The sequence below is a fragment of the Corvus kubaryi genome, unplaced genomic scaffold (genome assembly GCF_017639235.1).
Source record: "Corvus kubaryi isolate FWS band 111438036 unplaced genomic scaffold, C.kubaryi_AGA036_p1.0 65228, whole genome shotgun sequence".
In the NCBI taxonomy this organism is placed as follows: Eukaryota; Metazoa; Chordata; class Aves; order Passeriformes; family Corvidae; genus Corvus; species Corvus kubaryi.
The window spans coordinates 1-65,279 of NW_024581853.1; the positions used below are offsets into that span (position 1 = coordinate 1).

General features: G+C 41.8%; 2 protein-coding genes across 3 annotated transcripts; one reads left to right on the forward strand and one right to left on the reverse strand.

Annotated features, from left to right (window-relative positions):
* Positions 1-8,278: 8,278 nt before the first annotated feature.
* On the forward strand, positions 8,279-43,009 carry LOC121673130 (tubby protein homolog; the record flags this gene model as incomplete). Its single annotated transcript, XM_042046200.1, has 10 exons — positions 8,279-8,423; positions 16,840-17,007; positions 21,286-21,357; positions 22,256-22,377; positions 23,155-23,346; positions 23,925-24,037; positions 25,037-25,151; positions 30,133-30,231; positions 30,591-30,762; positions 31,176-43,009. Coding segments are annotated over 10 exons (1,332 nt in total), but the record flags the coding sequence as incomplete, so codon positions are not given.
* Positions 43,010-46,126: 3,117 nt separating this feature from the next.
* On the reverse strand, positions 46,127-64,751 carry LOC121673129 (protein RIC-3-like). Of its 2 annotated transcripts, none has more exons than XM_042046199.1 (6): positions 64,590-64,751; positions 58,558-58,781; positions 57,918-57,996; positions 55,708-55,801; positions 50,333-50,478; positions 46,127-49,215 (listed from the first exon to the last, which is right to left on the reverse strand). In XM_042046199.1, the coding sequence occupies exons 1-6, from the start codon at positions 64,717-64,719 to the stop codon at positions 48,728-48,730; spliced, it is 1,161 nt and encodes a 386-aa protein (XP_041902133.1). In that variant the 5' UTR covers positions 64,720-64,751; the 3' UTR covers positions 46,127-48,727. The 2 variants fall into 2 exon arrangements, with proteins under 2 accessions (XP_041902133.1, XP_041902132.1); XM_042046198.1 differs by having other exon boundaries at positions 50,333-50,481.
* Positions 64,752-65,279: the final 528 nt, after the last annotated feature.

Below are 65,279 nucleotides of genomic sequence, written 5' to 3' on the forward strand. Positions count from 1 at the left end.
TTATTCTGATGCCATTAGCTGTGCTGGGAAATTCTCCTTCATACACTGCCATTGCTTATTCTGATGCCATTATCCCTGCTGCAATGGTTCCCTCATGGGCAACTCTACTCTGCAATAAAAACTCATTTAATTCCAGAATAATTACCAGAGCTCGGAGTAGAAAGTCGGTCATTTTTGTTCTGGAATAGAACAACAGCCTGGTGAGCTACTTGTGTGTAGACACAGTAGAGCAGCATATTTCTCTAGTTAAGCTAATTGTATATTGCCAGAAATGCCATAATTTTTTTCTTAGATGACTTCACGTCAGAGAAGTGACACATTTGTAGGACAAAATGGTATTTATGTTCTCTGCCAAGTGTTGCTAGCAATTCCTCTGGGTGCCATGAGACTTTTAAGGAGGTGGGTGCCCTTCCAGCAAGGAAGTGTCTCTGCAGAATCCACCATGCACAAGTCTCCACACTGAACATTTCTTCTCATTTGTGTCCATATTTCACCTACAGATAAAAGTCTTCAGATGCTGTAGCTTGTAAATGACTGGCATATAGTATATAGTTTTTAAACCCTTTTGTTATTGACATAAGGCTTAATTAGCTAATAAAAACCAAAGTTATCTGCTGGAACTGAGATGAATTAAGCTAAAAAGACCAGCTTGAGACAAAAACTCCTTGGCACTCTGGTCCATAAGGGGTTAGTTTTGAGCTGGAACTGCTGCAGTGGTAACACAGTCATCAGCATCTGTAGATCAGGTAGGTAGAGTTAGGCCCTAAATTTATCTGCCTGCCATTTCAAGGAGTAGGTATCCTTCCACTGACTTTTATGATGTTCCATGGCTCTAGTTGGTACTATTACAATAAAGCCTCTCCCTCTTGCAGTACCAAACACAGCTCAATTGCTATTTCATCATTATAAATAGCCAAATAAGAACCAATAACAATGTTTTGTAATGCTATTAAATTTAATTTCTATATAAAAGACAACTAAGGCATTCATTCACTGGAATAAATTTAATTCCTCTTTGTAGGAGGGATCACTTCCATTGTCTTCTCTTCGTGTGTTCTGGTTTATTTTCAGTTCAGTGTCCTTTGAAAGGACATGTTGCTACTTGTTTGTTTAAAGTTTCTTTGAACTTTTACTTGTCATTCTGTAATGTGTCACAATTACACCTGCTTGCTTGTTTTCATGTATTTCTACCTAACTTATTTTGTGAAGTTTGTTGAAAACGTGAACAAACATTTTAGCCTGATTTGACATTGCAAAATTCTGCTACAAATACAGTTCTTTTCAATCTGGATTGCAAATACTGAACATTCCTGGAGCCAAATAGCACGCGGAGATACACTAATTACTGCAACAATTTAATTACATTATTTAATTACATTTAATGCAAATGCTGAAAGCCCATTTTTACAGAGATTTTACTTCTGTGAAAGTGGTAAATTTCCATTGGGGAGTGATTTTTCTTTTCACAGCACTGAGGAAGGCAGAGATTTGAATGAGTGCCAGATATGCTTTCATTAATATTGCCATACTTTGTTGCAGCTGTGGCTTTTTCTATAAGACTTGAAATTAAAAATGTTTTCAATTAGATAGTCTCAGAGAAATTTTCACTGCAACTTCCAATTTAGCGATTTAGATTAACCACGTGTAAAAAGTCAAAATGACTTTTTTCCTTTTCTCCTTTGACACTTGGCAGCACATCTAGATGTAATGGTTGTGTGGTGTGTTAAACAGACTTCTGATGACAATTCATAACTCTGGATTGTTAAATTTGACGTGTCATTCTGCTATTAACCATGAATGATGAGAGTTTTCGGATGAGTGTCCGAAGCTGTCAGCTTTAAAAGATGACATCAGTTAACTATTCATTTAAAAAATCATATATTTGCCTGTTCATCAAAAGAGTCTTGCCATTCCTGTATTCCACTGACCTTGAAATGAGAAGGTATTATTTTTTGAAGATAGCAAGGAATGTTCATTGCAAAGGGCTATTAATACTGACAGATCAGGCAGCACTCCAAACATCATGTGGGCAAAATACTTAACTTCCAATAAGCATTCTGAAATCTTTATTTCAGCCACAGTCTCTTCACCTTAATCTTTAAAGCATCTTTTGGATTTGTCAGCAGTCCTTACTGCACTAGTGCATTTCCAAAATAAACAAACTAATCGAGCAGCAAGGAGCAGAGAGCAGTGGGTAGCAAATGTTTCACAGGTCTTTTTGTGGTTCTTAATACTTACTGAACGATATGAGAGGAAAGTTGAGAGGAAATGGCTTGAGAAACTTCCTTCTCTTTCCTTTAATGCCCCACTTAAAGTGTATTTACTTTCAGTTGCTACTTCACATTTAGCTGTTTTCTGTCCTAGGCAATCTGAGGAGCCTGGAGGTGAGGATGCTCCCAGCATAGGAGAAATGCCCTGGGAGGCAGAGCCCCATCCCAAGGGCTGTGAACACGGCGGGCAGAGCTGGCTGCTCCCAACAGGATTCTCTGCAGTCTCAGGCATGGCAAGGGATGAACAGGGGCCAGGCCCCTCCAGGGTGCCAGTCAGGATGGAAAGGAGATGCTGCAGTGCTGGGAAGCAGCACCTACAGCACAGCCCTGGGCTCAGCTGAAAGAAAGCCCCTGGGCAGGGTGTGGATGGAAGCCCCCAGGGAGGCTCGTCAGGGCAATTAAAGCCTTGTTGTGCCCTCAAGGCCCCAATATTACAAAGTAATTATGTAATTTCTTACTGTCTTTAATCTTCCTGGCATAGGTTTTTCATAGATCATTTTAGCTTTTCTTATTCGTTGTCTGCTTTCCCAAAGTCTAATTCATTGCTATCAACTCTCCACTTCACATGCTGCCTTTGCTTTCCCCCTCCTGATGATTAGGCAGCAGATACATGGGGGTTAAGAAGAATCTTTTATTTAATTCCTGCCCTTGTTCTCTCTGAGGAACTCTTAAACCAATGAGCTTTTAATAATGGCCTTAAGCAGCACCAGTACAGTTGTTCCTTTTTTTTGAGCCCTAAAAAACCCAGTCCATTTCACTTCTGAGTATTTTCAGGTTTGCAGCATCAGCCTGGTCAACATGTCAGTGTTAAGAGGCATAAACTGTAAGGAGCCTTAGGGAATTTATAGGCAATATAAGGGTTTGGGAATCTGGAATCTGGCTGTAAGTTACTAGCTGGAGGAGTAATGCCTTTGATTATAAGCATTTTGAAGCAGGAATCAAATCTTTGCATGTGATTAAACAGTAACTAACACATCAAAGTCCTTGCCCTAATTCAGGTCCTTGTATTTAGCTATTTGTGTGGTCTATGTAAAACTAATAAAAATATTTCATTGCATTGTAAAATATTGTGGCTTTGCCCATCTTCAGAATATTTCTTATAAACTCCAGTCTTTTAAATGATAGACCAGTTCAGAATCCACGTTGATTAAAAAAACTAATAATGAGCAACAGCCCAAATAAGCAGCATGGTTGACTAAGGCTAGAACTTTACAAACAAAAGCCACAAGCCATTCTTGCAGTGAAACACAAGAGCATCTCAGGCAAGAGTAAGAAAAGGACAACCAGTTCACACTGAGTTGTTAAGATACACCCTGACTGAACTGTAGTTTATTTTTCTTTACATAACATCCTCTCAACACTTTTAGTGTTGAGAGGATGTTGGTAAATAGAATGAATATTTGCCTTATACCTTATTTGCCTTATACTTGCCTCACACACCTTGTTGTCTGGTTCAGCCTCTTTGTACTTAAAGTGTTTTCCAGACAGACTGCACAATTTTAGAATTTTTTTTTTGTGTGTGATTTTTCATTTACTTCATTCTTCACATAATGTACTGATCAAAAGCACCCATCTTTTGGCACATGGCATTTTTATGTGATAGAGATTGGTAAGTTATGATAGTTATGATTCACAGACTTTTTTTTTCTTCCTCTAAGATCATAAGAATGTACAAGCACTCACATCAAGAAATATGGTCATACAAATGGCAAGAAAAATATCTGCATTTTCATTCATGCTACTTTGAAACTAATTTCCTGTGTGAACTTCTCATCGTGAAGGCCAGATGGAAAGACATATTTTTCATTTTCATTCACTCATATAAATATATGTGGGTAATTTACAGAATTGAAAAAGAACTTGAGTTGTCTGCATCATAGTTTACTCACATAGTTACAAACTGCATCCTTTTATTTGATTGTGCATCATAGCTTTATCCCTGTAACCCGGAGTGTTGTCCATCACGGAACTGGTTCATGGGAGAGGCTTCTTGTTTCCCCTTTTCTGAGTCAGGCCATTGGTGGGGCAAGGCAAAGCTGGGGCACTGCCCTTCTCTGCCTTGCCAAAGCCCTTCTGTGCTCACCTGTGTTATGTTAAAAGACTGTTTCTTGTTTGTTCCTCTTCTCTTTTCATCTCAGATCCTGAATTAATATTGCAATCTGTGCTCCTTTTGGTCTCCCAAAACCCAGTTTTTTTAATACTCTGTTGAGGTTAGTAGTCAGTTCTTGATTTAATGAACATGGATGAATAATACTGAAATTAAAGTCATGTCACTGTTTTATTTGTAAGCTTGGCATTTATCTCAAAACTATTTTTTACAATTTGTAAGTTCGAACTAGAATGAAATACCAGGTCTGAGAGTCCAGTGGATTTTTCTGTTTGGAATGCTGACTCACTACATCACTTGCTCCTCCATTTTTTTCTTGTCTGTATGCAAATTCTAGTATGAACAAATAGTTCTTATTGAAAAGGAAAATCTCTGGGTTTTTTAAGTGAAGATTTTAATAATCTGGGGTGGGGCATATGAAGTATCGGGATAGATCTTCAAATATAGTCTCTTACAGTTTAAGATAATGTCAATAGGGATTTTTAAAGCTGCCTAAATATCTACCTTTAGTGAAATTAATGCATTTTTGAGTGACAGTCCTTAAAACTTCATCCCCATATAGCTACATTTTTTAAGGTTCTTAATTTATTTATCCTCCAGTGCTGCCTGTCATTGTTTTTAACTTTTTTGATGTCCAGCAAAGGACATAATCATATTGTTGTATCAGTGAATTTTATTTAGGGAGCCAGTTTATCTCATTTTTCTTATTCAGGCTTTCTTGCAGTTAACTGTGAATTGTTTTATGGGACTGTCTAGAGCCTCTGGAGAATGCAGGCTAGAGTTAACCTCAAGGTTTCCATCCTGCTGAGAAGGGAAATTCTTGTCAGTCTGTTAGATAATGATCCAAAGATGCAGTAAAGGGCAGAGGGGAAGACATTTGATCCCCTGACAACGTGGCTGGGGATAAACACTGCCTCTCTCACTTGCTTCATCTCCACAAAGGCAGCCTGGAAGGAGTGCTGGTTCGAGAAGTTCAAAGCTGCACATGCTAATGACCAGCTGCAGAGTGAGTACAGAGGGCTTAGAAATGGTCCTTCTTCCAACTCTCCAGGGCAGGAGAAAGCACTGGAAACAGAAAACAGGATTCTTTTACTTTGTTCCACATCCAAGCCTGCTGGACCCACTGAGCAGGGGAGGCTCACAGACCTGTCCCTGTAGGTTTGCAGGCTGCAAGGATCCAAATCCTGGCTGGTCTGCTGACAGGAGCTGCTGTGCTGTGTAAACCTCCCCTTCCCAGCACACTGCAGTGGGCAGGTGTTTGGAGAGGTTAGTGCTTATGGGCAGGGCAGAGCAGGGCTTTGCCTGGGCCTAAATGCAAGGATATAACCAACTACCCTGACCTGAACTGGTACAGAAAGCAAACTTTCTTTGGTGTCTGCAGAGACAACACCAGGGAAACCATGAGTGAGTGGATGAGCCTTAGCCAAGGTCTGCTATTTACCAAATAGCTAAAAGCTAAGAATGAAGTGGTTTTGTGGTGGAGATGGCATGCTGGGACTAAATTTGGATTTATTATAGAGGTAGTACTTAAAATGTAATGGTAATGCTCAGAAGTGTATCCTTTAGAACTAGGACATTCTGTGCCAATTCCTTTCATGGACCCAGGCACAGTATCATTATGTTTATGATTTAAATCTTATTTTGCAGCCTCTGTCACTTGTGTCTGAAAGGCCCATTGACCACAGACAGCAGCGAAGGTATATGCTCAAAATGGCTACTGGGCTGAAATCCCGTTCTCTGCCTCATAGAGTAAAGCAATGGAAACATTCCCTTCTCTGTCCTGTGGGGCTCCCTCACTGAACTTTTAATCAGATACCTCTTGCTTCAAGTTTTGAGGCAAAAGTAACTCAAAAAAATTCAGGGCTTTACTTGTAAGATCAAAGTGTGGCTGGCAAGATAGAGAAGATAAGTCTTTAACTTTGCAATTAATAATGTCAGAAAGTTTCATCCTTTGCTGATTAATCATTGCTTTGGACCAAGTAGATGGTGCTTTTTTCTGAAAGAAGAATTTAAAATGATTTAGAGAGCTGTCTGGCCATTTAATATAGGTCATTTGTAAACTACGGAATTTAATTATAATGTGGATTATCCTCTTCGAAACACACATTAAAAGAACACAGCCTAGTTTTTAAAGAGAGACTGAGGTACAAATATAGCATAAGTGCTGCCTTGGCAAATCACACCTATTGAAAGGCTGTGGGGAGGGGACTCTGCTTCCCTGCTTGGTCTGAGGCTGCCATGCCCATGGAAGTAGGTCCCAGTACTGTCTTTTATGTGCCATTTTCCCTGGCGTCCTGGGCGCTCCTTCCTTTGATTTTGTCCTACTCATTTCCAGTGCTCCTTTCCACTCAGCAGTCCTGTGGTTAGTGTTTGACAAAGACAGGCATGAAAAATTGGCCAGTGCCAAACTGTTTCTTTGGACTTCTAGACGCTGCTGTAATAATTGAATGTATATTCTCTATAGAACTGGAGCTCTCCCTGTGCACAATGAGAAAAGGAGCATGAGCTTATTGAGTGCCTCAGGTGCCCGCTGTGTTGTGAATGCAATGCTACTCCTAACAGATTGCTGTGCTGGGGAGGGTAGCAGCAGGTTTGGGAGCTGCAGTCTACACAGACATGACTAAATCTGTTTCATCTTTCTCCTCTGAGAATCTCCTTGGCGTTTCTATTTCTATTCATGCGCTTGAAGGATTTGCTGAAGAGGAAAGTTGCTTCACAGACCAAAAGCTTAGGGAGAATTTTCCCCTTCATAATAGAGAATAGTGTCAGTCCGCACGTCATTGAGAATCATTTAGTCCTTTGGGCGTTTAAGAAGTTTTTCTGGATATTTTTTAAGTAATTTTATGGCAACCAGTTCTTTCCAGTAATGATCCTTAGTGGACTTTTTATCCTTTTAAAGAAAGTACTTTCGTTTTGGGAAAAAAAAAAGGGTGGAAGGCTCATGTGCCAGGGAGAGAAACCATCATCACCACATGAAGCCAGTGGGGCTTAGCACTTACCAGTGACCAGCAGCCAACTCCAAAATCTCTTTAGTGCCCACCTACAGTTCAGGGTATGAAATTTGACAGTTTATTTATGCATTTCACTAAGGCAATTGTGATATTTGTCTAACTTCAAGATTTGGTCTAGCCAGAGGAAAGAGTTATGGTGTGTGTTGCTTTCACAGACTCAAATATTGACCTCAAAGCGTGTCATGCTTTTAGGAAAATGATAAAGCCTCTTTTTACTTTGAAAACAAGGAGTGTGAATTATGCTGACACTCACAGATTATGCCATGCATATTTTGTAGAGAGTCCTTCCAAGGCATTAATTAATTTGTGTGTGCTACAAAGTAGGAAGGGTTTTTAAATTCAGCTTGGGTATAGTTTTACCTAAATTGCATGGCAAATCTACTCATTATGCTGTGTTACACAATTGTGCAAGATGTGTTTTGAAAGTAACCTTCAGATGATTCCTTGTTTAGAGAGTTAGGATGTAGCTTTAAGCATGGATGCTGCAAAGTCAAAATAAAATTTTTCTGCCTTCATGCTGCCACTGTTGATGATCATTCTGGCTGAGCTTTACTATGAGGAAAAATACTTCCTACAGTAGCTCAGTAACACAGTAATACTCTGATGTCACTTTTGGATTGAAAGATAGGAGTTGATGTATTATTGTGAGGAGGAAGAAAGTAAGGAAATATATCTCAGCTAACCTAACACTTTCAGATTTTTGCTGTAGCTTTGCAAATTCTGGTTTACTTGACTCTCCTCACTGCATGAATTGTCTGAAATACCAAACTCTGCTATGTTTGCTTTCTCTTTTATGCCTTCACAAAGTTCTCAATTCATTCTCTCGTCTCTCTCTCTGTTTCTCTTTTCTCTCTCTGTTTATTTTCTTTTTTGGTGGGGTACCCTGAATCTCTGAAGCAGTGCAGGAGGCTGAACAGGAAGATGTAAAGGTGGTAGTGGACGCCCAAGCTCCGAAACCAACTAAAAAAACCAAGGCAGCAGCTGCAAGCTGTCAGAGTAGCAGCACCAGAAAGGAGAAAAAAGGGAAACACAAAGGTTAGCTGCATGCAGCTGCATGTCAGATATTAAATTCATTATTTTTCTGTCAATTCTCTCTCTCTTGTTTTTTACATAATTTATTTGAAAATCTGAAAACTGTCTAAAAGTAATTTCCTGAAATTTTTCTGAGGTTGGAAAATGTATGTGACTTGGTCTTGTCTGGGCATGTACAGCCTCGGAGTCAAGAATGGCTGCAATTTGTCAATGGAGGCTTTTCCAAAGGAGATTGATTGTTCAAGCTGAAGAGGAGAAAGAAAGTTCTGAAGGGAAGATGATGGTGTTTGCCTGCCTAAGAGAACCATCTTAGAAGAGTGTGCTTTTTTCGATTATCTGAAAGTAATCTAGTTTGGAGAAGCAGCCTTAGGTTGCAGCTGCTTCTGTCCAGACTCTGACTGAGGTTTTAAACAATAAAAATTAGAGGTTAAGAGACATTTTGAAAATCAATTCAACAAAACTGAGATAACATTCTCAAAGGAACTTTTCAAGTTGTTACTTCAGTGTTACTCTATCCCACCTGGCAAATGGGAGGTGTTTGTATGAAAAATTTTCTGCAATGGCTTTGTGTAGGATTAGGTAGACAAAAAAAATGAACTATTGGTAATGACAAAAAGGTAGGTAGAAATGACATTTCTAGGCCACTAATAGATTTACAATTTGAGCTACATACACTAGGTGGAAGAAGTAACAAGAAACTTTACTGGTATTTAAATTATATATATATATATATATATGTACACTCACAGAAAAAGAGATGCTGCTGTACCACATACAGTTACTTTTAATTTGGTGCTGAATGACTAATGAAATGAAATAACTTTCCAATAATTTACAGTTCTTGAGTTAGGCCACTGTCCTGTAACACTGTCCTGCCTGGACTGTACTGTATTCCTGTCTTGTGCATGTCCAACAGTTTCTCCACTGTTGCTTCACTGAGAAAGTAGTGTATATCCTTGACAAGTCTCTTTAAAGATAGCAATGACTAATAAGGTTAATTATTGAGGTCAAAGTATTGGGGCTTATCTATAGGGATTTTGCAGGACTTGAGCCTACCTTAGCAAAATCCTTTGCGTATTGCAGCTTAATTCTTGAGATCTGAAGCTACAGCATCTCTCTCTCTGTTATTTTTCTGGCTGCAAGGGAAGCTCTAGGTTATACAGGCTTTAGAGCCTGGCCCTGAGCTAAATGCTATTCATATATTTGAGAAAAGATGGTGTGTGTCAAAGGTAAAATTAACTGAATGTAAAAATAGTTGGCAAAATAAATGAACAGAAAGCAAATGTTTCCCCATTTAATGTAAAAAGTAATGACATTCCAGCATAGAAATACAAATGTCAGTTTTATTTTGAAGTACATCTTGCTGAAGAGTAAAAATTCTTTTGCTGGTTTAAAAGAAAACCTGTAAGGGAGCATTATGTGAGCTAATACTTAAATCATGGTTGCAGCATAGCCCTGAGGCTCTGTTTTATCTCATATAATGCCTCTTTTGGCATGCCTGTGTCTGTACTGTGTTCAGAACTGAAGATATTGAGCTGCACAGTTTTTTATTATCCCACAGCAGGTAGCACCTAGAATTTTTCTCATATGCCCGTTCTAATTTTACTCATCTTCTGAAAAATCCCCCAGGCAGCCAAACATTGGCCTATGTTAATAAAAGCAAGTTATGTCAGTAAAAGTAAAGTCACTTTGTGTAGACTGAGACCTTTGGTGTGCTGACACTGTCCCATGTGTTGGGAACTAATATTGTCAGCTCCAGAAACCTCAGCCTCTGCTGCAATTCCTATTGCTCATCCTGCTGCACTATGGGAGCTCTTCCCTGGCCTTCAGCATTTGCCCATCAGTTCCAAGTTTTCAGAGAGTGGAGGGGTTATTCATCAATTATACTAAAGAAAATGCTGAGTATCTCTTCTCCAGAAGTTCATGTTGATGATTAGTAGCAAATAAAAGTCAGTTAAAGTATGTTCAGAGCATACACATAGCACCTCATCGAGCTCACCTACTGTTTATGTAAACTGGTGTTTAACTGTGCATTCATGTATAATTTCACCCTTGGAATAATATCTGGTTTACCTTTGACAGTGTTGTAAACTTGGGAGGATTTTGACTGGATTTCCAGTCTTCCATCCTTATCAAAGCTGCAAAATATTTTTTTATTGGATGTAAAAGTAAAACCAAATACATCTTTAAAATTCCAGAGGGATTTTACTGATAAATCCACTACAGACACAGCTAATTTTGTACTTAGGAATGAAGAAAATGCAAGTGGTAACAGAACCCTGTAGTGGAACTTGTATTAATTTTCAGTTACTTTTTAAAATAAATGTGAATTTTAAGAAAAGATATTTTATAATGATATTGAATGGATTTGCTAATAACTTCAGATCTAACTATGAAAATTGCTGAAGGGGAAAGGGTTTTATGCCGTATTTTGGCACAAGAGATTTTGTTGAGGGGAGATCATTGTTAATTAGAGCAAATCTTGGGAAATTTTAGGTTCTGCTTTTAGCTTTGCAATTGCTTCAGGTTTGTCTCCACTCTGAGTGTAACCTTTGTATGTCCTGTGAATGAGCAGGATGAATGCTGAGGGGTGAGTGCACTTAACATGCTAAAATAGCATTTTAAAGGTTTCTGTTAGTATTTAGCTATAGTAAACCTTACCTTCCTAAGCAGAGCCAAGCTCTTTGTCTTTTAAGCGAAACGAACATTTAGACCAGATCCTATGAATAAGAAGCTAATTCAGAGAAAAAAATTGTTGAATTATACATGAGTAGCTGTTGAAGCTGCAGTGTAATGACTGCACTCTGGTTTTAGATGTGTAATGCCTTTTTAAGTGGCTTGAAGAGTGATGAAGCTGTGATCAGAACAATGTGCTAAAGACAAACGCGAGAGAAATATCAGGTTTAATGAGGTTACACTGGCATAGGAGAAGGAATGTAGCTAACTGCTCATGTCAGTGCACTTTGTAATTCTGTGATGGGTAACATGGTATTCAGCAATTTTTTCTGAATCTGTGATTATTACTGGTATTTCTTAATGGCAGTATGCAGTGTGTGCTGTGCCTATTTTTAAAAAGAACCATAATTTTTGTGGGACAGAGCCTGGAACAGCAGTAAATTGATGACATTTTGTAGTAGTTTAGCTCATTAAACTGGTATTTCTGAAAGCTTTGGTCTCACAGTTTATTGCCTGACATAATATTCAGTATTGGAAAAAAAAGAAAAAAACCCTCAAAGTGTAACAAATGCATATGTAAAATGCTTTTCCTATGCAGATAGTGGATCAAATTCTGGTTTGATTTGTGGCAGATTGGGGTGATTAAGGATAGCAGTGAACCCAGTGTACAGCATCACTAGGTGGTTCAACAGAAAAATCATGCAAATTAGTGAAAATATTTGCAGCAGGAACCTATGAAAAGTATGCAACCTACATAGTATTACGAAACCAGAGCATCTTTAGCTATAAAATACCTTGGTGATTCTTTTAAAAAGGAGATTCATGAAAATTTATCAGGTACATAGTGTGTGTGGTTTTTTGTTTGGTGGGGTTTTTCCCCTAAGATAGGTTTACAAAGAAGTTAATAAATATACAGGATAAAGTGCCTTTTTTTGGCTGTGTGCAGTGAATGGGGCAAATCAGGAAGATAAAATGGAACCTTTAAAACCCCAGAAAAGCATATGAAGCCAGGAGTTAATACAAAGTGAAATCTGATATGAAAATTCAGGAATCATTCTGGGAAAAGTTCTTGGTGGTTGGTTGGGTTTGGTTTTTCTTCCCAAAACTCTTGCACTTAGACTATGTAAGTACATTCTAGGAAAACCCTACTCTGAACTGCCATGGACAACATAAATGAAGATTTCTTTTTTGTCAGCGAAATCAGGAACCTGGATGTGTTTAAAATATCAAAGTAAACAATACTTTCGCAGAATTTTTTCTCTTATGCTGTACCTTAAACGTAAGTGGTACATTGGGTATTTCCTGCTGACTTTCTGGGAGTCAGGAAGCAGACAAGCTGCTCTGACACACAGAGCTTTTCCTGACAGGGTGGCTATTCCATGTTTTGATTTGGTTGGCTTCTTCCGTGTTTCTTCTCTCTCTTTCACGCCTGTCTGACTGTTTTGATTTATGCATCCTGTCCCGTTTTCGTATGTAACAAGCAGCTACATTAACACTGGCTGGCTCAGAAAGCAGCAGCAGTTGTTGGGTAAGAAGCATCATTTCTCACTGTAGCATTTCCTTTCTGATGGGGGGAGGGAAGTTCACGTAAAGCGGATTTATCTCAGCTTCCCTAGGCACTAAAAAGAAAGGGTAGGATGAACAATAAGTGAGTTTCCACCAAGAAAAGTCCTGTTATTTCTAGATCTGACAAACCTTTCAGGCGGTGCTTTGGCAACACATGAACTTGATTGTGAGGAAGTAATTTTGACCTAAGGATAAAGATTTATGAATGTACAGTTCCTGCTACTGTTTTCTAGATTTCATCAAAGTAAATATAGAGCTTAGTGCTCAAAGTACTTGCTTTTAGTGTCCTGATCTGGTGCCAGCAACAGTCCTTCTTTTGATGGAGGTTTGGACTAAATCACCTCTAGATGTCCTTTCGAAAAAAATTTCTATTTGCTCCCTTTCCCTCTAAAAAAATCCCTGTGTGATTTTGCAGTTGCTTGAACCCCTATCAGTGGATGTACAGCCCCCATGAGAACGGGAATATACTGGGAAATGGGTAGAACATATTGACAGCAGGGTTTGCTTTAAGCCAGGTTCTCTACAGGATGGAAACTGTTTGTTCTGATGTCAGATCTCCCCGAGATTCCCTGTCCCTGACCTCAGAGCGGGCCGTTCTTTGAAGGGTTGTGCTGCCATCCCTCAGCTGGAGGGAGAGCTGCTCTGCAGTGGTCTTGAATAGCAGTTTCACCCACAGCCTTGGGTGTTATCCACGTGGATATGACTCTTTTGTCAGACCAGTAACTGAGCTCAGAAAATGCCTGTTCTCTTCCAGTGGCCTCCTGCCCGACCTTGGTCAGGTCTCCAGGCCTGATCTGCAAAGGGCCTAATCATATTCTTAGTCTGTGAGCAGTATGCCCAGCTTCATGCATCAAACTTGTGCCTTAAATGCTCTATAAAGAGAGAATAAGAACTTCTCTATCCTGCAGCTCCTCATCTGTAAAGCAGGGACAGAATTACTTGTTTTCTGTGTTATGTTCCTTTCCTGATACGTAATCTCGTTTGCCATTCAGTGGTTTAGATTACCAGCTTTTAAGAGATTGGTGCTACCTATTTATAAATATTGTCTAGAAGATTTTAGGTGCTAAGAGAATACAGAGATTGATGAATCGTAGTTTATAGGATGTAAATGCCAGCAATGCTCATTTATTGATGCTTTTTTTTCCCCCAGTATTGCTTTGTTTTCATTTCTGGTACCTCTGGTTTTCATCTGAGACATGACCGTGTCAAAGTGCACCAGAGGCCTTTACTGACGGGATTGGTGTTCTGAGGGTTGTTCCAATTTTCTTCTTTCCTCTCTGCCCCCCTTTGCATTTGCCTCTCAAAAATTCCCCTTTCTTCTTAGCAGGTATTCAAGGCCATCTCTATCAGACTCTTCCCTACCTGATTTTGGGAAGCGCTGTAAAAAACGCTGACCATAGCAATAAAAACTTTCTTTTTTGGCACAACCCACTCAAATGTTTTGCTTCTTTTGACCCTGTCCTTAAGCACAGAATAGATGAGTGGCTTGTTTTGTTACACAGAGAACCATCCTTCTAGGAAGTGGAGGAAAAGGAGTCAGTGAGGCAAAGAAAGGGAGAGATCCACCTTGAATATCATGATTATACAAGCTTGGAAGTGTTTTCAATTGTTTTCAGACATTTGGTAGGTGGTGGTAAAGCTGACTTTTGAACTATGGCTTAAAAGATGCACTTATACCTCGTGATACAGGAAAATGTGTATGTATGGCTGCATTGAATCCCATTTTACACATGCATGTATAGCTACAAAGATTATGCACACACACAAGTGTTAAATAGTGCTGCATTTGCCATGAACCACCTACAGTGTTCTAATGCAGCAGAGGTTCTTTTTTTTTTCTTTTTTTCTTTTTTTTCTTCTTTTTTTTTTTAATCCTCTCTGTCTTGCTACATATTTCATTCCCTTAAATATGCTTACCAGTGGAACCATTCATAACGCTTAATAACACACTCTACCAGTGATGCACTCTTCAGAATACTGAAATTGATTTTTCTTCTCTAAAACTGTGACCTGCCAGTGTAGCCTTTGTCCTGCCTCCTAATAACACACAATGTTCCTGACAGCATGGGATGTGAGTGCAGATGTTCTGCAGGCATCTGAAAAAAGCAGCCTCAGTGCAATCTCCAGTGCTGTCGAAGGCATTTCATTTGCTGCAGATCAATGTCTGCTTTGAAGAGGAATAATTAAAGTGTTTTGTTGCTTCCCAAAAGCGTTCTCAAAATTAGGTTTGTATCATCTAATGCTTAATAAGGGGCTAGATATCATATTTGTGAGGCATTTGTTAAACTCATGGATGCTTAACACTTTTGAAATTCAGAGTATTAAGGTAAGAACCTAACTTTAGGCAGGCACTTTAATGATAATGGTTAAAATTGTAAAAGCTGTTAAAAATACCAGAGGTATTTTTATGAGCAGCTACGTGTATGTTCTAGAGCACCTTTGCAGAGGTGCTTCTCCTAGGATAAATTTTAAGAAAAAGGCTGTTCTCTTCACTGCCCTATTGTACCTGCAGCATAGGAAATGGTACTGTTTGTTCTGTATCATGCAGAGCTGCTTCTGCAATTGTCATCCTAGCAAGGTCACAGAGCCATTTCCATACACTTTATCTAGTCCTTCAAGGTTGGAAGGACAGATTATTTATTTGCTATTAGTCGTTGTTGTTGTTGTTGTTAGCTTTGCTGCAAGTAAATCAGAGTTTGCAGCCTTGGTGCAGAGATTTCCAGGGTCTGTGTAATGCAGATGAATCGATAACTCCTTGTGCTCTTGAACTCTGTGAGTTTAACACCTCTGCAGCATCAGACTGCATTTCGTTGGGTGGTTGCACAGTTCCTGGGGGTGTGGACCACTCTCTTCTCCATTTATGCTTTGTATTGCAGTGGCAGTGACAGCAGATATTGCAGAGTACAGTTAAGCATGCTAAATATATAATCCAGCTGCCTTTTAATGCAAGTTGACAGCTGCTGGTGAAGCAGGATGAAATGGTATTCTTGGAGACTTCTGCTACAGGTCACAGTCCAAAAAATATCCCAATCCCTGAAGCTCCTTCTCACAGGGTTTATTCAGCTCTGTTTGGTGTGAAAATCACCAAATTCCTTTACTGAATTAGCTCTTTGTAGTGCTTGCTAACTCTCTACAATGTTGCTTGCTTATTAACAAAAATTTCACAACAGCAGCAGGGTACAGCTCATGCTATTTATTATATCTATACATGAAAACGTTGCCATTTTTGTTGATGCAAAAGTGCATTTTTGTATAGCTGATTTAGTAATGTATTCCAGCTCTGTGTCTTAACTAAGAGCTGAAGTACATTTGCAATCTGATGTTTTACCTTGCTGTCCTGAACAAACAAAATGAAGTTCTCTTGTGGTAAGAAGTGAACTTTATTTTCTTTTTCTCTCTTTGGAGGTGATTTACAGCCATAAGGAGGTAAATAGTTTCTTTCTGGCTGTGGTCAGGAGCCACAGGATCACAGCATGGCTGAGGCTGGGAGGTGCCTCTGGGCACAGCCTAGTCCCACATCCCTGCTCACAGCAGGTTGCTCAGGACCGTGCCTGGCTGGGATTTAAGCATCTCAAGAGGCTGGAGGTTCCGGGGAATATGCAATATCTTCCTTATAGTTTTGCTCTGATGTATTAACTGTATGGCAGTTTCCTAACTCAGAAGGTGTATTTAGGCTCATTAACATGCTGTTGGATAAACTGCCTGATCTACTTGTGAATTTTCCAAGTTTTTGAAGCTTTAAAGTATTTCATTATAGCAGTGGTGTTTATATGGGGATATGGCATAACCTGGGACTCAGGCTCATCTGTTTCTGGATCACCTGTGTGCCCTTACGAAAATTTCATCTGTTCTCTTTGTCATTTCTCTCTAGCATATCTCTTTTCTGCTTAGCTTTCTGTGTTTCTGGTGCAGGGGGTGGGTGTGCTTTGGGCTGGGGAGTGCAACAGTGAAATCCTGATCCTGTCCTGGAGATTCTCTAGTGCAGTATGTGGGAATTTGGGAAGTAAAATGTTTGCCTTGGAGACTAGCTTAGTCTTTTTTATGTCTAGGAATATTGTTGAATGTGAACATCCAATCTCTGATTCCTAGAAAAGCTGCTTTTTTTACGAGTGAGCAATCATCTTTTCAGTAACTTCTTGACACAAAGACAACTAAGGCTTTTGCTGCTGTCTGGCAGGGATTGATGGCCCAGCTGCTTTTCAAGATGATGTTCAGAAGATAGGAAGTCAAGTGCAGATTCTCACTGTTGGACAGTCTAGCCATGATGACGATGATGGAGAGAAAGTGGCTAGTGGCCAACAACAGCAAAGCAAGCAAGACCTTAGAACAGCAATGCAGAAAAAAGGTAAGTAGCTAAAGCTTCCTTCATGTGAAGAACACTGCTTGCCTGATGTACATTGACTCCTTTTCCTATTCTCACTCTCAGCCCTAGCCTAAGCAGAGTTTGTTAGTTCTGTGTGTCTTCTCCTCAGAGTCTGTTGGGCTCTATTATGTTACCTAAAAAACCCCAAAACCCCAAACTTAAAAAAAATATAAAGCAATGAAGTTCTCTCTTGTCCTAAGGAACAAGAGCTCGGCAGGCTCTCGGGCATGTGGCTTCCCCATCTGCAGTGCAGTGCCATTATTACAGTACCAGGCAGATGCCAATGCTCACATCCATCTGTTCACATTTTTCTAACATACAACTCTGGAAATCACTTACTTGATGGCTGAAAACCAGCATGAACTAGCAACGTTCAAACTAGAATATTCATTTTAGTGGTGCAGTCAGTTACACAGTGTTCATGTTTTCGTGGTTTGTGTTCATGGTTGCAGAGGTGAAAAGTACACCACTGCGCATTCTGCAGCATTTCCCACGCAGAGTCCTCAAGCGTTCTGGAGTTTGGTTTTCTCTCCAGAGGCATGCATGCTTTGGGAGGTAGATTGTGTATGTACACATTCATGCATCTGTCCCTTCCTTCCTGCACTGTCATTATCTCCCCTTAGACACTAACCGTAGGAAGGAAAAAAAAATATCCCCAAACCCTCACAAAGCGTTTTCTGAAGACATTTGCTTTGGAGTTGTTCTTCTTCAGTGTACAGCTTTTGAAGCAAAGATGGCTCAAGCCAAGAGTGCTCTGATGCTTTAAGAATAAACTCTTTGTGTATAAAGAGCAAAATGTAAGTGCAAACTTGACTCATGTAGAATGGACTATTCATACCTAAATGCCGCCTCTTGTCTGCTGAGCAGTTCTCACTAAGATTCATTTTTTCTGGGATGTTACTCTGCAGATGTGAGCAGCTCCAACTGAAATGGGCAGATTTGCTCCAAGTGTGCTATTTCCTGGGCATTTGAGTTGCAGAGCTGTTGGGCATGACTAACAAGTTCTGATCTGTGTGGTGATTGTGTTGCCTTAGACCATGGCTCAGAATATTTAATCGTTAGGCACACTACTAAACTGAAGCTGATTGACTTAAAAAGTACCCACAGACTTCTCAAATTAGGTCACAGCACTCAGATTTTTACTCTGGGGGACACTTCTAGTTTTGATGGGTTTTTGCCAGGTTGTCATATATTTTTATTCTCCCCAAATTTGTATTTACTTTTAATAGAAGCAGTGAGTGAAAACTTTTTTGTTTTCTTTGTTTCTGTATATTCTCAAATATATGATATGACCTTTTTTACCAGGTCTAAGTATACTCCTGATCAGAACAGATGCTGCTAAGAGTGAACCACTAGTCTGTTTCAAGTTGAGTGAGGGGGACACTTTTATTTAAATGGGAATACTGAGGTTTATTCATTTTTGTTAACAGCCGAGCTATGCTGGGTGAGACACAAAGACAGGTATTGAGACAATGCCAGCAGCATCTCTGTAAATTATTTTTACTACGTGTGTATGGTTTTCTGCTTGATACCAGCAGAGGAGGCTTGTTAGAAAATTTTGAATACCCCACTATTCATGTGACACTTTATGCAGAGATAAAGCTCTTCATGTGGATTCCCACTGCCACTTCACTGCTTCTGGCATGTCCTCACTGGCATGTCACCTGAAAAGTGTTTAAAGTTGCTGTCTCTCATCAGGCCTTTCCTTGCATGGAATGGGAGCAAAAGGACAGGAACACAGAGAGAAGGCACTGCAGAAAGGGACCGGGGGGCCCTGGTCCATGGCAAGCTGAATATGAGCCAGCAGTGCCCTGGCAGCCAGGAGGGACAGCCATGTCCTGGGGGCATCAGGCACAGCATCACCAGCCAGGCAAGGGAGGGGATTGTCCTGCTCTGCTCTGCACTGGGGCGGCCTCACCTCGAGTGCTGGGGGCAGCTTTGGGTGCCACAATATAGAAAAGACATTAAACTATTAGAAATTGTTCAAAGGAGGCCATGAGGATGGTGAAGGGCCTTGAGGGAAGCTGTATGGGGAGTGGCTGAGGGCACTTGGTCTGTTCAGCCTGGAGAAGAGGAGACTGAGGGGAGACCTCATTGTGGTCTTCAAAATCCTCATGAGGGCAAGAGAAGGGGCAGGCACTGATCTCTCCTCTGTGGTGACCAATGACAGGACCCAGGAATGGCCTGAAGCTGAGTCAGGAGAGGTTTAGGTTGGATATTAGAAAAAGGTTCCTCACCAGAGGGTGAGTGGCACTGGAAGAGGCTCCCCAGGGCAGTGGTCACAGCACCAAGCCTGGCAGAATTCAAGAAGCATTTGGACAGTACTCTGGGACACATGGTGTGACTCTTGGGGTGTCCTGTGCCCGGCCAGGAGTTGGACTTCATGATCCTGAAGGGTCCCTTCCAACCCAGCATATTCTATGATTCTATGAAATGCTAACTGGTCTCATGGGAGGAGCTGAATACAGTTGGATAACTGGTTCGTGCCTGTTCTGATCTTTGGCACTAACATGGTGGAGAGAAACTTCTCTTAGCACGCGTCTCTGCTTCCCCAGTGAGTCAAGATCTGTTACAAGACAAGAGGTTATAGGCTACTGAGTGTGAAAAGAATATGCCACTTGCAAGAAAATGCCAAATGCTTTATTTGATTTCTCCATCTGTTGGAAATTGCCATCCTAGAATAATTTGCCTCCTGAAGGAAATATTCATCCTTTTGATTTCCAAAGTGTTAATCTTTAGAGTTTCTCCCTGCAAAATGAGTCACTAGGACAGAGTCAGACTTCCATAAGTTTTAACACTGAATAACTAACATGTAGTCCTCACACTTACCAGTTTCCAATATGTCTCTGTAGAGGACATGGAATGAGCAATTGGGTCTTAGTTCTTCTTTGCCACCTGAAGTTTTGAGATTTAGGGAAGGGATTGATTTCATTTTGGATTCAAAACCAAAACAGGAGCTCCCTGAAGCATTTTTCCCCGCAGGCCATGAACGCACACTTTTCTAAGGCTGGCACAGAACTTTCACCACTAAAGTACTGGTGGGGAAAGCGTGAGCACAGGTGTGGAAATAAACCAGTTCCCTCTGTGGATGTGAATTATGGCCTTATTGTGCAGCTGCCAGCTGAGGAGATGGACTGTGTCTATTACCCATGCATAGAGCCTAGAACATGGTTGTCCTTATTAAGAAATAATGCTTGTGATTAATGAGTGTGGGATTATTAATGAATGAATTCTACAGGCTTTGAAAATATCTGTTGACCTGTGAACTCAGGCCTCCCTTGCATAATCAGATCCTATTGAAAGGTTTTGCTGTCGTGCTCTGTGGTGTATGTCAGCACTGGGGGAGCTGAAGAAGTGGATAATGAGACCTTTCACAGGGCAGCTGAACGGAATGCAAGCATTGCTTATGCTCCTGGTTTACTTTTATACCCTCACTCTTACTACTCTGGTGGTGTTTCACTATCCAGTGTGCATCTGGGTATTCTAAAGGGATATGCACTGAAGTTATTTGAAGCAGCAATGACAGAAAAAAGTATTTTAATGCCTTTTTTTTGCTGTCGTTTTTTTATCTGTTCCAAAATTTGAACTGAAGAAAACCATTACTGAGTCTGTATCTGCTGTTTATATTTCTGTGCATCAGTTTGGTTTGGGGGTCTGCTTGTTACAGACCAAGCTGATATTCCAACAGGCTAAACTACAATAAAATCTTTACGAATATCCCTGGAGCTCCCAGAAAAACAGTTTAGAGAGCCTGATTTCATCTTTTGATGATGAGGACACAGTAGGCACAGGGATTGAGGTAGAATTTAGGCCATCTGAATATGAATTTGAATACTTCTTTTAGTGTTACTGACTCAATATTGTGCAGAATCTGTGTGTTTCACTTATGTCAATCAAGTTGGAGGGGTTTTATTTTGTTTGAATCTAGAAGTAGGCCCAAACTCTACCATGCAGGGCACATCACGCACAGAAGTGTTTGTGGCACAACTGCTCAGTGTGAATGATGTTTCCCGAAACTTCAGCTCTGTGATCCAGGGCTTTTTCCCTTTATTTAAGGTACTGAGAGGGAAGATCACAGCAGGTATAAGCAGGTAGAGGGTGAATTTGATTGTGCAGTGCAGAAATTGTGAATGCAAGCAGCAGCGTTGTGGCCCCATCCCATAAGCCTTTAGCCCTGTGTGGAGTCCTCTTGCCAGGTTACTCTTGTTCACTCAATTAAGGGTTTGCGGAATCAAACCCTTGGATTTTTTCCTTTCCCAGATCCCCATGCAAATACATCCTGGTCCTCTTCCACCTCCCAATCCAGTCTTGTCGCCCTGGATCATGTTCCTGGTAAGTACAGAGAGAAGAAGTTAATTATGCCCATGCTGCTTGGCTCTGGAAAGCTGCATTTCATTTATCCTTCTACATTGGACCATAATGGGAATTCTGGACCAAGTGATGTTTTTTGGGTTTTTTTAAAGGATAAAATATAGCCTATAATATGTGGAACTTAGAGAGCTTGAACTTAGATATGGGGTGGCTTCATCTGCATGATGCTCTTTGAAAAACTAGGCCTGGCAAATGTCCCACCATTGATGCTTTTTGCTGCTAAGACCTATTTGATGTTCAAAGTTGTGTTTCCCTTTGAAATGGCTGAGGTTTTGAATTCCTGTAAAGTCAAATTTTCAAGTGCTGTAAGGCAGTTCCATTGGCCTGGGCTGATACTATTCTTTACATGAAATAAAGATGCATGAGAACATTTCCTTGATGTGAATGTTTCTTCTTGGTCTAAGATGTGCTCTTCAGCAGATCACATAGGAACAGCTAAAAGTGTGCTGTAAAAGGGCTCATATTTTAAGTGTGATGGTTTCCAAGTGGCTCTGCTACGTTGTCCTCTCAGCTCCAATTTCAGGTTTATGATTTTGTGTTGTGTTTGAGGTACTTGATTGGGTGAAGATGATCTGAATTTAGTTATTTGCTCCTGTATCAGCGGGTAACTTCATCCTCTCTGTGAAGTGGAAACCATGATGTTTCCTTTCTCTTTTACTTGAATGTTTTGGCTTCTCAGGACAGATGCTGTGTCACCCATGTATTCATGCACTGCCTCACACAATGAGCCACTCTCGCACACCCCCTCACTCACCTGTGAGCCTAAGGGTGCAGCAGTCTGATCAGTGATGTTCTACACCAACTATGGACAGCTTTAATCTATCTTCCTATCCATATGAGTGTGCTGCTTTCTCCTCAGGCATTTCGAGTAGCATAAACTTTGATGAGGAAGAAGATGAGGAGGATGAAGACAGCTCCAGTTCTTCACAGTTAAACAGTAACACCCGGCCTGGTTCTGCCACGAGCAAGAAATCCAATAAGGTAGGGGCAGAGTTCTGAAGAAGGGGTGTGCAACCTGCTATGTACTGCATGATTTCAGGGTGCACTCAGGACGGGCCTGGCTTTCTTGTTCTGTTTTTAATATGCACTGGAGTATCTCCAAGGTGATTTACTGTGCTAGCTCTCAGGCTTCGCAAGAGCAGGCAATGAACATAATGACTTGGGGAAAAGAATGGCAAATACTGTCTGAACTTGAATCAAGAGAAAGGTAAACAGTAGATATTTACCTTTCTACCTCTTGCAGGTGCTCAGAATGATCTTTGTTTCCACTGACTTTTTCTGGGTATTTTCCCACCCTGTTCTCTCTGCTACTATCTGAACATAAAATAAGACTTTGGCTGGTTCAAATATTCTAAATCACAAGGTCTTGCTAAACCAGTTGATGGTGCCCCACTTTTGTATACTGCACTGACTTCTCATCTTTGTTTGATCTCTCTGGAGCTTAAACTCTTGCTTCCTATCCCATTTCTTCCTTTCATCAAAGGCCATCCCTGTCCTTGAGTATGGCTTTCTGACAAGAGTGTGGTGAGATGGGAAGGTGTGAGCCAGGGTTTGCTCTGTAACCACTGTACAGCCTTCTGTCTGTGCAGCCCCCCTGTTCTGCTCTGCCACGTGGGTCTGTACACGGAGCATCAGCAAGGAAATACGTCCTTTGGTTTGATTTCTTTTTAAAGTGCAGCTTCTATCAAATGCCGTTACTTTTTGCTTATAACCTCGTAAATTGAAGTTAAAACCCCTGAATTTTGCTTATTGTTTTAGGAAGTGGCCTCAGCCCCCAGTCCTTCCACAAATGAGCCTCTCATAGATGTGGATGACCTGGAGGAGTTTGCTGTCAGACCTGCTCCACAGGGGGTCACTGTCAAGTGCAGGATCACAAGAGACAAGAAGGGAATGGACCGAGGGATGTACCCTACTTATTACCTCCACTTGGAAAGGGAGCATGGTAAAAAGGTCATAAAATAACTTGAATGGCATACCAGTTGCATCTGAATATTAAAAAAAAAAAAATAATAAAGATCTGAAGGAGTCTTACAAAGAAAATGTAATGTTGTATTTTAAATATATTTTTGCTTTCACTAGATTTACGATACAGTCTTCCCAAAGCCAAACAACAGTATCACTTTCTTCCAGTGCCTTTCTTCATCTGTTCAATCTTTGGCCTTAAATAATCCATGCATGGCACCTTTATGTGACTGTCAGCAGTTGGGGCTCTCTGCATTCTGTGGCCTGAAAAGCATCTACTTTCAATTCAGCTGGAAGAGCCAGAGCGAGTTAGAATGAAACATTTAACAAAATAGATCAGATTTAATTATTTAAACCATAAATAATGGAATGAGTGGTTGAGAAATCATTTTCCCTTACCAGTTTTTTTTTTTTCCTGGTTTTGCTAAATCCCAGGAGATCTTCTGTTACTTTGCCAGTGATGCTTGAAGACAGAAAAATTGCTTATGGTTGCCTTCTATCAAAGCAGGAAGTGGTGTGTGCTAACCCCTTTAGCATTCTAGAATATGGTTTTTTGCATTGCTTAGGTGTTTCTGTTGGCTGGAAGGAAACGAAAGAAGAGTAAAACCTCTAATTACCTCATCTCTATAGACCCAACTGACCTGTCTCGGGGTGGAGAGAGTTTTATTGGAAAACTGAGGTAAACACTGATAAGTCTAAGAATTTTCTTTATGTAATGTAAAGTTTATTCAATATTAAGAAGCCTGTAAGCTACTATGTCTTCTTAATTAGAGGCCTGACTACATCATGTGATCGTGGTCTTAAAGATCACCAGTATCCAAGGCCTGTTTTCAAAATGTCTGGAGTACTTACAGGATCACATTTTATTAAAAGTCAGCAGAACTGAAATTCTTAAGTGCTCAAAGGCCAGATTCTCAAGGGTGTACCAGCACTACTTATCTTAATGGGATTTTCAGAAGTGCATGTGTACATTGTGTCTAGCCTCTATTGATATAAATACTTTGGAACGCACTGTTACGCAGTCTGCAAATCCCTTTGGTTTTGCCTCTTTCTTAAGATCCAAGTTAGTTATTTACAGGTAGTGGAATGACTTCAGAACCATGTGCTCCTTTTCTGCTTGTCCCCACATCGTACAGCCGGTCTGTACAGCCGTACAGGCACCCTACAGCTGTTGATCCCTCCGTGGAGCCTTTGGGTGTATGTTCAGATCACCTGTGCCTGTGTTGTATTTTGCACTCCTTTCCATTGCAATAGGAAAGATTGAGCTCGGTTATGGCTTTATAAAAGTCACTCTCTATATTCTAACAGAGTTTAGTAGTCAGGGAAGAGAGCAGATGGTTTTGTAGAGCGTAAGTGCATTTTAAAAACCAAGCAGACAAACAAAATAACCCCACCCGAGTGTTTCCTTACAGCTTTCTTGAATTTCCTAGTTTGCAAGGTGTTATCAGAAGTCTCCAGCATAATGATAAGGGACCTTTAATATACACTTCTGTACTGTACCTTTACATTTTTGTCAGTTTGGCCTTGCATCCAGGAATTGCCATGTAGCTGGGATTAGAAATAACAACTCTCTGTACTCAATATTTGCCTTTCCTCTGGGACCACAGTACAGTAAAGGATAGCTGTCTGGGGCAGCATTACTGACAAATGGTGATTGGATTTTCCATTTTTTTGGTAGATCAAATCTTATGGGAACGAAGTTTACAGTTTATGACAATGGAGTAAATCCAATGAAAACAACATCCAGCCTGGAGGCGAGTACCCTGCGTCAGGAGCTAGCTGCTATTTGTTACGTAAGTACTGCTCACAGGCACAGCGTGCAGGAAGGGCAGCTCAGTGTCTGAAGCAGCACACTGAATTGCCTTCTCACTTCTGATTATGTAAATCAGCATTCAGACTTTGATGTAACCAAGCAGCTGATCTCCACTAGAGAAACCAGGAGACTCAGTGGAAAGGAGAGGTGAAAAACACTGTGCACTGAACAGGGTTGCCCAGTTCTCACCTTTGGTGAGAAGAAGGTGTTGGAGCTCTTACAGAACTCTCTGGAAGGGGTGGGATCACAGCTTGCAGGCACCACCTGAGGAAACCTCCTGAACTGGGAAGAGTTGTGCACATGGCATTGCTGCACTAAAATACAATTGTTTGTTATGGCATTTTGGAGGAGGCCTCTCTGATCCAAACAATAGGTAGCTGGACAGCTAGGTCTGCAGGAGCTGAGAGACTGGGATAAAAACTCTAAAACTCCTTTTTACCAGCAAAAAAGCCAAGCAAACCCCAAGCAAAATCCCAAATTCGTTTGAATGAGAGCAACTGGGCTCTGACAGGACGGTAGGTAGCATTTGTCAGGAGCAATGCAGACAATCAAGACTTGAAACACAGTTGCTGTTGTTTCGTGATTGCTGGATGAGTAACATTTTTGGTGAGAGTGTTCTTTCTGTCCAGAAATATTTGAGCCCAAGAAACCCTTCCAGTTAGAACTGGTATGTACACTGCTACAGACGGTCGTCTGGTTTCACAAATCAACAACTTCTGATAAAAATATCCAAGAATGACTTTTCTGAAGTGTTCCTGCCCAGCTCTAATCAAGGATGCCTGGAAATCTGTCAGGTTGGGTTCCACCACATACCCTGTGTATGCACAGAGTGCATTCCCAGAAAGGTCAGCTTTGGGCTGTGGGGAGCAATGCATCTGGAAGGTTTTCATGAACAAGAAAGCAGGAGCCATCCTTTCCATGCAAAGTGCTGGGAGTTCTGAAGGAGAGCTGTATTAGCTGCCAGCATGTTCTCTTCCTGCTGCTTAGGATGCAGTTCTAGTGTGGATAAAGTGTAAATAGTGTGTGTGTGTTCACGTGTGCTGTTACTCAGGCACATGGTTTGTGGTTGGAGACAGACAGATGACCAGATACATATCCCTCCCTTTCTGCTAGATTTGAAATGCTGAGAATTTCCAAAAGTCCAGCTAGCAGGATTTAAAAAGAGATTCCAGGATTTGATGTCAATTTGACTGAAGTCTCAGTAGGAACCTAGTAGAATGTACATGTTAATAAAGGTAGTTTTACTGGTTTATATAGGATGGCATTCCCTGGAGCCAGGCAACTAATCTGGTGCAAACTGGAAATGCAAAAAGAAAACAAAAGCCAATTTTTAAGAAGTTATATATTGAGAAATTCAGGCATTGCTTAAGTCAACAACAAATGATACTTGAATGGTGAACAATACCAAATAAAAAGCTCTTTTGGTCAGTAGAGGTAATTAGAAGTATGAGTGTTGGAAAGAACCAAACCATGACCACTGTTTGGAGAATGGGGCTGAGATAAGCTGCTTTTACATGTCTGTTTGTAATCAGCAGTTTGAAACTGGTACATTTGTTTAAGAAAATTACTTGTTCCATTGATATTTTGGTACTAGTGGAGAAAGGCAGCAAGCTTGCAGGTGTGCTGTGGCCAGAGGACAAAATGAAATTGGAATTGTATTTCATTTCAAACTAGCCAGGTTTGCTGAAGTGAGGTTATTGTTCCTGGCTTCAGCAGAACCAGAGCAGAGTGCCAGAAAGAGCAGAGCCCAAACACCCTTGTCCTAAGGCAGTCTTTTAATTCCTGCCTTGAGATTTCTCCTGCAGTAAAAGCTATAAAAACAATACTTTGAAAGCGCCACTATGCCTCTCACTGTCCCTCAGCTCATCTGAGCAAGTACCCGTGTGCAGATCAAGCTGTACCCAACTTACTGAGAATGACCTGCTTAATCATCTCAGCAGGTCTAATTTAAACAGGCAGAAACTGGTGATGCTGACTGTGGGATAAATGTGGTGAGGACTCTTTTTGTGGAGCTCACCTTAAGATGTGTTTCAAGCAGTGGGAACAGAGTTAGACAAGGACAGAATTTTTTCAGGTTCTGTTGACCGCTTTTACTCCCCTTGTGTTGGCAGCCCAGCATATTAATAAACCTGCAGCAGCACCTAATGGCTGATTGCAGAATTGTTGGCAAAATTTATCCAGGAGCAGTGGGGTGTAACTGTGCCACTGGTGCCAGGGTTTTCTGTACTGGATTCCTTTATATCCACATATCTCACAGTTCAGTTTGCATGAGATTGCAGGCAGGGAGCTCAGCGGATACTCTGAGGTGTGACTCAGGTTTCAGTACAGTAAGAGGCTCTGTGTTCCTAGTCAGGCCTCAGTCACTTGCATTGTGCTCCTCCAGTGTTGTGGGTTCTGTGATTTGGGCCTTCCTTGGAATGGTAGTTTCTACAGAAAATGTTAAGGACAAGGCACAGCTGTGTGAAACAAGCCCAGGAAGGGAAGTGGCTGCAAGAAAACTGGGGTAATAAAATCGTGAATCTCCTGGCAGCTGCTGGGATATTTACCTTGCTGCTTTCATCATGGCAGCTATTGGCACTAAAGCAACATGCTTACATAATTGTTTGAAAGAGTGTAAGATTTTAAAGGCAGCCCTGGGGAGAGGCTCTGTGTTCTTGCAGCCCAGTTTACTGTGAGGCTGACTGGACGGGCTAAGGCAGAGAGTGCAGCTTCTGAGCAATACTGGGCTAAGTCCTGAGCTGATATAAATCATTGGTGTCCTGGTTGAGTCCATAGGGCTCTGCCAGTGAAGAACATTTGTGTTCCTGTGTAAACCAAGACTGACAGTGGTGTTAAAATGGTGTGAAATCAGAATTTGGTTTATGTTCCCCTAATAATGCCCTTTGTAGTCTTGAATTTCCACACACAAAACAGTGGAGGAGGGAAATAAAAGAGAAGCAGGGAATGAGGCAGCAGGTGAGGTAATTTGAATAATTTTCCTCCCATATTCCATGTTTCTGTAATTTCAGTCTGGTACTGTGAGTTTAGCAAAAGGGTAGCATTTGCCAGCACAGTGTGTGATAATTGGTGATGGTGGTAATGTACAGCTAGTAACCATTCTCTTATCATGTGCCAGAAGTACCAATTTCAGCCTTTCTGAGTAAACCCAAAGAATATAGCCCTGTTTTTACCTCTGCTTGTTGGGAGGGAAGTGATTCAGCACTATTATTTAATTTTACCTTCAACGATGTCTTTAACCAGTCAGCATCTAAATTAATTATGTACAGCGTAACTGCAGCTTGAGGGAAGAATAACTTGTAAGGCATAGCAGAGAAGCCCAAAATTGTCAGTACTTAGTGGAAAATAAGCATAAGCATGAATCTTTTCTTAGAACTTGTCCTCTGCTGTGCTGAGTCTCTCCTACTTATAAAATCTGCTGGCAGTCAAATCAGTTTTCATCTTAGCATGATGCAGAACCAACTGAACTGATAACATGTTTTACTCTGCCAAATGACAGGACATAAATGATTCAGAAAAGAGACAGAATCTTCCCATTAATATGGAGAGTGAGGAAGATATGTGAATATGCCTGGATTGCTTCAGGAGCATGCAGTAAAATACTCCAGTAGAATTTCTCTTGCATGCATGCAAATCTTTAATGAGTTGTGGAATATCTCCAGATGGTTTGCTGGAACAGGCAAAGTTATTTCAAAGGTCTGATGGTGGCAAAGCTGTAGGTATTTTAGGTGGGTATTTTCAGATGTTTCCAGTGAGTTGAGATGCGTGGATTTTTGCTTGCAAAAGTAGAGATGTTTTAATAACTTTAGTGTTCCATAAAAGCAGGACACTTTAATTAAAAATATAAATGCAGAGACAACTGAATATATCACTTTTAAATGTCCCAGTGGTAAAGCTGCACCAGCTGGAGCCAGGGGTTCTTGGCATCTTGTGGTATGTTGCTGGGAACAATGGGAGATGTTCTTCCTGAGATTCCTTAGTGCATATCCAAAGCTCTTCATTTCGAAATGGTAAATGGGAAAAAAATGCATGCGACTGAAAAAAGCTATCACAAAACATGAGGAGATGGACCTTGAGATGTCACTGTTTCACTTACTGGAGTTAATGCTAAAATCAGGTTTTACTGGAAAATACTGCTCTTCACCTTTTCTGGTTCCAAAGCAGGTGATAATTTACTGAAATATTTGGCCCTGGTTGCTTCTGTGGGAGAAAAAAAGTGTCAGGCGAAAATAAGGCTTTAGGCTGGTTTAGGTTTTAATGGCTGTGTTTTGAGGGGACAGTGCAGTGCTGGAGTGCTTTTGTGAAAAGCTGGTCAGAAAAGTGTCAAACCATGTTTAATGGAAGAACTTGTATTTTGCATGGATTTATTTTTGCTGCCCATGTGATGTCTTTACTTTCCCTGTCTTCATAGCTAGAAAATTTGCCCTCGTGCTAATGTGTTTGTTTTTTTACCGTGGTCATCTCTAAGCATAACATACCTGAAGACTTTGAAAACCACAGCATTGCTAACAGATGCTCTGACTAGCATTTTGTTTGCTTTTCTGCTGGCTCTGGAATAAATGGAGCTGGTCCCATATATTTAATTTTGTCTCGCATCAAAATGTGTGTCTGCATTTTATGATTTTTAAATTGCAGCTACTTTATTTTGGGATCTAGCAGTAGCCAAGCAATCTGGTTAATTCATATCCTTTTTTAACAAAGGGATTAAAAAAAAAAAAATTATATTAAGGTTGCTGGCAGCCAGTGCTAGGAGTGTTTTTGGAAACCTCTCTATTTTCATTTTTCCTGTTGTCGGAGCTTCTAAGACAAAGCTAGAAGGTTTGGCAGTGCCAGTGGAGGTGGGAGTTTCAAGATGTTTTTTGAGTTGACTAACAAATAACTTCCCTGGGCTGCCACTGTGTCTTTCTGTTGAAGAAATTAACTTTAAAAATAAACATGACGAAATCTTTTCTAAACATTTTTAGGAAACAAATGTCCTGGGGTTTAAAGGACCTCGTAAAATGAGTGTGATCATACCGGGAATGAATATGGATCATGAAAGAGTTTCCATCAGACCACGAAATGTAAGTCATACTGGCAGCCAACACTAAAAATTACTTGAATTCTTCTAGAGGTTAATAAAATGGTATTTGAACAATTACAGAACAATGGGATCTGTGACTACTGCTGTGACTCACAAAAGCACTACAAATAAAGTATTTTGATAACAAAAGATACAGCTGACGTTTCTGTGGAAAAGGCTTAAATGCACATTTGCATTTAGATCTTCAGAGTTCTCAGTTTCATTCATTGAAGCTGTTTTGAGGGTTAAGGATAAGAGTTTAGTCTTTGGGCCAGGACTGATGAATTTTTTCTTCCCTGTTAATGTATTTTTTGTCACATGAGCATGTTAAACTGAAGTGTGTATCTGTGGTGTGTGCAGGAACACGAGACGCTTCTTGCAAGGTGGCAGAACAAAAATACAGAGAGTGTCATTGAGCTGCACAACAAAACGCCAGTCTGGAATGATGACACCCAGTCCTATGTTCTGAATTTCCATGGTCGAGTCACACAGGCCTCGGTGAAGAACTTCCAAATTATCCATGATAATGATCGTAAGTAGAGCTCTCTGTCTGTAAGGTGTCGGAACAGCACTGCGTGCACAGCATGGGAGGGATCTTCCCTGGCAGTTGTCACCTGAGCAGGTTTAATTGAGATCTGTATAAGAGCCTTCAACATTCTATACAGAAGCCATCTTCTCTCTGTGCTTGCAAAAAGTACTTTTTATATACGTCACTTTTTTTGACAGTAACAAGTCTTGCAACCCTTTATCACTCAAGCTATCCTTGCTTCTCGCCCTGCTATCAGCACACCCACCTGCATGAATAAGTGCTGTGAAGTGTGATGAGTGAGCATGTTTGGTTGGTATTCTGTTGATCTGGGACAGAGGGTAGTGCTGGATGAAGATTATTTAGTGAGGCCTGCAAACAGCAGTAACGCTTTTTGCCGTGTCTGACCTCTCTTGCAGCTGACTATATCGTGATGCAGTTTGGCCGCGTGGCTGAGGACGTGTTCACCATGGACTACAACTACCCAATGTGTGCACTACAAGCCTTTGCCATTGCCCTTTCCAGTTTTGACAGCAAGCTGGCTTGTGAGTAAAGGGGCGTGGGTGAGCATCCTCTCGAAGGAAGCAGTTTGCCATATGATCCCCAATTCCTGCTGGTGTCGCTTATGGTCCATACTAAAAAGGTCAGGGAAAAATGCAGTTGTGGAGGACCACTCTGCTGCTGAAGAGAAAGTAAAAGGAATCTTCTAAAAATTCAGGACATTCAGGAAATTATATTTTCCTTTTTTTTTCCTGTCATATTTTTCTGGAAGTGACATCAAGTTTTTGTAAATAGGAGTTGTCTCTCATGTCCCTGGCTATGTTATGGATGTGTGCCATGATGTACTGTACCGTGGCTCCAGTAGCACCATGACAGTGGTGTCTTTTTTTTAAAATCCAGAAAGGGCGTGAGCGCTCCAAAAGTTTCTTTTTACATTTAAGAATCATTCCGAGGCTGCAATCGTACCTCAAGGTTGCATTCCTGCATCAACTAATCAGAGCTTCACATCATCCAGCATAAGAGAAAGATGAGGAAAAAAGATGCACTTTTTTTTTTTTTTTTTGATTGTGCAAGGATCTCATGTAGTATAAAGCCGTGTCTGAAGGTTGAAAACCTCTACTGGACTGAACTTGATGCATTGTAGTACATGTACATGTAGTAGGGCATGATGAATTTTAATTGCAGTAGGAGGAAATGGAGAAGTAGAAAGCACAAAATAATGTTGCACAAGTCACTTGAATTCTAAGCTGTCATTATGTTTTAACACCTACATGCTTTTTAATTTGTTTCAAGTGGAAATGTATTTGCAGTACAGAAAGGGAAAAGGAAAACATCTAGATGCCAAGAAAGCATAGCTTATGTTGAATTTGGCATTTCGTGGGCTGGGAATTTATATCCTTGTATTGCTGTGGTAATTCAAACACATATTTTGTATGAAGTGATATAAACAGTTGGATAAAGGCATTCTGCAGAGAATCTTATTATTTTGAACAGGCTGTGTAAAGCTGAGGAAGGTAAATGGAAATATTTTATTAAATTTGTCTGGCCTTTTGAGCTTTTACAATTTGTCGATTGCATTTTTTGAACTTTGGGCAACAACCACTTTTCATATTTATTTCCCATTGTAAGAATGCTTGAAATTGATTGAAACTCTGTATGTTGTTCTCTGATGTAAACGTGCCAGCTACTGAGCTAAATCCTTCTAGGCAAATCTAGTGTATGCTGCATACAAATGAGACACTGGTAGGACACAGAATAGCTTAAAATAGTGCAGATTTTGTGTTTCCTTTTTTCTGATTTATCTGGAATATATAAACAAATACCATTTCAAAACAAAACACAAGCAAAGAACAAGCCGTTATTATCTTCTCTCCTGAACATCTCAAAAGCCAGGAGCTGCAACTCGAAAGCACATTGTAAAACACCTTTAAAAATAATGGTCTTGCTGCCATTGTTCTGTACCACGTTGTCCAAAATGGCACACAGAGTAATAGAATTTATATGTTCACCAGAAGGGTGTTGAAATGTGAGCGAAGTAGTAGCTGTGTTTTATACTGTGTGTATTCAGGCCCTCCTTTTTAGTCCTTATAAACTCTTGCACTGCACAGAGATTATGCAATGCAAAAATGAGATCAAGTCTGATTGTCTCATAGCTGACAGACCCTTTTTGACTGCAGGGGACAGGCCATAAAGCTCTCCTTAAGGTTGTGCCATTTGGACTGTATCATTTCAACTAACAAAAGAAATATGCTCTCTTCACCTTCGCCTTCAGCTCTCCTTCCCAGTATACAGACAAAGAAATTTCAGATAAGAGGTGAAAATAAATAATTGCCAGCATTTTTTCTAATCTTTTAAACAATCTATGGGAAGAAAGTCTGCTGGCTTTAAACAGTGCTTTCTTGATATACTCAGCTTGTCAAATATTATCTTTAATTAACAGAAAGCTCTGTCTTTTTTTTCCCTCCACAATCTTTTTGCAAGAATCCTTTCCATGCAATGGTATAAAATGGAAAAACAGCTTTTGTTTGAAAGGAATGAGGATCAGTTCCCTCAATAAATGATCAAAATGCTGAGTCATGAGCTGCAGGGCCATACTTTGGCTTTGCACATGGGTGCTTTGTTTTTCTCTGTAGCTGGTGGTTTCCCACAATTTCACATCCCCATCTGTCATCTCACTTTGGATTTAACACAGAAGGCCCTTAGGCGTTCGCTTACCTCACGTCAGCCTTTAAAAACTAGCTCCAGTGACCACCAGAGTTTCTTGTTCGGACTACTGCAAAACCAGTCAGGGATTCCCATTGCTGGTATTCAGGTGTGAGGTGGATTTCAAGAACTCTGCAGCATGGGAATGGTTGGATCTGCATGGCTTGAATTCTGTGCCTTGCCAGTCACACGCTCACTCTAGCGCCTGAGAAAGCGGCACCTGACACAGATTTCTGCCTCTGTCCGCGCACAACACTGTGTCAAAGGAACCCAGTGTCTCGTGGTGCAAATACACAATCTGCTGGCTTTGGTGGTGGAGTTGGGTTAGGAAGGGCTATTTTTAACCCAGATCATAACAATGGTCTGACTCAGATCATGACCACCCCCCTGGGAATTGGCACGAAAGGAAACTCATGTGCAGTGAACTCCTGCACAAGGGGGAGAATGAGGGGCTGGGGGAGGGCTGCGAGTTCAGCTTCTTGGGACAGTTTTGCTGCCAGCACATTGTGTAACTTCACTCTCACTGCATGTTCTTCCCAGCCAGTGTTTTTTTAAACCTGTAACCATGCCAGGAGGAAAGTGGTGACTCAAATTCCCATCATCTTAACAGAATCGTACAGGGCCATCAGCCAATGAGCAGCTGAGGGAAAAACTCCCCACAATAAATTGAGGTCACTAGAGGGGGATGTTAACCTGGGACTAAGGAATGGGGAACTCTCATTAAATCTGGTTCAGTTAGAGTAGGATTTGTTCCTAATGGCCTGTGCCAAAACCCTAACTCCTCACTATAGTCGAGCCAGGTACTGGGTTTGATTCACTTGGCCTTCACCTTCTGCTGTGGAAGCAGTTTCAAAGATTAGTTTCGAATCTATATAATTTCTGATGGATAATTTTTGCTGGATATTTTCTGGTGAAGGTCACATGCAAGGTGATACCACAAGTTTTCCAGCACATCTCTAAATTTTATTCTCCTAACTTGGTAAGGTTAACCTTGGTCAAACCAGGTTCTGTCTCAGCATACAGTCTAAATGAAATTACATTTTCCTCACAAATTTACATTTTCTTCCACACCAGTAATAAAATCTTGGTACCAGTAGGTATTTCAGAGACATGTGCACGCTAAAGTAACCAAGGAGTAGTTAATGGTACACTCCTCTTAGTAACTTCTGCTGGGCCTGCATTCAGTGTGCAACAGGGCATAACCTTGTTTACTCAGTGTGACAAAGAACAGAATGGCCCTGAGCTGTGTATTTCCTTCACACAGTCTTAGTGAGTGTTTGGATACAGTAGATTTAGTGTTATTTAAAATCCCAATATTGATGATTCTTTGCATCTGCTGTTGATTTTGGCAGAGTTGTAAACAAATTCCTTGCCTGAATTGCTTATGGGCAAATACTGCATGCTTTAATGAGAGTTCTTAATCTAACTTGTCACTCTGCTTACATCAAACAGTTTCTTCCTGGCCCTTTATCTAATTTTCTTCATCTCTGATGTTCTGTTCCTTCTCATTCTCTTCACAATTCCTTTATCTGCTCTTCAAGGATGTACAACTCAGAAGTGTTTGACAATATTGCTCAGTGATCTCTCCACAGATGAATAATGCCTTTGGTGCACATTCAGTGATGCTCCTACAATAGAAGCCTTATCAGAGGGGTGGATTTGGCCCTTTGGCTTTTCAGTAGAGTAAATTAACACATTAAAAGGTAGCAGATAAAAAAGCTTGCCTAAAATATAATCAGAATTTTTCTCAGTAAACATTCAGTTTCCAAACCATTGGTTGCAAATCAATGAGCAGAGCTGTCCACAAGCCTGGAGGCAGGCTGTTAGATTCCCTTTGTAGTGCTGCCTTATTTTTCCTTTTTTTTTTCCTAAAGGTTGAAAGTGATTTTGTGAGCTGAAGTGTGTTGGTGGCCTAAAACAGTTTATATTTTAGAAGCTAGGCATCACTCTGCTCCTTTTGTAGGATAATATATGGCACATAAAATACTTATGTCACAGGCTCCTGTTAGAAATTCTGCTGTTAAGAAATCAGTGAGAATGGTTTTGTAATAATTACTGGGCAAATCTCTTGCTATTCAAGCTGCCTTACAATAGTGCTGGAGTTCCCAGCTGGCTGTCCTCATGAGGCCCTAGCCCTGAAGGAGCTGGAGTGAAAAGGGCTCTGTAATGAAATCTGGTGGCTGCACAATTGAAAAATATCATTGTGGAGTCAAATGACACCACAGAGTTTTATCGGTCATGGTGAACCAATGCCATCAATTCAAACTTTCTGAGGTTTTGCTCCCTTGTGATGAACAAAGGAGGGCCTTTAAACAAGCAGAGACACCAGTGAGGTCTCTAAAAGTATTGGGCACTAGACCTACTTTTCTGCTATAAAAATCTTACCCTACCCTAATGGGTGATGCCCATTAAAAAATCAGAAAATCAATCCTGTCCTTACTATGGAAAACCATTCCTAGTTCTTGTATCATAGCTTTTTATAAATTTTATTATCAATTAATTTGTGATCTCACATAAGGATAAAACAAGGATGGGGAAACAAGAGTTTTTGCCCTGAAGGGATGATGAGTCTAGACCAGTATCAGAATGTTTTGTCTTTGTTTATTGTACTAGGACAAGAGAGGGGGTTGCCTGGTGTTCTGGGCAGAGAAGGTTTCTCCTAATGTGTTGCAGGTGTCAGAGGGAAGATTTTGGGGTTGATCCTGTGGCAGTCTAACTCTTTGCCCCATATTATCTCATTGCTCTCCTAAAACATCATTTGTGAGACTTTTCCTGGTTTTACAGAAGCCTGTGCTCACCAATCAGATATCTTTGCTTGGCAATTAAGGACAGCACAGCAGTCACCTTTATTAGAATTATGGGCTGATGACTCAGATTTCTCAAAAGGCCTCATTTGGATGACTAGAATAAAGTAGTTTTATACCTATAAATCTTGCAGTAGAGTTAATCTAACTGTAGGTGCAGGCTTCTCTTGTACGTGCTACTTAATGAAATCAGGTTCCTGTCATTCCTCATGTACAAAAAGTACCTTCCAGGGTTCTGCTCTGTAAGTGCTCGAAATTAATTGTGTAGATATTTTTCATTTCCTTTTGTTGCTCGCCAAGGAACTAAGAAAAGAATTTGCACAACTATCTCAATGCTTTGGTGTTTTGCTATGAACTGTAGCTCAGTAGCTGATACTCACAAATGCCTGTATATTGGATGAAAATGCATTAAAACTTATTTTGTATGTTGTATTTTATTTAGCTGCCTATACATTTTCGATTCCCCTTTTTCAGTAAGGGTATGTTTATCTATACCTTCACTGAGAAGACTTGAATTAACTGGCTTTCCAGAAACTCTTTAATGGAACCAGTGCTCTGGTTTGCTAAATGGCTCTAGGAAGAGGACACTGTTCAGAAAAATGATGCTTACATTTTTGAGAAAAAACCTTTCCTTCTCACATCATAATTGGATTATACAATAACACTGGAAGCTTATCATGGTTTTGTTTCAGTCTGTGATGGCAGTTTGAAAATTACTCTGACAAAAGCTTGTTAAGCACGTGAAGTGTAACAAAGTCCTACTTGAGAGTCAGAACCTCACAGGTACCTTGAATACTCATGATCTATTCTGTGCTTGGGTACAGGCAAAAAAGTCCCAAAGAGTCAAACTCTGTGTTAAAATCAACACAGGCCTCTAGGCTGATTCAACATAGGCCCAGGGATCAGGTCACCTGGGCTTTGATCCCAGCTGAGTGTCTGACTTTGTGCAAATCTTTGTGCCTCTGTTACAACGAGTTGAACGGAACTCGCGGTTTTTGGCCTGGCTGTGTCCATCTCTGTTTGCTGAGAGGATTGCCAGCAGTGCTTCGAGGCTGGTGGATGCCAGGTGGTGCTGCCGTGCTCAGAACCCAATTTAGTGCTCCCTGAACCAAACAAAAGATGAAGTTTTCTGCCACCTCTGTAGAAACCACGTCACTAACCAGTCCCTTAGGATAAAATCTTGATGCTGTTGAATTCTATGGAAATCTTGTCAGTGATTCCACTGAGGCTTCAATTTTTTTACTTTGTGTTATTTTTGGTTACTAAAAGTGCAGAAAAACTAGCAAGGACAAACCATCTGATATGCTTTTCCTTCTGACAGTGATGTGTTGTTGGTTGTGTTTTACTTTGCAGCCTCAGTTGTTTTAAAACTATTATTCCTGAACACATTGCAGAGGTTCAGTTAATGCAACCACCTATTTATGCTTTTATGTAGCAGACTGAGACACCTGGCAATTGTGCTGCAAATTGCCTTTTTGTATTTTTTGTTGTTTTTTTCTTTCCCTTGGATGTGACTCAGTTGTTCAAAATTTGTTACTGCCCACTTTGTCATGCACATCTGATTTTCAAAACACTGAGCCTCATGATTTATGACTACCTTTATACTGAGCTGGGATGTTTACAGTGTTTCTCACATTTCACCCGGTATCTCTGGCTCCTTACTGAGGCTGTCCCAGTTGGCACAATGCCATTAGAAGTGTCAGTAATTTATGAAGTGAACTCTCTAAAAGTAACAGAATGTAATTTATAAACATTTTTATAAATTTTAACATTAAAATCTAGCTAAGTTTAATGCTTACAGTTTGGATGAAATTGCAAGGGGATTATTTGTTCAAAATTTTCTTTCCTTAAGCTTAGTTTGAAGCTTGAGCTTGCATTTAGGAGATTTTAGTAAGCTTTAGTAAGCTTCTGATCCTGCAGCTCCATGCAGGCTGCCAGACTGTGACTGCAGCAATCTGTCAGTGTGATGAGGACACACCAAGTGAGGAGAATTCCAAAGTCCTGGCAAGAGTGCACTTCCTAATTCTCTTAGGCACTCTTGAACATCATGTAAGAAATCGTGTACCTTTCCTATGTTGACTTATCAAGTAACAGCAGGAATATTTTCACTCCCCTTGAATTTTAATTTGTCTTTTAAGGCCTACTATCTAGGTAAGTGTAATCTTGACATTTAGTCTTGATGTGCTGGAAAATTACATCCTGAGATCACTTATTTTGCCAGTGCAGAAAATCTCACCAGTACACAAAACCAGAGTGTGCTGGGTGGGCTCTGGGCAGTGCTCATGGAATCAGTAGGGCTGGAAAAGACTTCCAAGATCACCAAGTCCAGCCTCTAAAGTTCAGTGTTCAAACAAGTTTATGAGCCCTGGCACCTCATAGCAGGAGGTCTTCATCCAGTCTGGGCTAGCAGAAGATAACCCAATTATTACCATCCTGCTCTCTTCCCTAGGGAAAATGTCCCGTCCTTCTAGAATTAGAACTGTGTTGATCCTGATGTGTCTTTAAACATTACAGCATTTTTTCGCTGTTTTAAAACCGTTTTCAAAGATGTGGTTTAAGCTCAAATAAAATGGTCTTTGAAGTAGTTAGAGGTGTACCAAGTTGGCCTAGTTGAGAGGCAGCTGCTGTTTCCAGCAATTTCCTCAGTTGTCGTATGAGCAGAGCTTCACAGTCCTGCTGGAAAAACATAACATAGCTATTAAAATATATATATATATATACACACACATATATATATATCTCAGCATATTATATAGTAATAATGGGTTTTGCCTTATGATGCTGCTGGCTTGTGCACCACTACATTTCTTTCTGAAGGGCAGGACTTCCAGTGCTAAACACAAGTAGAGCAGTGTTTTCTAGTAAAGTCTCTGTCTCATTTCCTGCTGCCTTACACATGGAGATTTGGTATTTGATGCTAAAAATATAAACTTTTCATCTAAGAAAAAAACGGGCTTTCTAGACAAAATTGCTGACACTTAGTGCTGTATGCCTGGATTAGCAGAAGGCTTTCTTTGCCAGCCAGGAATGTTATTATTCCTTATTGTTCCAGCTGTTGCCATGGGTGAGCATGAGGAGACAGAGGGTCTCCGTTTTGAACTCCATCCTGAAGACGAAACTGTTTCACTTTAGAATACTGGAAAACCAAACCATGTAACTACAGAGTTCTCATCAGGCTATGGAGTTGCACTGAAATGGAGTTTCATGCAAATTCATTCATGAGAAAGACCCCAAACAAACACGAGAATGCTGAGCAAGTGTCAGGAACTGAAAAGTTGCTCAGCAAAATATTTAAATCAAGCCCACTGAGTTTTCCTAAGTGAAAAGAACTAGTGAGGTTCTATTTCATTCCTAACTGTATTTACTTGGGGATTCAATGTTTTACAATGTAGGCTGAAAAGATAGAAGTTCTGTGTACTGTTAATTCTAACTTCTGGTTTAAAGTAGGGCTGCAGCAGTGATGTGTACTCTTAAAGATTTGTAACAGTGTCATCTCAAAAAGCTGATTGTGGGATATAGCTCTAACTGATGAATTCTCAAGAGTTACTGAATTCAGTGACACCATGACAAGGTTTTTTGTTGGTTTTCTTTTCTGTCCAAAAAACCTCCAAACTCCTGTTTTCAAAAGCACCGGTTATTCTGTCTTTTGGGCTACACTTCACAAGTCCATGAGATTGAATTCCCATTTGGTATCACTTCAAATGCTTTCTTGCAGGTGGTAGCTGCTTTTCAGCTTCTTGGTAATCTGTGTTACTGCAATTCCTTGTTTTGCATTAAGCTCCCTAATCTTTTTTCCCCCCACCTCCTCTTCTTTCAAACATGTGCAGGTTTTTCTATATGGGGACACCCCAGAACACTAAGTTAGTGAAAGCTCTATAAATTCAGTATCTGTGAATTAAAGTGTGTTAAATCCCTGTGTATATGTTCTCATTTCGAAGTAGGGTGGCCTTCAATTCTGATTGCATAATCCTCCACCTGGGTATTTATCAAGTTGGGCAGTTCAAGGTTGTTGGGGAATTTTAAAGTGCTGAACAGGTTTCTGAGCAAGACCCTGGTGAACACATGTAAAGGGTTTCACCCCTCTGCACTCTCAGGGTGGCACTTAGGAAGTGTGCCACATTTCTTGGCTTCTTGAACTGTACATCAAAGCTCAGCACCTGCACAGTAGAGCCCACGCTTCCCAAGTCCTGTTTTCCTACTGCAGTAGTTTTCAGCAGTCTCTGATTTATTACCACCTGTATGATGAATTTAAGCTTCCTAACAACAGTGTGCTTTGTACTTGGGATTTTGTGGCTGCCAGGATGCTTTACTAGCGTAGCACAGCTTGACTCTAAGAGTGTGAAAGGATGCCAGTAGAGCTGGGTTTATTTTACAGGGCCCATCAGAGGGTATGCTTGTTTCTCAGAAAATAATCTTCCTTTCTCTTTTTCTTCTTCATTTCTATCTGCCTGGATCTGGAGGATGAGAGCCCCTCTTAGCATTCATGCAAGCAGCCACCATGTCAGAAAAGCACACACAGCGGGTTTGTCATGGAGCAGTGCAGCTCTCACATGCTCGCTGTCACCCTGCTCTGTCACAGTGCGTGTTTGTCCCCGTGTGCTGTCCCCTACCTTGTGTGTCTGTCACCAGTCAGAGGACACGGCTGCAGAGACGTGCATGGAAGCTTAGCACAGAAAATGCTGAACCGAAGCCATTAAATTACAGCTCTCCCAATCCTGAAGAAAGAGCTCCTCCTGAAGGCAAAAACTGGGACCTGTGGCTCTTTAAGTTCCTTGAACTTTCCTTGTGTTCGCATTGCATTTAAGAAGATAACCTTTTTGTTGTACTTGCACTCTTTTGAGCCCTGAGCCCAGAAAAAGGCAGCACAGAATCCAAGGAGTGCAGTTGCAGAGAAGCAACCCAGAGTGCGAACAAGCTCCATTTGCAGATGTGGAGGAAGTCCAGCAGCAGGCCCGGCAGGGGGATGTGCTGGGAATGGCAGGAGGGTGATTTCCTGCCAGAGAATGGGCACACTGCTTGGCACTGCTTAGAGGGAGCCATGGATTTCAGTGTGCAGTGATAGACTGATGGCCACTGATTATGTTGTGTTATATCGGTAAGAACTCTGCCCACACCATTTGTTTCTCATCTAAACTGCTCCATTTCTGCACAGATTTCTCCATTATGTTGTTTTCACCCATTTATTTCCACATCAGGCCTAATCCCAAGCCTGTGGTGTAACAAATGTGTCTTTCTAACGTCTGTTGTGTCTCCCTTATGCCCCGCTTGCGTGTCCGTGCCAGAGTCCAAATGTCTTCTTGTCTGTCTTTGTTTAAATGTGGGCTTAGCTGGATTGCAAGAAATGGGCACTGCTGGCATGAACACTTCAGAAAACTGGATTTGGAAGGGAGGCCAAAGTCTGCTCTTACACACATCCCAAGAAGACTTGCTGACACTCGAAGGGGGATCTAGAGTATCTGTTGATGAAAATGGTTCACCTTTTCCATTAAATGTGCTGCCAAATTCAGTGATGTCATTACTGCAACTCCACAGGGCATTTAGAAAAGCAAAACCTTGCCCATGATTTAAGGGATGAAATAGGGGATAGCTGAACCTGCACAAGAACTAGCAAATCATACAGGGAGTTTCTCTAAGAAACAAGGTCTGCAAGAAACAAACCTCTTAGAGTGGCTTACTGAAAAACGCATATGAAACCACAAATATTGGAGCTTTAATAATTTTTAGTATCTTAAAAATGTAAACATCTTTTCTGGTGATTGAAACTAAGTTTATTTCAAATTAAAACCCTGTGCTCAGTGACAAGAAAATCAGGTCCTCTGACAGTTGTATGCAAAGCCTAAAGGGGACATACATATATGCCCAGCAGGATTCTCAGTATTAAGGGTGGGGTGGGTTTAATTTATGACTTTCCCAACATTTTCCAGGTTTAGATGTGCAAACACAGATACAACTATGGATACAGTCTTTAAAAAACTCCATTGGTGATATCTTCTTTCCCCTCTGTTCACAGTGACAGCATAAACCACGATATTAATTTGCCTTGGTGTTAATTATTGCAAAATATCTCTGAAAGAGTCAGTTATTTAAAACCTCTTCTAAAATAATTCTGAATAAGTGATTTTTTTCTGTTGAAAAGATTAAGAAAAGTTGTTCTCTCTCATGCTTTCTATGTAAGTGTCTGTACCTAGTACAGAGAGCCATCTGCTTTTCCTTTGAGTGGGATTGATCCATGCAGTAAGCCAATCTCTACCCCACAATCGCAAGACCAGGGCTTTTGTTTCTCCTTTTTGAACAATGTCTTATACTCAAGAGCAGGGAAACAAAACAAAAAATATCTGTGGAGGATGTTTTGTAATTTGTTGCACCTCTAGAAGTATCTCACAAAGTAAATACTCTTGGGGTGGTTCATTTCTGAGAGTTCCTAGTAGACACTGAGCTGATTTTGTGCTTTCCCACACTGTCTTCATCGAACTAACGAGAGCCTGAAAGATCCAGTGTTTGGGAGCAGCTGTAGAAATAAATACCCATTTTAGAATATGGTGAGACTGTATCTGCCTGTAAAGAAAAATAACCTTTGTTTCTGACTTGTTTACTTAAGCTTCAAGAAGTAGAAAATGTGCTACATTAATGTTTCTGTCCCTAGAAAATGAAAAAGCAGATTAATTAGATTCTTTTTATTCCCACAGTAAACATCTTCTGATTCATCTCTTTGCCTTTCTTAAATAAACCGATGTTATACAGTAGAATTTGGATATGTTATGGTCTATATTTTCTTTCTATTATATGGGGTTTAAAGAATGGAATATATCAAAATTGACAAAAAAATGACCTAATCATGAGAACTGACATTTAACCTGACGTGTTTTTTCACCATAGCAGTAACATGTCAGGCTTGTTTGCACACAAGACTGTCGTGGCCTGTTTCGAGTAGTCAGGCATCTCCTTTTTGTTCAGACCTTTAGAGAGTTTTAGATAAACCTGCAAGAATGTGCTTTTACAAATTAAATTTTTTAAAGAAACTCTTTGGTATTCTGGAGTAAATGTGTTTATTTACCAGTATGTGCAATGACTGATTTTTGTATTCTCACATAATTTACCTGGTGTATGTCATAGAGGCTCCAGTGTTTGTGAATACAGAACACTGTGCAGAAATATTAAACTTAATTTGTTTGAAACAACAATGTCTTTCCCTACCCAAGGTCAGAAACACCTCAATAAATTACTTCCACTGACTATGGAGTTATTTAACATAAGGAGTTTCCAGTACCGTTCGAGCTGTATTTTTCACCATTTCCTCTGTCAGGAACAATATACTTTGGGTAATCTTGCACTTGGGCAGGTGTTTGATCACAACAGAGAGGAGGAGTGGTCTCTGAGCAGTATCTGAGCCATCCCGGGAAAATCACAAGAAAAAGGAGAGGTGTCTATTTGCTCTTTAGGAATCTGTGCCCCCCAAAAAACTGGTGAAGCTCCAAAGCTGAGAAAAATCACTTGACCAGACCAACCTTTCCAGCTGTGTTTGGGACCCTCAGTCTCTCTGATCTGGTGTTGCATTCATTTGCTTTGAAATACGTGGCCAGTTAAAACCATTGAAATGTAGATGGTTTTCTAACTCTTACCTGGGTTCTCTTCTCCAGTGTTTGTGATACATGAGGTTAGAAACAGTATTTTTATTAGGATGTGCAAGTAAATACAATTTAAATAGAAGATTACTGCACTGCATTGTTCAGTGTTCTCAAAGGTAAGCATAATTTTCTTATAGCTGGAAAATTTAAAATCCAACATATAGACACTAATTGCTAAGGGAAAGAGTTAGGTCATAAACTTCTTAGATATTTATTTGTTTCCCAACTACTATTTGATAACTAAAGTTCTTTAGAGCATTTTTGGGGCCAGCAGTGATCTTACTTTCTGCTTTTTTCCTGATGCCATGGAATGCCCAAAACGATCTGTAATGATTCTCAAAGCCCATTTGTGGGTTTTAAAATCTAATTTTATCATAATATTTCATTTAACAACATGTGCTGTTTCTTTTAGCTTTAACAAAAAGCACAGCCATTTCATTTGCCAGGTGGGAAACATCACAAGTAAAGGAGCACATGCTTTTAATCAGCCTGACTTCTTCCAGTGGGCATCCACCTGAGCTTCTATGGCTTTGTCTCAAATTCCCAGCTTTGCTGATGTTCTGACCTCTGATTTTGATTCACTTAATAGCAGTTCTCAGAGAATCCTAATTTTGTTCAGGTAAACTCTACTTCAAATTATGAGTGATCTCTATTAGAAGGGAGCAGTTAATAAACCTGGACACACATGTGATGGTCCTTTTCTAAAATGACATTTCTGTTTCAGAGGGGGTAAAGCTGAGGCAAAGAGAGAAAAGGAAATGTTATATAAACCAGAGGAATCCCCATTTGAAGGCTGCTGGTGAGCTGCTGCACGAGGCATGGCTGGCTACATTCAGAGAGCACTTACTGGTCCCTGGGGACGGGCTGCCAAGGCCATCGACACCTCAGGGCTGAGCTCTTGAGGCTCTCTGATGCCACCCAACCAACCTGCATTGGTATCATTCTCTCCTGTCAGTGCTGCAAAGAAATCTGAAGCCTTTAGCTCTGTCACAGGTGTTAAAAGGAGCCCTAATAACTCCTAAGGTGCAAGGGATTAGAGTCCTTGCAAGGCACAGGTAAAAGGGGAGTTCAGCTCCTTGTTTTTCATGTAAAAAGGGGGGTTCACGTTATTCTTAGTGCTTGAAACAATTGGAAATAGATCTGGAATTGAAAAGGGGACCCCTTGGCTGAGGTTTTGCAAACCTGGGAGAAAACGTCTGGTACGAAACAGGTATTCCAAGAGCACACAGTAACGCTGTGCCAAGGGGATTGGGCAGCTCCCACCTGGAGTGGCAGCTTGGCAGAGCAATGGCCAGCACGAGGAGCTCCTGATGAGCAGAAGTTCACTTTCCTGCAGCGATGTGGATTATTGGTACGTTTGGAACGATTGCACCTGGCGCATTGGAACAACAGTGGTGAGGCCAGACCCCTAATCGGGGCTCCAGGCTGCTTCTGAGGGCTGGGTTCATTGGGCTGGGACACGAAACGGGGCTGGGTGGTGACTCTGGATGTGGCACAGGCCCGTCCCATGGGCTGCCCCAGCTGTGGTGGGTGGCATTGCCATGGGCATCTCCCCCACCCCAGCACCGAGGGCCAGATGTGAGCAGTTCTGTGGGGGTGGCCCCAGGCCAGCACCCCACCTTGTGGTGCCCAGCCTGGCTTAGAGCTGGTGCAGACCAGGGGAATCCAATTTATTTCATTAAAGCAGAGTGTCCCAGAGCCCCGTGGTGGGTGTAGATGCAGTGGGATGCCTGCCCTGTGCTCCTGGGTTTGTGCCTCGTCACGGTTGTGGTGACACCCAGCGAGCATTCACGAGCCTGTGACAATCCAGGGGAAGGGTCAGTCTCACACTGCGCTGTGCCCATATCCACAGGAGCTCTTCAAGGTCACCAGCACATCTCCTACCATTTCCTTGGGATTACTGGGGAATGATTTAAGGGCTTGGCTGAACACTGGGGTGCGGCTGACACTAGACCAGATTGGTCAAAGCCCCAACCAACCTGACCTAGAATGTTTACAGGGATGGGGCATCCACACGTTCTCTGGGCCACCTGCTCCAGTGCTTCTCCACCCTCATGATCAGAGGCAGCTCCCACAGCCTGCCCTTGTGTGCTGTGGGCCCCAACTCCTCACCATCTCCAAGGCCTGGGCTGGCCCATACCCCACACATCAGTATCTTTCCTGGGCTGTGGAGACCAAGAGGGGACAGAAGAAACCATAAGCACTCCCCAAAATCCCAAAAAAGAGAGGAAGAAAGAATTTTTGTTGTTATTTTTTTGGTTTATTGGTTTGTTTTTTTAAAATTTATTTCCCAACATTGAAAGGAATTTCTTATGAAGCAGCTAGAAGGGACCTCCATGTGAAGGCCAGCACTTCTTCCTGGCTGAACTGGCATCTGCTGCTTCTCCAAGGACACAGCTGTCTACATTCTTGCCTTGGTCTGCTAATATTCGTCATGCAAGGCTGGCTTCACTCTCCATCAGGGAATGTTGTTGTCCTCAGACTGAAATAACCCCACCTCCAGACCCCAGGAACCTCAGTGGCCCTCTTGGGGACAACTCCTGTCGCCTCAGTACAGCAGCCTGGTGGAAACCAAGTCAGTTCATGTCCTTTCCCTCTGGCTCAGAGCAGAGGAGATCCAGGAAGGGTGGGGGTAGGAGATAGGAAGGAAGGGCTCGTATCATGCATGGCAATCAACAAAACAATTGTTGATGCTGGGAGATGGAGCAGGTGAGCCAGCAGGACAGGCCCCATGTGGAGGCTGGGACTCCATTAATATTACCTAGCACATTTGCAAAGAAGAAATTCCTAGGGCTCCATACCTTCATTATGATCATTTTACTGTTTAAAAAACCTAGTCTCAAATTGTTGATGTTACAGCCTAAAAAACCCCAGCATGTAAGGTGGCACCAGCAAAGCAGGATGTGGGCATGAAAGCTTCTAAAAAGGAAAGTTTCTAAAGTTTCTAAAACATGCTCCTACTTAAGGGGTCACGGGAGCACAGATGCTGTCACCAAAGTACCAAATAAGGAGGATGACGGCGTTTTCATCCTTGTCTTGTTGCTTATTTTTCAGTCGTGCAGGCGCGGATTTTGAGCCGCCAGAATTCCTGGAGGCAAGCGCAGGATATTGTCCCTTCCATGTTGGCAATGGCTCTCATGGTGCAAGGGCTGATGCTCCTCCTCCTCCTTCTCGTCCTCCCCCTCCTCCTCCTCCTGCACTGTCGATTGCCATTTCTCAGGCCCAGGGAAAGCGACTCCCTGTTTGGCCACTGCCGGATGTGTCTCTGTGCTGTCCCAGGCAAGGGTGGGCGGCCAGCCAGCTCACTGCTCCGGCTGCTCCCTGGCAGGCTGATGTCCCTGGGCTGCACAGCGTTCCCTGGTGGGCACAGAGCCAAGCTCTGCATGGCCATGACCAGGGAACTGAAGGTGGTGCCACTCATGGCAGAGGGGTGGTTGTGTTCCTCCTCTTCCACTGTCTCCTCAGCCTCCTCCTGGCACATGCCTTCCTCTTCGGCCATCACTGGAAGGGGCCGAGCTGCCGTCCCTTACAAAGGTGGGCTGCCACCCGCCTCGCTGCTCCGGCTGTTCTTCCTTCCAGACATTCATCAAGGGCCTCGGAGCTGGGTGGGGAGGGGAGCAGCTGCAGAGGGCCCTGCTTCTGTAGTGCTGGGGCACTCAGGGACTGGTGACATCACAAACAGCCAGTGTGGCTGGGCCATGGAGTGTGGCCCAATACATGGGGTTATGTGGGCCTGTGGCCTGAGAAATGCCCAGATACAGGACAAGGAGGAGGGTCATGGGGGCTGAGGGCCCCTTTCCTGGGGCCCATCCTGCCTGCCATGCTGCTTGTACAAGGAAGGCTGTCCCTTGGGCACAGGGACCACCGACCACCTCCTCTCAGGAGCCCTTGGCTCCAGCACCCTCCTCATCCCTTACCTGGGGTTGCCTCAACAAGACGGTGCCAACAACATTCCAGGAGCATAAAAAGCCTGCAGGTTTCCAGGAAGAAGGAAAAGCCTACCTGCTACCTTCAGTCTGAGCGTTCCCCTCACGCTGTTCTCTCCTTTACAGACAAACCTTAACACCAGTTTTTTGGTTTTAGTCTCTAGGGATATTTTTAGTGCTCTCACATGTTGTGGTCCACTTCCTGCAGTCATCTGGGAATTTCACCACAGCTAAGGCAAAGTTAAAGCACAACTCACAGAGCTTCAGTCTTGCTCACACAAGTAACACAACATGGATTAGACTACCACTCCAACAACACGGAATAGCTGGGAAAGGGGCTGTGGGGTAGCATAGGAGCTTTGTGGATTGTAGTGACAGCAGTTTCTCAAGTGTAGAGAGCAGTGACAGAGTTGAGAGAGTCACGTGTGTGACTATGACCTGCTCTGCCGACCAGTTAACATTCAGCTAAGAGAAAGAAGGCATATTTTGTCCTTCAGCATCCCAGTAAACTCATGCATATATAAGGATTTGATTAACTCTCCTAACTGATAGCACGCAGATGTTTTTGAAAAAGTCAGAAGAGACATTTGGCTAACTCTGGGACGACAAAGGGCAAAACCAAGGACAGCTCCTTCAGAATGGAAAAGGAACGAGTCACAAATATCTGCTCCAAAATAAAAGGTTTCAAAAATCAAGGACCAAGCACTGTTGGCAACATCATGGTAACCCATGATGAGTGCATGAAAGACGGCACGGGCTTCCAGTTCAGGCAGATGATGTGACTGGTACCACGAGAATGCAATAGGTACAAGGAGATGAACACAGAGAAGTCTTCACTGGGAACAAAAACCACATGGATGACAGTTTATGACCTCTACCTTTACCAGCTGGATAGCATCCCCTGTTGTCCCTATCAATCCAGTACTTTGGTGTTGCGCTTTCTCAGTGTGCCTGTCTCCTCTGACTCACTGACTTTTTGCTTTTCCAGTGCTGCATTTTCATTTTCTGACTCCACAGACAGGTCCTCTTGGCTTGTCTCTTCTACTTCACTGCAGCTCTCCGAGTGGAATCCAGCATTCTCTGCTACGACAGCAGGATCATCATCGCAGCAACAGCAGCACTCCCCGGCGCTCTGGCTGCAAGGAAGGTCACTCTTCTCCTCACTGATGAGAGTTACCTCATCCTTTGTCTGCATTAAATCCTGACCACCCATTCCCATGGTGAGATCACTTAGCAGGGTTTCATCATAAGGATACTCCTCGTCTTCCATGCCCTCCATTCTTTCTGCCAGCTCTTCTGGAGAGGGCTGGCTCAGGTCAGGGTAATCTACAAGGATTGTGTCCTGCTTGCGCTTGAAGCAATCAGAATTGTCGTAGACAGGATAGGTCTCTTCTGGATAACCTTAGGAATAAAGGGATATGCAGCTTGGAGTATTACCAGCATTTAATAGTCCTGACTTCAGTGGGGGATGCAAAGTTGGCCAGGACAGTTGGTTTTTCTACTGCCAGTGCACGTGTCAGCTCTTTACTGCCATGTGCACATCACGATATTGAATCCATGGCAAGAATGTGCAAAGCATGTCTTCTTGGGAGATGATGAAAAAAATTCACTTATTTTTAGGGAGCCAGGATATCAACCCTGACTTTCAGGAGTGAAAGCTGAGCTTTCCTGGAAGCTGTGGGGGCTAACAACAGGTAAAAATGGTGTGTCTTAGATCTTTAAATGAATCCTTTGGGTTTTTTTTTTTTGCCTACAGATTGTCTGATGCATGGTTTGAACCCTTGCTATAAACAGCATTACTTAGTTGAAAAGTCAGATACATCACTGACTTTGTGCATTTTATTTTAGAAATAACATCATAAACTTGACTTTATGAACAGAGTTCAGGGCCACTGTTTATGCTTTATATTTTGGATCATTTTTGAAAGCTTTTTAAAAAGCAAGAAATTAAGTCTGCATTTAAAATTATGACAGCGAGCAGCTCAAGATATCTTGAAAACACATTTATGTAGCAGGTAAACACCACAGAATGGAAAGGACATTAAAATAAATAATTTTTATAAGACAGAGTTCCCAGAGTTGACTTTTACAACACTGGAGCAAACCAAGAATGGCTAATCAAAAATGAAAACTGTAACTTATCTAAAGCATACTGATTCTGATTGCCAGGGGTTTTATGATTCTCAAGAAATCCAGCCCAGCAAAGACAGGGACAGATACAAACCTAGAGCTGCCAAGCCCCAGCAGCACATGGAGCATATGTGAATATTCATATGGCACTTTGGGCAGCAGACAGTGCAGTGTTTAGACTAAAAGAAATGCCAGATACCTCAAAATCTATTTTTTTCTATTGTGGTTGGGGGGAGAAAAAAAAAGCCAAGCAACCTCTTGCAAAGTTTTGAACACTGGCTTCTGGAAAGGAAGGATAAAGTTAACCAATGCTTTCAAAGGATCTGGGACTGTGAGGAATCCTTAATCAATTTCTCTTGTAAGGGTAATAACAAAGGCTCTCACTTACCTTCCCAATCTGCCATGTAAGGAGCTTCCTCAGCTTCCTTCTCAGGAGAGATGTCATCGATGAGTTTTCCTTCTTTCATAACTCTAGTAATTTCTCTGAGTTGCTGAAGTAACATTTTTTCCTGGTCTGTTGTAACATTTTGGGTCCTGCTAGAAAATATTAGACACCAGAATTTAGTCCACTGTTACTACAAGCTATGAAAAAAGTTTCAACCCAACTGTTTGGTCTGTGTCAGCAGCACAGTCCGGAGAAACCTATTGAGGAGTGTGACCCATCCTCAACATCTGCTTGCGCTCTGCACTTCACCTGGGTATAATTTATCCCTTCATCCAAAAAGCCTGCGAATTTAAACAGCTAAAGGAAGGCAGGTAAAGCCAATGTGAGAGCAAGATGAAAGTGACACACACGAAAGAGTTATGGTACAAATAGCACTACAGAAATTTCTTGCCTATAAAAGTGTGTTAGGTAAGAATTAGAGTGCAGTGCCTGGTGTGAAGTATTATAAGGAAATGAAATTCTGAATCTGTGCTACATGTCTAGCTTGTGGGGCTGATCAAAATTTCTCACAGTCATTAGCCTCAAGACTCTGACGATCCCTCATTATGACCACTAAATCTGCAAGTTGGACAGATCATCCTGTCATTACAGACAGTCAACAATGCATCCTGGTGGGGAGATGGCGGGGAAAAATAGGAAGGAAGATTTAAAAATGCAAAGAAGGTGTTACATTTAACTGTAACTTGCCCTTTAGAATTACAGGGAGAGGACTGAGATTTTTATCAGATTCCAAGCAAACTCTTGACTGGTTCTACACTGCTGAATCTAGTAATTATTACTGCTTAGGTAATACAATTGTTGCTGTAACAAAAATGCTTCCAATAGATAAGATCGTGTTGTCATTACATGTTATTTTCTCTGAAAAGAAAAAAGACTCCTAAAAATCTTAGGGACAAAACAGTAGTGTTTGGAGGGGGGTGCTCTGCAGTCTGCTAACTCAGTAAGTCAGAATAAGGAAGACACTGTTGGCCACCAGGGGTGAAAATGGTTCTGACCAATGGTGCTTGTTTCACCCTGAGTTTAGAATCATGGTATCTTGAGGTTTAAGTTGTTCTTGAGCAGTAATGCCAGTTCAAGCCACTCCTCCAGCACCCTTTTGCATCTGGGTTTCAGGTAGGATCTGTTGCCCCCAGTTACTTGGAAAGGGTGGCCCTGGCATGCACAGAATGCTGAACTGTAGGTGGTATGTGAGGTCAGACAGATGGTCTCTGGTGGTCTCTGATCTGAAAAGCAGATAGATAATCTCCAAGAGCAGATTCACTGAGTAGGCTGCTCAGTGAATCGTAGGGATGAAGAAACATTTTGGCTCCAGGTGGTCAGTATCTATGTGAACCTCATTCTAGTCATCTGAATTCTAATAAGCTTGCCATGTCCATCTTCAGGTTTTCCTCTTACCAACTTCTGGGACTGGAGCAGCACTCCAAGAGGTAGGTACTCTGGTGCCACTCTGCCTATATGGGAACGATGGTGACACGATGGCTACTCCACCAAGGGCAGCAAAGTCACCCTGGGTTAAAGCCAAGATTAGCTTCCTACTGCTGGTTGGTGTGATGGTGGTGGAAGTGCTGATCCTGGGCTGGATTTTGTGCACAGCTGCAAACACAGGTGTGTGTGTGTAACTGAACTTAGCTCAGGAGCCGGTTTCATTAGCACCTACCCAGATTAAACTGTTTCACTGAGATCACAAGGCAAAACATCACTTCTCTGCATTTCCACCAAGGAGCACTTTGCCCCACAGTTTGAAAAGTTGATATCTCAACACTACATGTAGGTTGCACTGAGTGCCCCCAAGTTGTGGTGGCAATCTCTTCCACAAACAACTGAATGTGTGAGGCAGCATCTTCCCAAAAGCCTGGCTTATGCAGATGTGGAATCTGAGATGTGAATTAAGAGGCCCACAAAAAGGAATGGTTTCATCAGCCTTTGACCAAAGCTGCGACAGCATTGCCAAACTAATCCTCCTTTTACAGACAAAACTGTACCCAATTTGAATATATATCACTTGGATGAAGACAGAGAGGCCTATCTCTTTAGCAGATAAGCCAGCTCAGATAACAGGATCAATCAATCAGCTGCATCACTGTGGCATTTCATACAGGAAAATGCCTAATATGTGGGATACCCTCATTAGAGAACACTACGGTCTTATTGCAACACAAGGCCTCTGCATTTCAGAGCCCTCCCCCAAATACCTCCCTTAAAAGGCAAATTTCCGTGCAGAGAGGGAGAAACTAAAGGCCGTGTTTTATTGTGACTTCATTTAAGGCCTCTGGGATGACTTACTGTAGGATGCTGGCAGTGTATAAGAAATCTGGCTGCCTGCATGAGGGAGATTTACCAGGATATCATGCGCTTAGGAATACTAAGAGGATAACAGATGCAGAAGGTTTACAGCATAAGAAAAGGTCATTATTTTTGCTCTCTGTATTTGTAGCTCCAACACAACTATTACTTTTCATAATGGCCATACTTACACTTTGTAGAGTCCCAAAGTGCTCACTAACAGGTAAAGGTTTCTTATTCTTACCCTGAGATTAGAACATTTTCTAAAGAGCCATCATGACTGCAGGGAAAATAATCTAAAATGGCACCTCAGACATGTTAACTGGTATTTTTTTAGTTTCATGATCTTAAAATAATTACTATTAATATGCAGCTACATCCCAAAAACTGGCACCTTATGGAGCCTCTCACTCTTCCGTATCATCTTTGCTCAGCTTATGATAAAAAGGAAAGTTTTTCCAGTTGACAGCGTGGTAAACAGGACTTTAAAAACAGGTAAGTGAGCTGCATTATTTCTACCTCTTACCTAAATACCAGGAATAGAAAATTTTGGTTACGTTTTTGAGGACCTGGCCAGGCAGTTCTTTCTTCCTGTTGCTTTCTTTACCTTGCCTCTTCCTACAACATGCTAGGCCTCATTAGAAGTATCTGTACTTGTACTTTTTGATAGTTTTGCATTTCTGGAAGGGTGTTTGTCTACTTAAAGGTGTAGCAATTCCAGCTGGTGTGCTAGTTTGGAAGGAGGTCTCCTCAGCTGGTTTGGAGGTTGGTCTTCAAGCCTCCTTTAAAACAAAAAGCAAATCCAAGTTTCTGGCTGCTACTTTCTGTAACACAGGGCTGGGTAACAGTGGCTATCCCATCTGAGAAAACCAGCTCATAGTATTGAGAGGTCTTCCAGCCTCACTTCACTCAAATGAATTTGAAAGGCAAAGAAATGGAGCAGGATAAGTCATAGCAAGAAAACAACATGTATGCTTGCTACAAAAGAAAGCAGAATAAAATCACACAGCACAGTTGTATTATTCCTTTGAAACAGGACTGCTTTCTGTGGTATAGCATTCTCTGAGAATAAACAATCCTTTCAAATTCATCCAGATTTCAGAAGAAATTTTTTTGAAGAAAATTTCCAAGACTAGAATGTCTTTGGATTCTAAGAATCTGCTGCAGGAGAAATCCAGGATGAATTCGGGAGCAGTTCAGCTGGGAGAATGCTCCTGAGGTACAGTGAGAGGACACTGAGGCACGAGCCCAGCCCTCAGCACTCTGACAAGCACTGTGTGTTATGGTGCCACATCAGGTTTTGTGACAGTGCAGAATATGACCTTTGGTCACTAAAGCTCCACTTGTCCAGCTGGCTGTTGCTTTGCCATACCTGGTGTAAGGGGCCATGGTCTCACCTGGGGTCTTCCAGCATCATTTTAGACTTGATACCAGTGATTTCTGTCTCTGACTTTTCTGTGTAAGGGTTTCTGTTTAACTGTGTATCAATAAATGAAGCTCAGGTCATTTTTACTCTCTTACTCCTTCTTTTTTATTTAAATCTATCAATATCCAGATTGAATAAGCCTAGCTCAGTACTCTGGTCTAACTACACTTCCTAACCACAGGTTTTATTTTAATAGATTTATCCAGTATTAGTGAAATTAATGAGTAGATTAAGAAAGCTTCAAAGTGTTTGAAAACAGCTATTTGCTCTATCAAGAGGTGCTTTTCCCCTCCTCTTCAAAGAGGCAACATACAAAATTCTTCATTGGATTCAGACTCTCATTTCCCCTGAGACCTTTAGACCCATCTATATAAATAGTCTGGTTGAACAAAGAAGGGAAGTTCTACTAAATAGAGGCTTTGGGCCAATAACACAGAGTGGAACAAATACTGGATGAGACCCTAAACCGATTTTCTCCGTAAAAAAAAAAATATCCCATCCTGAGAGTCAGCACAATATCTAGGCAGCTCATAAGCCTATTTCTGTCAGCTTAGAGGTACGTGTAGGGCATTGTGTCAGCTCTCCAGATCAGAGATGAGCAGTAGTCAAAGCAGGATCCTTCTGTTCCATTAACAAAACCAGGGCAGTTTAGGGCTCTCCCCGCAAGCTGGGCACCTCGTCTGCTCAAGACAATACAGGGCACAGCACAAAGTGGGCAAAACTACACTCAAAGAGAAGTGCTTTGAGGCATAAATGAACAAAATGTGCACGTTCAGCACAGAATTCCTACAGGGTGGGTTGAAACAGGACTTGGCTGATCCAGACAAAGTTAACATGATTTACAACCACAGCAGCTCTTGTTTTTTGCAAACCTCACCTTCATATTTATGGTATTTCAGTTTTCAAACACTGCAGTTGTGCAGTGTCCTATTGATCTGTTCTTTTTACTCCTTATGCAAAACATAGACGTGTTCCCAGTGCTTCTTTGTAACGTAGACTGGTGATATCAGATTTGTAGGAAACATTCATAAACATAATAAAATTTTGAATGCCAATTTTGCAACCCTTTGTCTTTTAGACTTAGAAGCAAATGCATGAATTTACTGCTCACAGGGTGGAACTAAGTTATGTAATCAGATTATCATGCAATTCTGCCTTAAAGAAATATTTTATGGTTATTCTAACAGGAATTGACATAGATTATAACAGAATTTCAATTTAGGAAAATAATCCATAGAACTGGAAAAGAATGATTCAAGATATTACTTTGGTCACATAAAACAGGTTGTTTTATGTACTTTAAATGTAGATGGTTTATCTTCTGTTTACACATACCTGTCATTTTCTTCCAAATAACACTCTGTACAAAGGGGGGAAATAGGGATAGTTGCTTTTCTGCTCAAGGAAAATGAAGTTGGAAAAAATTATTTATTTTATATATAGATGCTGAAAAGAGAAAAACTGCAGAACAAGAATTGTGATGTGTAAAATCAAACTTCTGTAATTTGAAGTAGCAACAAAAATGCTATTTTAATACAGAGAATGCAAGAAAGGTTAATTTCTAATCAGAGTAGAATCTCTTCTTAAAATGCTGTAATTTGAAACACACCTGTCATACATAGGTCCTACTCTGTTGATTAATTTTTCCATAGCTTCTTCTGTCTCTCTCAGTCTTTCCTGGAGCTGAGTGAGTTCATAGTCAGCTGTAAAACAAACAAACAAAAAAAAATCCCAAGATCTCTCAGTAGGAGCTTTGAAAATGTATCCCTGTCCCATTATCACAGGTAGCAAATGCTGTACCAAACCAAACTGGCTGTGAGGAAACTGAAACATTCAGCTGAGGGAGTTCTACCTACTTTTCCTGGCCTAAGAAGGTGAAGAATATTAGCAATGGTGATAGGACACACAGAAAGAACCTTCTTTCAAATGTTCCCAAGCTATCTCCCAATAAGCAGAGTGAGTGGGCCACTGGAAATGCCCTGGAGATTACAGTTTAAGAAAAGAAAATACCATGGGGGCTTTTGTGTGTTTGTTTGTTTGGTTGGTTTTTTCCTGTCTCCTGCAGAATTAGTTCACATGGAATTTCCCTCTTAAGACATTGGAAGCAGAAACAAAAGGTCATTTGAACATTTTCCAATGAGTCCAAGGTTTGAGAAGCCACTTCTTTCTCAAAGAGAATGAAGTTCATGGGCTTGATGGCTTGAATCCAGCCCTGCCCAGGTGTGCCAGGCTCGCTGGGATGATTAACAGTGTCCGCCTGGGGAGCAAAGCTGTGCTTGCACCTTTCTTTGAAAATGTGGCCAGACTATTGTGGCCACAGTACAATAGCAGACACAATGCAGGAACACCCAAACTGGCTTTTTGAAAGCATTGACAGTCAAGATGCAGCAGCACGGACGCCAAAAAGAATGCTTGAACTCCTTGTTGGGCTTCTGTAGCTCGTGCTCAAAATCCTGCAGCTGAGACTCCATTGCTCCCCTCTGCAGGACAAAATGAAACCAGCCTGGGTGAATGAAATATTCAGCTGCTTCAGGCACACCCATTTGAGCAGCACAAAGGCACAATGGAACTTCACCGCAGTAGGAATGGAGAAATCCATCCACAAACATCCTGTTTTTAGAAAGATCTCTATTCTTCACAGCTCGTCATTACTTAATGCAACACTGATGTCATTATTTTGCATGTCTGAGACTTTAAAGGAAGAGGAAGGGAAACTGGCAAAGAGAAAGGAAGTTACTTCCTCCAGGTCACTATGTAAGTGGTGACTCAGTCTCCAGGTTCCTAATGCAGTGACCAGTGCCCTGCTCTGCTACAGCTTGCCATGAATGCTTTAGGAATATAAATTAGGAGCTCTAGAAAAAGGCACAATAATTTTCACCGTTAGTTCCTTGGGATATAATGATGGCAAAATTAACTTACTGCAAAGTTACTTTCTCTTACCAAGCATCAGAGAAAAAAATACAATTACCATTGCTAATATATTGCCCAAAATTGCCAGGCACAATGCAGTACAAGTGCACTGGAGACACAATCTACAGCACTAAGTACATTAGGTATTCCTAATACGTGCATTAATGTCAAGATAATTGCAGCTATGTTAAGAGAATTACCTTCCTGCTACCGCTTTCTATAAAGCCCTAAGTACTTTTCTTTCCTATTACAGTTTAGCCAGCTAAACACAACACATTTAAACGCTGTAATGGTAACTACTCTTCCAATCCTCAGTAATAAGCTTATTAATTTATCTAATAAGTGCCTATAAATACTTGAATCTATCTCACCAATGTTTAGGTAAAATCAAATTAACATTTCAGAATATTATTTGCTCTCTTTATTGCATGCATGAGAACTGTGCATTGCAGAACAAAGAAAAGGACAAATTAGGGAAGCGCCTGATGATGGCTAAGAATTCACCAATTCAAAAAACTGAAACTAGCTTTTATGGTATCTTTCTATGCTCTTACTAGACTATTAGGGATTATAGAATAATTACAGCTGGACATCCTATTATCCATTTTTAATCATCAGCGACACAGCTTTTCAGCAAATCCGTGCAGTTAATTCAGCAAACCTCATGAATAGCCATTCCTTCCAGAGGGGCTTGGGATCAGGCTGCTATCACAGCCTCACTGGCTGAATGAGATGAGAAAGTGACAGCAGTAGTCTTTTTAACTCTTGCTCATTCCAACACAGAAGATCATGCGGGTTTTTTGGGGGAGAGAACATCAGTTTTTTTACAGTGCACCCAGAACTTGAAGAACCCTGTTGGCCCCTTACAGTGTCAACAGGTGCACAGATACAACTCAGAGTCACACTCACTGATTTTCCTCTTCATGTTCCCAGGTGTAGCAGTAGGGCATTTCCGCTCTGCAGGAGTGGTTCTTCCCTTGGAAGCCAGCTGATGAGGAAGAAAACATGGCCCTTCTATGAGTTACAACAATAGTAATAGGTAAGCCCCAGAGGCAATGGAAAAAAATACAGAAAACTGAAGTATGCCAGAAGGCAGCCCCAGAAAAGCACACCCAGCTGCAAAACCATGACAGATGCCGGGAGATTTTGCCAGCTGAAAACTCCTGTAAGACTCTTGGAACAAATGACAACATGTGACATATACAGCACATATAATATGTAGCCACTTAAAACAGGGAAAAGAATACCATGCTTATGTCCAAAATTAATCTAACATTGCTCTAGATATGCACATTTTCCCAGGGAAAAAAAAATCCTTTAAAAAACTGTAAGAGGTCAGAGGCCAATGCAGGATCAGAGAAATCCTTCTCTGCATTCTTAGCTACAGTCTTTGCAACAGCAAAACTCACAGGATATGCCAATCTTTTGACCACCAGGCAAAGGTCCAGCATAAGCATTTTTTTGAGCAGAGCTGAAATGGAACAAGGTACTGAAATGAGAGCATCATTTTTTTTTCCCAAAGTGACTTTTCACTTTATGTTGGTCTTACCTTAAATAAAATGTACAGGATATATAAGAAGATGCCAAATCCATATATAGGGATAATCTGTCCCACAAGACCTCTCCCAGTTCCACCAGTGCTTCCACTACCACCTCCACCTGCCTTGGCTTTGGCAACTGCTTCAGTAAGGTGAGACCTTGGAAAATGAGGAACAGCTCGGCTGTCGGGAATGGCGTGGGAATGCATCCTCGGAGGAAAGCGACCAAGCTTCCCTGAAAAAAAAAAACCCACAATGATCATTTCCCTCCAGGTACTTTGCACCCTTTTACGTGCAGCATAAACCTGCAGCAGGTGCAAGTGACCTCTTTTCTCTGCTTGTAAATTCACCACCACTGCTGAATAAGTAACTTGTTGGACTAAATCTGTAAACTCAGTCCTCAGTCTCTTGTGATGTGCAGTGCTGAGAGTCAGGTTTTACTTAAAGCCATTTACTCCTAGCAATTTTATTCCTACACCATTAAGAGTAGAATCACACAATTAAAATCTCTTGATTTTAAGCAGAGGAAGAGCTGGCAGGGCAGTTAACAAAACATGGACTTTAACAGGCATATTCTTGTCCAAATAGCTGATGGATCAGCATCTCCAGCAGGATGAAATGCCAAATTCCTGCTTGTTTCTCTCCTCAAAGCCCCCCTAAAACATATCATTTTTCCACTGTGAGCCTGATCTTTCAATATTGCCCAAAGGCATATTAATGTGTAAATGTATTTATGTCTAAATCATTATCCACTTAACACACTGACACACGACTGCAGTGTTTGCCCAGCAGAGACTTTTGGCTATTGCCATAAGAAATAGTATTTTATCTGATTTTACCAAGCCAGTAATGAAAGATTAAGAAAAGTGGTGTTACCTCAAGCTGTTCTCCTTAAAATGTCTAAGGTAAAGTAATGTAAGAAAGGAGATTGAATATAGCCCAGGACACATTATCTTTGGCATATTATAGGGAAAAAAAATTAGAGGTTTCTAACCATTCTAGGCAGAGCTAATTTAACACAAGAAAGGAGAGCAAGCATAAATGGATGTACAGATGCTAGAGAAAGACTGCAGAGAGCCTGAAACAGTGCTGCAGATGATTTCATGCAACTGAAAGGTGCAAGAACCTCAATAAATGTAAGCTCATGCACGATTCCATTTTCTTGCTGCCATCGATTCAACAATTTTGCTGTGAAATTCACTATTTTACTCCTTTGTGTAGTTGACATCCTGCTTTCCATCTCCATATCCAGCTTGGACATGCACCTGCACTCCCTTCCACCGACTGCTGCTGAGCTGAATTACTCAGTTACTCTGCCAGGGAATCTGGTGGCAAGAGGCGCTGATGGAAGCACCAGAGCCAGTGGCTGCCAGGCTGGCCTGCAGCTCACTCCCTGATCCCAGCTGGAAAACTCCCCCTCCCTGGTACACATGGTGCTGCCTGTGCTTGCAGAAAGAAAAAGAAAAGCAGGTTTGAAGCAGCACTGAAAAGAACTAACTTTACTTCTGCGAGTACACAGCTGCAAATACTTTTATGAGACTTTATACTTTTTCAGGAGAACCACTGAATTAACATTTGGTCTTGCTAGGAAACACCATCATAGGCAGCTAAATTCCTGAGCACAGAAAACTGCAGTAAACACTTATTAGGATGTGCTATCAATAATTCATGAAGTTCCACTATTAAAACCACATTTTTCTTAGCAGATGATGGCACACATTCCGTGAGTTCTTTAGTGTTAACAGCCAGGGTATGGCACCACTGACCAAACCCACTCCCATATTAGCTTAACTTCGAGGAAGCTGTTATCATGCACTTAAATTTTAGTGAATTATTCAAAGTCTGTGATGGAAAGCAAGCATCTTATTTACAAGAAAGTCCCCCTGCTCTAGCAGCAATGCCCTGTAGCAGTAGGTCACTGTGGAAACGAGTGTGATGTCGTGCAGAGAGCAGTATCACTGAGGTGGGGATGAAGCAGCAGGGTAGGTAAACATTTGTAAAACATCTTATGCAAATATGATTTATTGAAGAAAAAAAAAGAGATATTAAGAGAGCAGCAAATAATTGACAAAGGTGAAACTGCATTTAAGGTGAATAGTTTTCTAAATTATCCACAAGGCCTCGATTGTGCTTTAAAATATTCAATTCAATTAAATATAATCAGGCCAAGGGGACAGACACTAGACATTTCATTACCAAAATAATTTTAAAGGCGAATTTCAGGGCTCCTATTTCTAAACCTACCCTGTTGATATTACACTTCTATAATTATTTCCTTAATAAACAAATACCATCTTCCATAGTTTTTTATTGTGAAGAACCCATGCAAATTACACAAGAAATGGAAGGCACAGGCAGCTTGAAAGCAACATACAGACAAAGCTCTTAAATGCACAGTACATAAATGGAAAATGTAACGATTTGGGTGCCACCGTGACTCGACTTGAACAAGATTCCACATTTCCAAGGATGAAACAAACCATTTTCAAATGGAGACAATAACACACTCTCCACCAAGAAAATCAAGTGACACTTGATGAGCACAGAAGGGCCCTTACTCTGCACGCATAATAAACCAAACAGAAAGCCCCAAGAACAGACAAACATGTGACAGTGGGATACAGAACTATCTTACTGCCTCAGAAATGTAAATTCCAGTCCTCCAACCTATCTTTAAACTACTCTGAGTCCCACATTTTTGGATGTTTAGGTGCTATTTACATTTTCCTGATAAAACCACCACTTTTTCAGATAATCATAGGAATCAGAAGTGAAATTCATTTTTGTGAGATCCAAAACTCAGAAATTTTGCATATTTTTCTCCCCTGCTGTGCTGGACTTGCTATTTAAAGGAGATGTGTCCTCTAAGGAAAGCTTTTGCTAAGTAGGCTCTGCAGGACCTCCCCCTCTGGTGGAAGCCAATAAAGACTCACTCATACTGCTGCCTTCACTTCAGGACACTTGAATCAATCTTTAGCCCCTCTCAGCAGTGCATTTTCATAAACTATTTATTTCCTCCCTCTCTCTGTCCAATTAGACGAGTTACCTGTAAGTTCTGAAGCTGCAAGCAGCAACACACAGCAAGACACAGTGACTCCATGATGGTGCAACTTTATGTTGTCTAGACAAAATATCCTTCCGGGTTTTCTTGCATGTTTGGTGTAACAGCTTAGAATAATCTGTACAGAAACTGTTTTCTTGACACTTAACCAAATTCTCTTTCAAGCCACTATGTAATTTACCATATACACTATATTTTACTGCTATTCTCCACCCCCTAATTTCTCCAACACGTCTGCCCACAGAAAGCCCAAGCACTTATCCCTTTTCTAACACTACCAGCTCAGTTTTATGCACCACAATATAAAAAAGACATTATGCTATTAGAGAGTGCCCAAAGGAGGGCCACGAGCATGGTGAAGGGTCTGGAGGAAAAATCTTCATTTTCTTCAAGACACCAGCAGGCAACTGATGTGTGCATTGCACAAATTGAAGCTGAGCAGAGGGGTTACCTGAAGTGCCATATATTTTTTTTTGTAAAGCTGATGAAACTTGATTGTTCACAAGAATGCAGAGCTTGCTACTGCCATGGAGCTGTAAGGTTTTTCTGAAACTGCCAGCTTAGAGAGTAGCTTTACAAAATGCGTGGCATGTATTTATGAACACTAGACTTAAAATGTACCTTTTAAACGGCAAGTAGGTCCCCTTTTTGTTCCTCTTTAACAAAAGATAAACCTTTTAATGCCTGTCTATGAAGTCAGCAAGGAATGTGATACAAACACAGTAAGTTCGTTAAGTAAGCTTTGTCATATACTTGAAATTATTACTGTGAAAAAGAACAGCATTCCTGCCTGGAAGATAATATTAACTTCTATAGTTCTGTGGTCACCATTTCCCTAAAAGAGACATCTGAAAATGGCTTTATTAGAGAAAGTGCCATTTCCATGCTTAAAGCCTGTTTCGATAAAAAGCCTTCTGGTAACATTGAGTTCTAACAAATGGTACTAAACTTCAAGCATGTTTTATTCAGAGACATTTTGCCCCCAAGACTACAATAAGCACTTTATTAACTTCAAGAATGACATGATTACCTCAAGCCCCTGAAACTCCTGTCAGGTAACTGCAGTAATCAGTGCACCGAAGAGGATGACTGTGACAGAGATATGAATTGAGCAGCTCATATATAAATAACTTCAGGTGAAATAAATTTTGGTCTACAGAGCAGGTGTAATGAAATCCTTGCTATCAAGCTAAAAATACGGACTATAAACTCTCATCTGGAACTGATCAGCTGAGGAGAGTTGTTACATCCTCAGCCAAAGACAGGTGCTGCAGTCCAACAGGGAAGCAGCGCTGGGGGCTCGTGCTGCACCAGGCACACACTGATCTGTGCTGTCCTGTGATCTCTGCAAGAATGATGGAAAGTATTTATAATACTGAGCATGGAAAGAGAAATGCTCCCTATTTTAAGCATTTAACTGCAGCGGTGATTAGACACCCTATCACAGCACTGCTCAAGGCCAGCTGTGCTACAACAGGTACAAGCATCACTCATTAGCCAGACGGCACTGAAAATAACCGGGACACAAATTTGTTGCTGGGTTTTTTCAAGCTAGTTTCTCTGTCAGATCAACCTGCAGCCAAAGAGAGGAGCACCACAACACTAACTGACAACTGCCAAGGCCTGCACTGCTGTGGGAAAAGTGTGTGAAATTCCATCGTCCTGTACCACTGTGCGATCAGCTGGGAGCTGAGCAGGGGCAGAGCTAATGGGGAGCCAGGTACCGCCTCCCACGACATCTGCTCCCATCCCAGATGGCTGCTGGGCCTTTATGGGGCCCTGCACGGCGCCCTCACAGTACTGCTCTTGATGTGCTGCCAAAAACTCAGCTCCATTTCAGGTTTTCAGTGTGAGGACATTCTGCAATGGAACTATAAACCTGTAGATCTACAGTGCTGACCAAGGTATTTTCAAGTTCTTAAAGACCAAAAATACACATGGTAACCATGAAAGTGCTGTTGTGGCATGGAAATCCTATATTTGGCTTCAACGTAACATCGTTTTAGCAGTGACTTCAGCCTGAACGTCCTCAGAAAACCTTGAAATGAAATACTAAATGAAATCCATGTCACTGAAGTGTGCAGACATGGGAGAAGCAGGCTGTTGGAGGGATGCACAAAACACAGTCACTGAACACGAGTTCCTGTGGGACAACATCCAGAAGAACCTGTAAGCTCTCTGTGCTTCCACCAGCCTCACCTCTAGCGTGCAGGCAGCCCTGGGCAAAACTCCTTCTCTACCAAGACTTGGTACTTTTGTGAAGTGCCTTGGGGGAAAAAAAGCCCTACAGTAAAAGGCAATGGGCATAAAAAGGATGGGAGATGCTTGTATGAACCCATTCCTTAAGAGAGGACATGCAGAGTGGGAGGGCAGGCAGGAAGGACACAGCTGGGAGGCTGCACGGACAGGACATGAGCCTAAAATGAGCCATCACGTGCCCACAACATTATGAGAATCGGGTGCATGAAAACAAAAGTTTAAAACGCTGGCGTAGGAAACGGAACAATGAAGGCGATTCAAATGAATTTTTATTTCATATGCAACAACAAAAGCATTCCGTACAGAAAATAACAAAATAATGAAGGGATGTGTTGCCAAGAAAAACAGAACAAACAAAATAAGCGGAATGAGCATGTCACTTTTCGGAAGCTTTAATACCCCACACATAAATAAAATGAACACTGGAAGATTTTAAATTATTTAAAAAAAAAAAGAAAGTAGATCACAGCGGTAACCACGGATGGATCCTCCGCCACTCCACACGTCGCTAAGGGAGGAGCGCGGGGGAGTGACGCGGGAAGGGGGAACTAGGCTATGTTTCCATACCAGGCGGCGGAGCTCCCTGCGTGCGGCCCCGGCCCCTCACGGAGCCCCCACAGCCCGCCCGCCCCGGCCTCACCCCGAGACGCTGCCCGAGCGGGACCGCGCCGTGACGGGCCGGGGAGGGACAAGGGGGGGCGGTGGCGAGGAGCGGCCTCTTACCCTCGGGCGGCGCGGCGCCGGGCTCCTGCCTGCCGCCGGCCCGGGGCAGGAAGGTGCGCGGCAGGAGGAGGGAGACGCAGAGCACCAGGCAGGACACGGCGGCCACCCGGCAGCACGTCCAGGCCGCCATGGCGGGGTCGCGCCCGCCGCGCGCCCGCGGGCTGTGCGCAGGCGCGCGCAGGCGCCGCGCGGGAGCCTGAGGGGAGCGCGAGGGGCCGGAGGGGAACGCCGTGGAAACGCGTTGGGATTGCAGGGCCTGGGCCTCGAGGAAAAGCCCGGAACCTCAGACAGGCAGAACAGGGCCAAGCGGACACAGGGTTCCCTTCTTGTCCTTCCAGTGCCTGAAGGGAACCTGCAAGAAAGATGGAGGGGGATTGTTCACGTGTAGTAACAGGACCAGGGGGAATGGCTTCAAACTGAAAGAGAGTAGGCTTAGATTAGATATTAGGAAAAAAATTCTTCACTCTGAGGGGGGTGAGGTACTGGAGCAGGCTGCCCAGGGAAGTTGTGGGTGCCCCATCCCTGGAAATGTTCAAGGCCAGGTTGGATGGAGCTCTGAGTAACCTGGCGTATGGGAAAGGTGTCCCTACTGTCAGGAAAATCCACAAGCGCCTGAGAGGAAAGCTGATGTCTTTACAAAGAATGTGATGGGTGAAGGTATGGTGTTAACGTCTTTGCAATGGGGTTTAA

Coding starts and splice junctions, on each gene's coding strand:
- LOC121673129 (XM_042046198.1), bottom strand. CDS start 64,719: ATGGCGGCCTGGACGTGCTGCCGGGTGGCCGCCGTGTCCTGCCTGGTG. Junction 58,782..64,589: donor CGGCGCCGCGCCGCCCGAGG/GTAAGAGGCCGC, acceptor TTTTTTTTTCAG/GGAAGCTTGGTCGCTTTCCT. Junction 57,997..58,557: donor TCCTGTACATTTTATTTAAG/GTAAGACCAACA, acceptor CTTCCTCATCAG/CTGGCTTCCAAGGGAAGAAC.